At 43.7% G+C, this 60,948-nt stretch overlaps 1 protein-coding gene across 1 annotated transcript; it reads right to left on the bottom strand.

The window, feature by feature from the left end:
* Positions 1-15,670: 15,670 nt before the first annotated feature.
* IRAK1BP1 (interleukin 1 receptor associated kinase 1 binding protein 1) lies at positions 15,671-38,893 on the bottom strand. The gene is made up of 4 exons (XM_088470534.1): positions 38,513-38,893; positions 31,073-31,138; positions 17,729-17,859; positions 15,671-17,540 (listed from the first exon to the last, which is right to left on the bottom strand). The coding sequence occupies exons 1-4, from the start codon at positions 38,795-38,797 to the stop codon at positions 17,279-17,281; spliced, it is 744 nt and encodes a 247-aa protein (XP_088326660.1). The 5' UTR covers positions 38,798-38,893; the 3' UTR covers positions 15,671-17,278.
* Positions 38,894-60,948: the final 22,055 nt, after the last annotated feature.

Genomic DNA, 60,948 nt, shown 5'->3' with positions numbered 1-60,948 from the left:
GTGGCTCGGGGAACAAAACATTGAAATTTTGGGTCCATGGCCAGGAAACTCCCCAGACCTTAATCCCATTGAGAACTTGTGGTTAATCCTCAAGAGGCGGTTGGACAAACAAAAACCCACAAATTCTGACAAATTCCAAGCATTGATTAGGCAAGAATGGGTGGCCATCAGTCAGTATGTGGCCCAGAAGTTGATTCACAGCATGCCAGGGCGAATTGCAGAGGTCTTGAAAAAGAAGGGTCAACACTGCAAATATTGACTCTCTGCATAACTTAATGTAATTGTCAATAAAAGCCTTTGACACTTATGAAATGCTTGGAATTTTACTTCAGTATACCATAGTAGCATCTGACAAAAAGTTCTAAAACACTGAAGCAGCAAACTTTGTGAAATCCAATACTTGTGTCATTCTCAAAACTTTTGGCCATGGCTGTAGGTATAAGTATTCCAGAAATAGAGCAGGATTTGTAGGCATAGTAATGTTTATAGCTGATCAACATCTCTTAAATGATCTGTTATATTACCAGTAAGTGGCTGTTATATTTGTTAAACAGCATGGGCATAACTACCGTAGGTGCAAGTGGTGCAGCTACTATAGTTCCATTTTCATTCTCAAAGTTACATGTGTCATAGACTTTTTCACCATTGGGTGGTGCATAGGGGTCTTTACAAACTTTTGCTATGGGGGTCTTCAAATACCTAGTTAACGTCCCTTTTAAACACATTACATGAAGTTCAATATACACAGGTATGGCAAGTTGAAATATTACTTCGGAGTCCATAGGGTCCACACAAGTTACCTTGGGGTATGTGGTTGGAGCGATCCAGGCACCAAACAGTTAAAAGCTTCAGCTCCCAGGCTGCACACTGGGTCCTCCATATATACCCCACCCCTGGCTGCAGGCATTTCATTTTTTGCTTGGGGCGCAGGAGTGCACCGTACTGAACAGGGGACTGCTTCGGCAGTCCCAAGCAAGTGGTTTTTGTTTTTATTTTATTATTATGAGTAAGCAGCACTAGGCGTCCGGATGGGCGCCCGTGCTGCTGCTCAGTCTACCCTCGCCGGTGCCGCAACACCAGTGCAGGAACTGGTGATTTTGAATGGGGTCAGCGGGGTGACGCTGATCCCGGGACTGCAACCAGAAACATTGGGGATGCAGGTAAGGTGGTTCCCCGCAGCCGCTGATGATGGGGAACCACGTGGCAGTCCGTGCCTCCGGTGGGGGAGACCTGCCGTGGACGCTGTAGTAAAGAACCAGAACTGCCTCCCCCACTAGACCACCGGGACATGAGGGATCCTGACAGCTGGGGGTGGTAATGGTGGCTGCCAGGATAGGTCAGTGTGCCCGGTGGATCCATACAGCAGAGGGAAGGTACCCTCCCCTGACCCATATACGAGGTTTCCAGCGTCTGGGTTGCCCCACCCAGCCTCCCTGTATATGAGACGGCCAGAGACCACTCTCTGGTGCTCTCAGTGGATGCAATCTCAGTAGGTTTGGTCAGTCTCCCTATATACCTCTCCTTAGGTGGCCTGGTTATACAGAGCTCCATATCCTACTTAGCCTTGTGTGCTGTTTGTAGTTGACTAATAGCTTATTGTGTGTGTGTATATATATTATATATATATATACATGCAGTGACAGCTTGGCACTCCTCTCATCTGTTAGTGGGTGCCCTCCGCAAAAAAATAACGAAATAGGCAGCAGTGGCAGCGGCACTCCCCAGTAGAAAATATTAGACTGGTTGAAAAGAACCTAGTTTACTTCTTCAACGTTTCAATCAATACAATGATTTTCATCAGGAAGACAATACAAAACACTTACCTAAATAACATGTAGGGAAACACCACGAGTGCGGCTGGCTCCATCCGTCTGGAGGAGGCGTCTGACGTCATCGAGTAGCACTATGCAGCTGGTGCGACGTCGAGAGTCCCAGTTACTATGGAAAGTAGAAGATGCAAATGACGTGATTGCACCAGCACTAATACTAGACAATAGCAAAGTAGATCTAAACGGCGATATACAAAATAGAGATAGGGAAGATAACATGACTGATTTAAGCTGAATACAAGTCCATGTTGAAATCAAGGGCTATGAAAAATGACTACCTATAAGGCGCTCAAATGTATAAGAACAGATATGTATATGTGTCTATATGAGTGTCCAGGACAGAAGTTAATTAAAGCAAGATAAGGATAAGCTCTCAGACCATACGGCTGTATGGTATTGAGACAATGAATCCAAAATGCTTCCCTCTGCAATAGCTTGCAGGCCATGTCACTTCCTCTATGATTGTCAGGAACCTGATCAATCATTTTGTATCTTAGGGTAGACAGGTTGTGTCTATGTGAACGGAAATGTCGGGCCACCGGCTGATCGTTGTCCTTACCACAGAGGGCTAATCAAATGGCAGACCTATGCAGGGACATTCTTTCACGAAACTGTCGAGTGGTTTTGCCAATATACAGTAAGCCGCAGGGACAGCGAATAAAATAAACTACAAACTGACTGGTGCAGGTCAATACACTATTGATTTTATATCTATATCCTGTGTGCGGGTGGACAAAACTGTCTCCCGTTTCTAAATATCCACAAGTAGTGCAGCCCAAACATTTATAAACCGGTGATATCATTATGTACTAACCAGTCACGAATGTTCTTACCCCTTTTACAACAGGGCAACAATGATGTATTTTTCAGACTTTTAAGACTCTGATCTTTGTTGATCATAGGCCAGAAACGTTTAGCTGTACTAATTATGTGGTCACTCACTGTATTAAAGCTATTGCCCCACACCAATTTGTTATCTCTGCGTTTCATTTGGGTATTAGGCAAGGTGTCTTTTGGAGTGGCTAAAGCTCTTGTTCTAGCTTTGAGTAACAGTTCTCTAGAATAGCCCGTCCTCAAATTTCTGTGTCATGATGTCAAGTTCTCTTGACTCATCATCGGGGTCGCTACATATCCTGTGTATCCTCAGGAACTGAGAATATGGCAATCCCTTTTTAAGATTACCTGGTTGAAAGCTCGTAGCCAATAACAGGGTATTCCTGTCAGTCGGCTTTCTATATACAGATGTCTGTATCATCCCTTCTCTGAGTCTAACCAAGACATCTAGAAAGTGGACCTCATTAGCATGTATTTCATATGTGAGCTTGATGTCACTGTCCAACATATTAATACTTATCATCATTTGTGTGAACTCCTCCCTGCTACCAAGCCAAATTATGAATACATCATCTATGTACCGTGTGAAGAACCTAATCTTATCAGCATAGATGGTATTGCTGAAAAATAGATCTTGCTCCACACAGTACATAAAGCCATTGGCATACGCCGGAGCTGCGCATGAACCCATGGCGCATCCATGGGTCTGCAGGTAGAAACTACCATCAAAAATAAAATAATTTCTGGTTAAGGTGAGGTGTAGTAATTCAATGAAAAAAGATAAAGCTGGACCATCATAATTGATATTATTGGTGAGTAACTGTTCCATAGCAGTCAGACCTCTTGAATTTGGTATGCTAGTATAAAGGCTTATTACGTCTACAGTACATAGCCAGCAATCTTTCGGCAAGCTTCTCAGCGTGGTAAGTTTATGTAAGAAAGCAGTCGTATCTTTTAGGTAGGATTTTTCAGCTTGTATCACTGGCTGTAGATGGTAATCAATGTATCTCGATGTTTCATAATATAGTGAATCCCTGGCCGATATAATCGGCCTCCCCTGTGGATGAAGAGGGTCCTTATGGAGCTTGGGCAATGTATAAAAAACTGGTATCCTAGGTGTCATAGGTAAGAGCATATCCATGGTGGTTTTATCTATATATTGTTCCTCAACAGTCGATTGTAGTATACCATGGAGTTCTTGACGATAGTTGGCAGTTGGGTCTCCTGCCAGTCTACTATAAACTTTAGTGTCCATCAGTTGTTTAAGAGCCTCATTACGGTAACAGGAGATGTCTTGTATTACAATCCCGCCCCCTTTGTCTGCGGGGCGGATAGTAATACTTTTATCACTGCCAAGTTGTTTAAGGGCTGTCAATTCTCTTTTGGATAAATTATGCTGTATCCTTTTATCACTTTTACTGCATTCCATAATGTGGGATTCCATCAAATTCGTAAATCCTCTAATTGCTACTTTCGTGGACACTGGTTCAAATGTTGAAATAGATTTACTTGGCTGGAACCTAGAGGGATTCGTTGTCACATCAATTTTATCATCATAAAACTCTTTCAGGCGAAGTTGTCTATTAAGCCTATGAAGGTCAATTTTGCTCGTCAACTCATCATGTAGTACTGTGGGAACAAAGCTTAGTCCTTTTTGTAATACACTTATTTCATCTGTGGTTAAGGTCCTACTGGACAAGTTGTAAATTATTTCTTTTTCTTTAGTGCCTGTTTTTTGCCTCTGCCACTGGCCTCGTCTAGTGAAGAGTCTGGGGGGGGATCTTTTTTGGCTCTCGTGGTCATGCCTAAAGGGGGCCTGCGTGTAGACGATACTCCACTTGTACCAGCACATTCTTGATCTGACGACTGTCCTCCACTGGAGGTATCTGTTTCAAGGGTGAATTTTTTGTATCTTCTATTATGACCTTTATATTGTGTTCTTCTTGCCCCCACTGGGTTATTTGCCCAGGAGTAAACTCTTTTTTTCTTCGTAGTCCTTATTTACTATGTTGAGTTTGTTCTGTTTAAATTTTATGAGATCGTTTCTATACTTTTCTATCTGCCCCTGTAATAAGATCAGAGTCTTAAAAATACATCGTTGTTGCCCTGTTATAAAAGGGGTAAGAACATTCGTGACTGGTTAGTACATAATATGACCGGTTTTGATTGTACCCCCATCACTCACTTTTTGACTAAAAAGCCAGGTAATTATAAATGTTTGGGCTGCATTACTTGTGGATACCTAGAAACGGGAGACAGTTTTGTCCACCCGCACACAGGATATAGATATAAAATCAATAGTGTATTGACCTGCACCAGTCAGTTTGTAGTTTAGTTTATTCGCTGTCCCTGCGGCTTATTGTATATTGGCAAAACCACTCGACCATTTCGTGAAAGAATGGCCCTGCATAGGTCTGCCATTCAATTAGCCCTCTGTGGTAAGGACAACGATCAGCCGGTGGCCCGACATTTCCGTTCACATAGACACAACCTGTCTACCCTAAGATACAAAATGATTGATCAAGTTCCTCACAATCATAGAGGAGGTGACATGGCCCGCAAGCTATTGCAGAGAGAAGCATTTTGGATTCATCGTCTCAATACCATACAGCCGCATGGTTTGAATGAGAGCTTATCCTTATCTTGCTTTAATTAACTTCTGTCCTGGACATTCATATAGACACATAGATAGATATATATAAATATATATATATATATCTATCTATCTGTTCTTATACATTTGAGTACCTTGTAGGTAGTCATTTTTCATAGCCCTTGATTTCAACATGGACTTGTATTCAGCTTAAATCAGTCATGTTATCTTCCCTATCTCTATTTTGTATATCGCCGTTTAGATCTACTTTGTTATTGTCTAGTATTGGTGTTGGTGCAATCACGTCATTTGCATCTTCTGGTTTCCATAGTAACTGGGACTCTCGACGTCGCGCCAGCTGCATAGTGCTACGCGATGACGTCAGACGCCTCCTCCAGACAGATGGAGCCAGCCGCATTCGTGGTGTTTCCTTGCATGTTATTTAGGTAAGTGTTTTAGTGTTTTGTATTGTCTTCCTGATGAAAATCATTGTATTGATTGAAACGAAGTAAACTAGGTTCTTTGCAACCAGTCTAATATTTTCTACTGGGGAGAACTGCTGCCTATATATATATATATATATATATATATATATATATATATATATATATATATATATGCATTGTATGTGACTGGTGAAATCTGTTATACTGCCTTTTTTATTCTCAAAAATGACTGTCAGTTATGGCTATCACTGCTGTTTCTCCTCATAAGCCCTCTGCTACAGGTGTGTGGGTTGTTGTGGGTGTAAAATATGGTCACATTGTGTATTACTTTGCATAACATTAAATATATTATGTCTAAAACTGAAAAGCAGGTGGCTGAAGCCCCTGCGCTGGTGTCATGCATGGCCTGTAAAGCAGGGTTATCCCCTCAGGATTTCATCCAGAATGGATTATGTGGTCACTGTTATAAGGAGACACCACATCAGTCAAATATACCAGCTCCTGGGCAGGAACCCCCTTTAGCTTCCTTTTCCCAGATCATGGCACAGATTGTAGAACGGTTATCTGCTCCTGGACCGGCCCCTATTATGGGGTACCCTAAGCAGCTACAACCTACTATGTTTATGCATCCATCTTGAATAGATGTTTATGCCCACTCAGGTCAGAGTATGACTTCATCCCCTGCTGCATTTCAGCAAGCGCTGCAAGCAGCTAGGCCTAAAACCCAGAAGGCGGTCGGCTTCTTCCTATCACTCCATCCAGCCTGTAAACGCTACATCTTCTGATGAGTGTGAGGAACAGGACTCCTCTCAAGAGTCTCTTTCAGGAGAGGAAGACCATTTTCCAACAGCAGATGTCCCCCTCCTTGATTAGGGTGGTCAAAACTGCTAAACCTAGATAATGAGCCTGAACTAAGAGGCTCCAGTGTTTAAATGCCAGAAAGTGGTAAAAGCTGAATTTCCTAAATCTGAGCACCTCTTATGGGAGAAGCATGGAGGTCTCCAGATAGACTACTTCATGTTACAAAGAAGGTTACAGCCTTATACTCCCTCTCACCAGACGAGTGCGCGAAGTGGAAAGTTCCACCAATAGTAGACATGCATGTGGCACATCTGGTCAGGAGCGCCACATTGCCCATATTATCTGCATCCTCCTTTAAGGATTCCACAGATAGGAGACTTGAGGCCTGTCTCAAGGCGGTCTTTTCTCTGTCAGGAGCTTTTACCCGCCCAGCCATGGCTACGGCCTGGGTTTCTAAAGCCATGGAGGAATGGACAAAGGCACTGGAAAATACACTTTCAGAGGCCAGCTGAACATTATCTCCTATATTAAGGAGGCTGCCTCCTATCTAGGAGAGGCGGCACTGGATGCCAGTATTCTGTCCTCTAGGGCTTCAGCTGCCTCAGTTGTGGCTGGCAGAGCCCTATGGTTAAGGGACTGGAAAGCATATGCAGGGTCCAAGGCGGCCCTGGAATACTTTCCGTTTGCGGGAGGCATTCTGTTTGGCACAGAATTGGAGAAGATTGTAGCTACGGTAGCAGCCTCAAAGGCGGCTGGTCTGCCTCCAACAGCTACTCCTAGACCTAGGCAGTTGTTCTTTCGGCCACAAGCCACAAGGAAAAGCAAGGGGTCAGTCTTCCTCTAGAACCAGTTCTCTTAAGAGACCGCAATCCCTGACCAAACAGACGTCTGGCTTCCAGGTCAGATGATAAACCCGCAGCCTGATGGGACGGGCATCCCAGGGTAGGAGGCTGACTTCTTCAGTTTTCAGACATCTAGCATCTTACAGTAACAGATGCCTGGGTTCGGGAGGGGGTCTCTCAGGGGTACGCCCTTACCTTGTGGAGAAGTTCCCCGCAGAGATTCTTCTGCACAACTCCTTCAGAGGAGTCTGCAAAGGCCTTGGCCTTCCAGCAGGCCATTCATTCCCTGCTGTAGTCGGGGGGTAATAATCTGGGTTCCAGTGAATCAACTAGGAATGGGTTATTCCAACCTATTTTTTTTTATCCAATAACCCAATGGATCTCATCGGCCTATTCTGAATTTAAAAAGTCTCAACACATTTATCTGGTTACCTAGATTCCGTATGGAAATCCTTTGTTCAATTGTATTGACAATGGAACCAGGGGATTTAATGGTGCCCTTGGACATTCAAGATGCATGTCTGCATGTACCAATTACACTGTCCCACCAACTGTTTGTACAGTTTGCGGTTTTCCAGGAATTTCCAAATTCAGGCACTGCCTTTTGGTTTAGCAACAGCCCCTCGGGTGTTTACCAAGATAATAGCAGTAACAATGGCCTGCCTCAGGCACCAGGGAGTCAGAATACTGCCATACCTGGACGATCTCCTAATATTGGCACAATCTCCACCGGTGTTGCAGCATCATCTCAGACTGACAATTCCCTGTCTACACAGACACTGCTGGATCATATATTGGAAGAAGTCATTGCTTCTTCCAGTACAATTGATGGTGCATTTAGGTGCACGCTTGGATTGTCTGGCGCAGAGGATATCTCTGCCAGAAGACAAGATTGTGGCACTTCAGTTGTGGATTCGCAGGTTTCTCCACAACCAGTCCGTGCCTGTTCACTCAGCGATGCAGGTTCTGGGATCCATGGTGTCCACCTTCGATATGGTGGAATATGCTCAATTCCACTCCAGACCACTGCAATGACTAAGCCTCTCCCGCTGGAACGGGGAGTACCACTAAATTAAAGTCAGACGATCTGTCTTTCTCCAGAGCTGCGGCTGTCCCTCTCATGGTGGTTGCAGACGTTTCGTCTGAACAGGGGTTGCCCATTCTAGATTCCAGATTGGGTGCTCCTCACTACCGATGCCAGCCTCCGCGGATGGGGAGCAGTGACAGGTCGGCATACATTTGAGGGAAGATGGACGACCAGGGAAAGTCTCCTGTCAATAAATGTCCTGGAAATACTAGCAGTATTCAGAACACTCATTCAGGCACAAGATGTACTGAAGGGCAGGCCTGTTCAGGTACAGTCCAACAATGCCACTGCAGTAGCCTACCTCAACCATCAGGGAGGCACGCAAAGTCAAGCTGCCATGGCGGAAGTATCAAACATTCTGGTCTGGGCAGAATGTCTTCCAGCAGTTTCGGCAGTGTTCATACCAGGAGTCCTCAACTGGGAAGCGGAATTCCTAAGTCGACAGGCTATACACGTCAGAGAGTGGGCTCTTCATCCACAAGTATTCAGGAGCCTTGTAGACAGTTGGGGACTACCAGCGGTAGACCTAATGGCCTCAGGCCACAACCACAGGGTCCCCAGGTATGGATCCAGAACCAGGGATCCCGCAGCCGATTTTGTGGACACTCTAGCAGTGAATTGGAACTTCAAGCTAGCATACCTGTTTCCTCAGTTTTCCCTTCTCCCAAGTTTCATCAGGAAATTCAAGCAGGAGGGCGGGACAGTAATACTGATAGCCCCTGCTTGGCCCAGATGTCAATGGTTCACCGACCTTCAGAGTCTCTCCATAGACACTCCGTGGCCTCTTCCTCTAAGGCCGGACCTATTAACACAGGGTTCCTGCCTGTATCCGGACCTTCCCCGTCTGTCTTTTGACGGCTTGACTCTTGAAACTTCCATCTTAAGAACCAAGGGTTTTTCCAGTTCTGTAATTCAGACTATGCTTAGGGCATGGAAACCTTCCTCGGCCCGCATTTATTAGTTTGGCACTCATATATTCAGTGGTGTAAACATAGAAAATATGATCCTGGAGTATGTAGGATCTCGTGAGTACTTTCTTTCCTTCAGGCTGGATTAGACTGGGGTCTCCGCCTGGCCACCTTGAGGGTTCAGGCATCTGAACTGTTTGGTTTCAGCGAAAGATCGCCCTGCTGCCTGATGTTAGGACATTTTTTCAGGGTTCAGCCTCCCTTTGTCCTTCCGTTAGCTCTGTGGGATTTGTCTCTGGTTCTCAGAGCTCTACAGGCTCCCCCATTCGAACCCCCTGAAATCAGTAGACCTTAGGTGATTGACAGGGAAGACGTTTTTCTTCTGGCCATCTTCTCTGCCCGTAGGGTCTCTGATTTGGCAGCTCTTTCTTATCGCTCTCCCTTTTTGGTTTTTCATCAGGATAAAGCTGTTCTTCTTACAAGGGTGGGTTACCTTCCTAAGGTTGTATCCCGCTTTCATGTAAATGAAGAAACTGGTTCCGGTCTTCAGGCCTTTCTAGGGGTGAAGCCTCTCTGGATGTGGATCGCACCAACTCCATTAGGAAATCTGACTCTCTTTTTATGTTGTATGGCTGTCATAAACGAGGCTGGCCATCTAATAAACAAACTCTGGCTAGGTGGCTTCGTATGACAATTTCTCAAGCGTACACACAAGCTGATCTCTCTGTTCCAAACACATTGACCGCACATACTACTCGATCCATGGGACCATCGTGGGTGTTTCGTCGTGGTGCCTCTGCTGAACAATTATACAAGGCAGTCACGTGGTCTTCCATCCACACTTGTCAAATTTTACGCATTTGATACATTTGCCTCTCAGGATGCTTCCTTTGAGTGTCAGATTCTCCTTTCTACTAAACAGGAGCGTCCCCACCCTTAAGAGAACTGCTTTGGGACATCCCCAAGGTAACTTCTGTGGTCCCTATGGACCCCGAAGAAGCAATTAAGAGTTATGGTATAACATATCTAACTTTTTCTTTGAGGTCCACAGGACACCCACCCTAACACACCTGGTGTTATTTGGTAATCTTTTCTTTTGTATTTCTATGATTCCCTCTTCCTAGAGAGAATGTTTGAGGTACAATTGTTGTTCCTTCTCATCTTTTCCTTCTCCTGCTTTGGGCTTGGTAACAAACTAAATGCATGGAGCCAGAGCTGGAGTATATATGGAGGAGGACCCAGTGCATCTTTTAACTGTTTGGTGCCTAGATCACTCCAACCACATACCCAAAGGTAACTTCTGTGGACTCTATGGACCTCAAGAAAGAGTTAACAAAGGTATATTATACCGCAAAGTGCCTACAATATTTTTGTGTGAAATGATCAAGGACATAACATGCGCCTTGGGCCAGTCTGATATCTACCACAGAAAGGATGTAAATCTTATTATGTACACAGCAACTCTCTGAAAACTTCTCCAACTATTGTCAAAGACATGAGGACAGTGGGGAACATAGGCGGCGGCAAAGTGTAACAAATTAAAAGTAGGTTTGATGTCGCTTTAACTTCCTAGTTGGGTTTCAGCTTGTTCTATAGCCAAAGGGATTTTGTTCAGTCAACAAGTGAACTGCTGCCCCACTGGCAGTTTCACACAACTAGTTCCCTGAAAGGCCTGTCCCCTTCTGATGCAATCTAGCTCTTGAGTTCCGTTGTTGCTCTTGCTCTGTGGGAACCCCTAGGGAGGGTAGAAACAGCCTTTTTGTTCTACCAGGAGGCGACTCCCACATAATAATTTTTGTATCTCAGTTCTGCTATCTCACCTATTCACTGCAGTGGGGTACAGGGAATGCACACAAATTAGGTTAATAGGCAGATTTAGCCAAATATTTCTGGCAGCTTGTGCAGGAAAAGGAATGAAAGACTAGCAATAATTGCTGCATAGCGTTTGTAGCACACCAGAACCTTTAAAAGCAATGTTTTCTCCGAGAGACTGCTATAAGACTTCAGGGTCATTTCCTAAAATATTGCATGGCTTTCATTAAATAAGTCTTTTTGCCCCTTGTCAGAAATGTGATTTTATCACTTCTATTTTGCTTGTCCTAAAATAGAGAATCTGAAAAGAATAAACAAGTAGAATAAACTTCTTGGCACTCAAAATGGTATAACCAAAGAGATCTTGTGTTACTTTATCCTTATACTGAAAGTTATTTATTCTTGTGTTTTGATCCTAAATGTCAGATTCAGTTACAATCTAAATGTATACCCCCCATCAGCCATACATTTAAAATCACAGACAGGTGAAGTGAATAACATGAATTATCTACACTGCATAAGGGCCACTATTTAAGCCTGGGGGCACTGCATAAGGGGCCAGTCTGGGGGCACTACTTAAGCCTGGGGGCACTGCATAAGGGCAAAACAAAACTACAGGGGGCAATGCATAAAGGGGAAAACTACAGGGGCCACTGCATAATGGGCACTTTTGACTGAGAGCCAGTGGGGGAGCAGCCTGAGACCTGTCAGGCTGTAATGGTAAGGGAGATACCCCTTTTCCCGGCGTGCATATTTGTGAAGGTCCCCAACCGGCTGGAAAAAATTTCTAGGGAGAACACTGAGTCAATTGTATAGTGTACTAACCACACTGTCAGATTTTGTAGTGGTCCAAGCTAGCAAAACAAAGGTGAGCACTGTAATATCAATTACATTATTACCGTATATACTCGAGTATAAGCCGAGTTTCTCAGCACATTTTTTGTGCTGAAAAAGCACCCCCTCGGCTTATACTCGAGTCATGCCCGCATGGTACGCTGCTGAGTAGCGTACCATGCGGGCCGCGGTGCAGACTGTCACTGTGACACAGCCTGCACCGCGTGTGTAGCGTTGACCGGACGGAGTTCGGTCAGCACTACACACTGCTAAACACACAGCCGCCGGAGCCGGCAGCTATGTGTTTGGTGTAATCAGCAGCCGCTGAGAGTCTGTCAGACTCTCAGCGGCTACTGCTGCTCCCACTGCGGGAGCCATCTTCCGGCTCCCGCAGTGGGTAATGGGAGAGACGTCGTCATGACGTCGTCTCTCCCATTATGCAAAGCGGCGGAGGAGCCTGTAGCAGCGTCGGGACCATGAGCGGGGTTACAGGTAAGTGTTTTTTTTTACATTTCTTTCTACTGGGGGGGCTGCTACCGGGGGGTACATCGTTACTGGGCACACTACCAGAGGGGGGGGATTAATAATGGGGGAACTACCAGGGGGGATGTTGCTACTGGGGGCACTACCAGGGAGGGGGGGAATACTGGGGGCACTACCAGGGGGGATGTTGCTTCTGGGGGCACTACCAGGGGGGGTTAATACTGGGGGCACTACCAGAGGGGGGGGATTAATAATGGGGGCACTACCAGGGGGCATGTTGCTACTGGGGGCACTACCAGGGGGGGATATTGCTACTGGGGGCACTACCAGGGGGGGGGATTAATACTGGGGGCACTACCAGGGGGGTTAATACTGGGGGCACTACCAGGGGGGATATTGCTACTGGGGGCACTACCAGGGGGGTATTACTACTGAATGCACTACCAGAGGGGGAATTTTACTACTGGGGGCAGTACCAGGGGGGGGGATTACTACTGGGGTAGTACCAGGGGGGGATTACTTCTGGGGGCACTACCAGGGGGTATTACTACTGGGGACACTACCAGGGGGGAATATTACTACTGGGGGCAGTACCAGGGGGGGATATTACTACTGGGGGCAGTACCAGGGGGATTACTACTGGGGGCACTACCAGGGGGATTACTACTGGGAGCACTACAAGGGTGGCTACTACTGGGGGCACTATATAAGGGGCTTACTACTGGGGGCACAAGGGGCACTGCATAGGGGGGACCACTACCGGGGACACTGCATAGGGGGTGCCAAAAAATACGGTATAGCCGCTTACCAAAAAAATTTGGGCTAGGGCCGGCCCTGTCCAGGACCATACACACTGAGCGGCTTTCCCCCGTCCGGCGCTGTCAGTGAGAGGCGGACGGCTTTCCATAGCACAGTTCTTTGCAAAGCCATCCGCAAAGCAGCTCATCTGCTGGTAATACCTCTGACATCACGTCACACTGCGCAGAGCCACGTCGGGAACAGCTGGGCAACGTCAGCTGGAGTGAAATCTTGCCTTGCGCATCAACATGCTCGCTGTGCGAATGGATGTGTACGGCTAGAGCTTGCGAACAGAGAGCAAATAGAAGAAGTACTGTAGCTGGCTTTCAATGCAGCACGGCCTAGTGCATGCGTACTGTTCAAAAGTTTTCAAAGTCTTTTTTTTTTTTTTTTTTTTTATCCTGTTAGAAATGGATCCCAATACTTCTAATTCTGGACCAAAACAAAAACGCAGGTCATACGAAGCTGGTTTCAAACTAAAGGTTGTGTCAAGAGCAGAAGAGAGCAATAACAGTATTGCAAGTAGGGAATTTTGTGTTGACGAAAAACAAGTGAGAGAGTGGCGGAAAATGAAAGCTGACTTGGAAAAGATTCCAAAGGTAAAAAAAGCTCGACGTGGTTTAACGACTTCATATGAAGCTCTGGAGACTGAATTGCATAAATGGGTTATGGAGTGTCGCCAAAATGGTTACTGCGTGACACGTATGGGAATTCGCTTACGTGCCCTTCAAATGGCTAAAGATGACAAATTAAAAGCACCAGGCATTGAAAATTTAGTTGCGTCAGCAGGATGGTGTACCCGCTTTATGAATAGGTTTGCCTTGTGTTTGCGGCAAAGAACAAAGATTTCACAGAAGTTGCCAAAAGACCTTGATGAGAAAGTGATGTCATTCCATTCATTCATCATAAAACAAAGAAGGATCCATAACTTTGACCTGGGAGATATTGGGAATATGGATGAAACACCTATGACCTTTGATCTTCCTAGCAGCAGAACTGTGTCAAGTTTGGGAGAAAAAACTATTTTACTCAGAACCACAGGAAATGAAAAAAACCATTTCACAGTCGTTCTGTCATGTTTGGCTAATGGAACTAAGCTGCGGCCTGTCATTATTTTTAAAAGAAAGACCTTGCCTAAAAAGGTCAAATTCCCACCACGAATTACAGTGCGTGCACATATTAAAGGCTGGATGGATGAAGACGGAACAAAAAAATGGCTGGAAGAAATTTGGAACGGACGTCCAGGAACAGCCTTAAAGAAAAAACCATCATTGCTAGTTTGGGATATGTTCAGAGCCCACACATCTGATGACATAAAAAAATTGGCAAAGTCTTCTCAAGTTTCTTTGGTCCTTATTCCAGGTGGGCTTACATCTGTATTGCAGCCCCTAGATGTGTGTTTAAACAAACCTTTCAAAGACCGTGTGCGAAAAAAGTGGCATGAATGGATGTCAACTGGTCAAGCCCGATTGACAAAAGTTGGAAATCTGATGAAGCCCGACATAGAATTGGTATCAAAGTGGGTTCGTGATGCATGGGAAGAGATTCCAGAGAACATGGTGCAACGTGCCTTCAAGAAATGTGGCATTAGTAATGCTATGGATGGCAGTGAAGACAGCGCTTTGTATGAGAACGACAGCAGTGATGGTGATGACTGCGAACTCAGTGATGACGACAATGTCTATGCTGATAGCCTCACACCAGATAAAGTTGAAGCTCTGTTTGGACATACAGATGATGAGGAGGAATCCAGTTTTGAAGGATTTTAACTCTTGTGTTTTAGCTTGGCTGCTGATTGAGCTAAGGTTTTTGTACTTTTAAAATTATTGTTGATACCATATTGGTTTTGTTGACTCTCTTTTCCACTTACAGAGCTAATTTACTGTTTTTCTTTGAAATAAATATTCAAAAACATTTTACCTACTGATGCCTCAATTAATGTAATTTTATTGGCATCTATTTTTATTTTTAAAATTTACCGGTAGCTGCTGCATTTCCAACCCTAGGCTTCTACTCGAGTCAATAAGTTTTCCCAGTTTTTTGTGGTAAAATTAGTTACCTCGGCTTATATTCGGGTCGACTTATACTCGAGTATATACGGTAATTCAAAGTGTCAGGATAATTTTATCACATCAAGAAAACATCAATTGGGTCCTTGTAATGACAACTAAAATGCAAATGTATAATATAAAATCCTTTTGCTTACTCAGACTAATTGTATATGGTATCTAAAGTTTCTCCCACTCCTTCCCAAAATCAAATGTCTAACAAATAAGTCCAGTAGGCAAAGAACAAAAAAGTTATGCTAAACAGGCTAGCAAAGTTAAAGGAAGGCACTTGTTATTGTTATACACAAGACATACAGCGCAAAAATCTTAATATTGGGGGAATTTTAATCTCCACAAAGTCCTTATAAAAGAGTGAGTAACATCAGGGTGTTCAGAATTTTAATTGAATCGAGTAACTAAATTGGGTGTATCCACATCATAAACACAGCAGACAAAATAATATGGAATGTGGAAAGACAAGGTGGTATAAGTTCATCAAAGCGGAACGTAAACATTTGTGTAGATGGTGACACAAACTATTGGATGATCACTGTGAATGTCTGAGGTATTGATACAATGCAAATTTATTTAGATATTGTTGCTTTTTTTTAGGTGGAACAAGGGGTCGTACACGTGACTGAGTGTCAAAAGAGAGCCAATGTATTTTCCTGAGAGCATGGCAATAACCTGGAGTAGGTGGGTGGCGTTTGTTGATGTGCCCTCGAAGACAGTGAGCAGTATCCATCTACAGTGGAAGAAGCATGGACACCAAGAATCTCAGCAGCGGAACAGTGGCCGAAAGTCAATAATGACAAATCGGGACCGCAGGCATTTAGGGTGCCTAGCAATCACTAATAGGTTTCAAACGCATCATGAACTGCTCCAACAGTACAATGCCAGACCCAGCCACAATGTATCAGAACACTTCAGTGTGAACTGCATGGGTTACGAATTTTCAGTCGTATAGCCCATGTGCGTCCCAGGTTAACAACCATCCAAAAGAAACAGCGTCTGATATGGGCCAAACAGCATAGTCATTGAACAGTGGAGACTCACCATATTGTCTGATGAATCCAGATTGTTTATATTCCAATGATGGCCACACCAGGGTCATGAGGATGGCTGGGGAAGCATTCCAACCAGACTGTCCAATGAGCTGTGCAGAAAGGAGTTGGAAGTGTCATGTTTTGGTGGTTTGTTTCAAGTGCTGGAGCTGGACCCTTGGTCGAGGTGTCCAATCGCATGAAAGCGGTGGACTATGCGACATTGTTAAATCATGCGGTTTTGCCATTTGTCCAGTTTCTTAAAGACTAAGACCATCTCGTGGATCCACTGTTTCAGGCTGATAACTGTACTGTCCATCGCGCTAGGATTATGCAGGATTGGTTTGCAGAGCACCATACTGACGTGCCAAATGTCAATGGTCATGGAAGGGTGCAGTGCAATATGAATGTGATCCAGAGTCATATTTATAGCATAGCTCAGAAAATCCGAGCTGTCATTAAAGCAGGTGGTTATGGTAACGCCATATTAACGTCTAATGTGAGCATTCCATATTATTTTGTCTAGTGTGTTTATATCCCAGAGGAAAAATAACAATCGTCAAACTGCTACTACTGTAATTACTAGAAAATAAGTTACACTTACGATATTGTAAAATATAATCCAAAATTTATATAATGTGCTACCAAAATAAGTATTTTGTAATGTTAATAGATGTTTGCACAATTAACAAATGGAAACTTCAAGGATCAAAAGTACTTTTATAAAAATAAATGCAACTTTACAACTAAGAAGGTACATCTGGAATTTGTTTTTGAAACCTAATAGAGTAAAATATGTGATACAGGAATGGTTACATAAAAGATCTTCTAACAAGACTATGATATACAAATTCATAAAAGTAACAAACTTAAATATACAAAACATCTCTGAACTCTAAACTGTATTACTTTGGCAAATCTCAGCAAATTTTTTTACTGCGCTCTTTTCCTTTTATTTCAAAAGTTGCAGATACTTTTGATGCTGCATGAATTGTACCACTGTTAATTTTATGTTGAATGGAGGAAGGTGCACAATTGCTCTCAGTCTCAGTTTGATCCTCCAGTTCCTTCATGTCCTCTTCTCTAATAACTAGCGCCCTTCCAAGTGATTGCCCAACGATGCGACAGACTTCTTGGGCTTTGCGACGTGCGTTACTTACTGCATTAAGACATACTTCACGTCTGAAACAAGAGTACAGATCTAGTTTAAGAAACTGCAGGGAATATCCAATTCTACTTGTATAATAAAAATGTATTTAAACAATTTTGGTTTCAATAAAAAATATAATTTATTTATAGTGCACCCGCATATTCTACAACATTTTACAATTGAACAGACAAATCCTGGATGTGAACATTGATATAAATACCTTAATTTTTCAATGCTCTCTGGAGAATGATAGAACTGGGGTGAAGAGATACATACAGAATGGTCCAATTTTTCAACAAGCATGTTGCAAATGTCCTGCAGTTTTTCAAAATCCTTGAAAATAACATTAACCTGAAAATGAGGGAGGGAGGGGAAAAAAAAAAAACTTACTAAAATACACCCACAACCATATAATGAACAATGAAGAAAGCTATCAGTTTTAGCAGTGGTACTCAATCAACCAATAAGAAGCATTTAGGTAGTGCCAGTGAACGTCCTGATCATCAGCATACACCCCCCAGGCACTTCAATTGACACTGCTTTGGCAGGCTGCATCCATGTGGGTCTGCAGCTTTTTGTGCATGTGCGTTTACTGTACTCTGCATGTCACACACCTAGCAAATGAGTGCTACTGTCTGATTTCAACAAATCTGCATATGCGAACACAGTGCCAGTTTTCATATTTTAGGCTATGCACACTGATGTAACTTCAACTCCACATTGTCCCAATATGTAACAGAATACAGAAAATAATAAATAAACCACACATATTTGAAGTCCAGAAAAATATGCAAAATAAGTATAGTTAAGGTTTGTTTTTTTGTTTGTGTAAGTATGTTTGTTCATTGTATCTACAGATGTGCCCAGTTAGTTTGTCGCTCCATACAGCCATGTAGCATGCCATGCATCTTGCGCCACACAGTAGCCTTGAGTCGCGCCACACAATGTTTCTTAACGGAACGTAGCGTAGCGCTGGAAAAAAGTCATATCGTGTAATATAAATTTTTGGCCACCAGGCGGCACCTTTCCTAAACTACACAGCACATGCGTCAGGTTTCCAATGCATTTTCTGTATCACCGCCCGATGATTGACTGACAGAAGCTGTGATTCGGTACACTATAGTATAGCATTTTGGAATCAGGGCTGTAGAAGAATGTGTAATAAAGTATTAAATAATAACAGTACAGTATATGTGAGTCCTGTACGGTAAAAAAAAAAATATATATATATATATATATTATTTCATGGGCTCAGAGAGGGGTCACAGCCATGCACAGCTTTCACTGAGACATGATGAATGAGTTTACATGTACTGTACTAAAGGCATGACTCAGCAGCGCGAGCATCTTTTATGCAACTTTTTACCTTCAAATGAGTCTGAATCACACAGCGATGTGAATTGATAGCAGAAACAACTACTGCTGACTAAAATGATATGCAGCATGCCTATATTCTGTGTATCTGCTATATCTTCTATATTCGGGTGTATCTGCACGCGAAACGCTATGTTACACTAACAGCGACTGTAACACTTTAACGTAGTGATTTGCTTGCAGATACACCCATACTGGCTCACAGAGCATAGGCATGCTCCATATCATTTTAATCAGCAGAAGCTGTTTGTGCTAAAAAAAAAAAAAAAAAAAAAAAGAAGCATTTTAGGGTAAAAAGCCGCATAAAAGACGCTCGGTGCTACAGAGTCACACAGCATTCCTGTGACCTTAGACTGAAAACATTTCTGTCGACATCACACCACTTGACATTTCTGCTACAGAGTAGACATTATATTGTACACATAATGGGGCAAGTTTTTCATAAAGAGAGATCATTTCAGGTTCCATACTTTTAAAATACACTACTTTGCACTTCCATCCTCATTTCCTCCCTGTGTATGGCCACCCAGGTTCCTTCACCACCTCCCCCCACCATCACACATTACTATTCAACTTCACTGAGCTCATTGTATGGCTCCCCACCATCTATTCAATGCCGCCGCAAGCTGAGCCTGCTATTGACATTGTACACATTACCTGTTTTCATTTGCACACTTCACATCACATACACAACAGGTGCAGCTCTCCACATGGCTAGAGTGTGTGGGCTAGTGGTTAAGGTCTGCATCTTGGGGATTCGAATGCCATTCCATGGCTTATCTTTTGTTGTAGAAAACCACGGTATGCCACAATACAGCCATCACGTAACATTCCATGGCGCGACACAGGGGGACTGAATGGCGCGCTATGAGCAACAAACTAGCTGGACACATCAGTACATTATTTTTCATATTCACTGTGTTTATGTAGGCCACGTATGTGTTGTGCTGATTTTGCCTAAATAAAAATAGATTATACAATAAAAGTACGTATAGAAATAAAATGTGTATGGATACAGCGCTCTCCGTGAAATATGTATTATGAAATTGGAGAATGGGTAAACTTTGATTTATTTTGAGGCCCTGTTGATGAGTAAGGAAAAGAATAAAAAAATAAAAAGCAGACTTAAAAGAAAGCATATCACAACATTAAGGCTGTCTTCCAAAATTTGTCCTTGTAGCATACCAGCTAGAGTCACCAAATTTATTTATTTGTAAACAATGAAGATGGACACCCAAGCACAAAATTAATAAGCCAGAGATTACAAACTGAATATTCGTATAGAAGTTAACAATAAAATGTCCTAGGATTGATTAAGTCTCAACACAGCAAACATCCAAGAAGGAAAGTACTCATCCAATTCCTTGGGAAAAAAATCCTCTGTCAATTCCACTACAGGGAGGGTTTTGTGTGATTCCAGACACTAGTTATGGGTTGATCTTCAAACTCCCATCCACCATATATGTTTATGTAAAAATGGAGAAAGAAGGGCTACCATAGTGTATTACCATTTTTAATAGGAATCAAAAACATAAATTACATGGATAATATGATCCACCATACATAAGTACAAATTAAAGGCATACCAGATGGTGTGGATGTAGAGAATACACCTAAAATCGCTTGTATGGAAATCCACACTTCCTAGGAGCAGGAATCTGTAGTCATTCAACGGCATAGGGTAACCCTTAGGCAATCCCCACCTCCTGGATTCCAGCCTTATATCCAACAACACCAACGCATTTCAACTACGGACTGAGTCTTTTTTTTTTAAATACCCTCCCTCGGTTCCTCGGTGGTTGATACCACAAACACTCCTTAATTGATATATTTAAAAAAAATAGATAAATTCTGCGCTCTCAAAAATTATGGAGAATGCTGCTCAGTAAAACTGCAGTCCCCACCACATGTATAGTAGAAATAAAAAACAAATAAATACCAAGCGCAATTTCCTTTAGGGTACCAATAATTACATGAATGTCCACACACTGAAAGCAGCAGTGAGATAGTCCATACACCTTGCCAAGTCCTCTTTCTGGTGGTGGTTTTCTTTGTTAATTTCTCCAAAAAAAAGGGGAAGGAGAATAAACCATTCAGTGGATGCAAATCACTTGAGTGAAGTTATATTCCTTCCAACTCCTAAGATTAAGATGGTAGTCTCCCCTTAAATTCTTTTTCCAGTCTGATAACTTTCCTGGATGGAAGTTCTATGTTGTTCACTTGTACCTCAAAAATATTCATAAGAAGGGATATCCCATAGTGTAATTCTAAAGCAATTTATTACACATATAACATGAATACAAAATGCCCGCGTACCAGAATGGGCCTTCAGACCAAGGCAGGATGTAAAAGCATACATCAGTGGTCCTATGATCCGAATAAGGAGCACTTCAATGTAATACCTCTCAGTCCCTGTCCGAGTTCCCCAATGGCCACATTCTTTTCCAGTAACATTAACGCGTTTCAGCTGTCCGCCTTTGTCAAAGTGTAACTGCAGAGAGATCCTTCTGTCTTTAAATAGCCATAATAGCCACACCCTCTCCACTGTTAAGGAAGGTGTTTCCCATAAGATCCTATTAGCGGCGGGCACGTGGTCATGCGCCGGAGATGACATCACTAGTTCTTTGTGTGTCTATTCCCGGCGCAGCATGTCCAGTCCTAGAATGTTCCCTGCCTGAAGGTAACAGCTGGAAGTGACGTCCTATTGTCCGCGCGTCACTTCTGGCGCAGCCGGTCACCTCCACCACAAAAAGTCCCCTCTGATAGATGTTCCCCAATCGGAAGTGATGTCCATTCCGCACTGGGTCTACTTCCGGCTCCGTATGCCCCCTCACGAATTCCGGCATGGAGAGTTACTTCCGGCGCAGCCAGTCCTCCCAGAAATATGTCCCCCACCCGGACGTGAAACCCAATTCTTGGTGTGCCTACTTCCAGTTCTATATACCATACCTAAATGTGTTCCCCACTTTAGATCAAGGCAGCGGGGGTGAGTAATATAGGTTCCCACACCCGGAACATATTTTAATGTTCCCACTATGGAATGTAACCTTTTATCGAACAAAGGTGCTCTCTGTGCAAATCAATAGCATATAAATAACACAGCATAGCATATTAACATATAAAATATCTTCATAAAAGTATACAGAGAAAAGAATCCACCCCTTATTAAAAACCCAGATAGAAGGCATAAAAAAGGATAAATATCCTGTGACAAACCAAATAAATACATACTATTTCATAACATTCAATAGAATCAATAAAAGAATACATTAAAAAAAGAACCACTTCATTTCAAAATCACTATTCAAACCTTTAGGTTCAATGGTTTTAAAATCATAAATAAATACATCTCGGCTTGGGCTAGTGCTTTCTCACTCCCTTTAGTTCTCCAATTGCCTGATTATGTTTTTTATTCCAATCATAGATTTAATATTCGACACAGGTCATTTATGTATTTCTTTAAAATGCTGTGATACAGAATGTTTCTCAAAGCCCTTTTTGATATTGCGTAAATGTTTTGACCACCTATCTCTCAACCTTCTTTTAGTTTTGCCCACATATTGAAGGCCGCAACTGCATTCTATCAAATAGATGCAGTTGGTGCTATTACGTGTCATAAAATCTTTTATCTTATATTCTTGTTTTGTAATATTAGACCCCACCAATTCAACCTTCGTGGGTTGTTGTCTATGCGAGATGCAAACATAGCAGGATCCACATCTGTGGAACCCTATGTTCTTAATTTGTCCCACTTTCTACTCCTCTATTACACTCTTCACCAGATGGTTTTTAAGATTCAGTGCTTTCTTGTATATAAAACAGGGAATTGAAGGGATAATATCTTTAAGAACTGGATCTTGACTTAAAATGTACCAGTGTTTCTTAAAAACATGTTCAATACTGCAGTATTGGGAATTAAAAGTAGTGATAAAAAGGTAGGAAGGTTTGATCTCTGGTTTCTGTGTTTTTTTTGTCTTTATACTCTAAAGTTTTCTTGTGGTATTTCTTGCATACCATTTATTATTACATTAACATTATCTTCATCATATCCTTTAGTAGTGAATTTACATTTTAGTTCCTCAGCTTGTTCCTTAAAGACCTGATTATTGGTACAGTTACGACGTACCCTTTGTACTTGGCTTTTAGGGATGTTTTTCAACCATCTTGGATGATGGTGACTATTAACATTAATATAGTAATTACTATCCGTGGGTTTTGAAAAATTCCTTGTACATAGACCATTCCCTTCCTTATAAATAACTAGGTCTAAAAAGTTTACTTATTTTGCATTGATATCGTATGTTAAAACAATATTAAAATCATTCTTATTGAGTGTTCCACAGAAATTTTCCAAATCTTTTTAATTCCCAGTCCATATAAAAAAATGTCGTCTATATAACGAATCCATAGGGCAACCTGTTTTAAAAATGGGTTGTTATTCCAAATTACCTGATCCTCCCACCAGCCCATGAAAAGGTTACCATAGGCTGGTGCAAAGCGGGTGCCCATAGCAGTGCCTCCTTTTTGCATGTAATACATCCCTTTAAACCAGAAGAAATTATTCGTTAAAATAAATAAAATTCCTTCCTTAATAAAATTCAACAAATTTTAGTTAAAATTACTCTCTCTTTCCAATGTGCAACTGCCTCTATTCCAAGATTATGTTCAATGATTGTATATAGTGAACATACATTAGCTGTGACTAAAAAACAATCCGTAAGGCCTTCAATTCTTTTTACTTTTTTTATGACATCTATGGTGTCTTTAACTTATGATTTTAGTCCACCTACTTTAGGCTGGAGAAAAAAATTCACATAATGAGACAAATTGGAGGTGATCGAGTCCGTCACCAGCAATAGTGGGACGTCCTGGGGGGTTGTTTAAGTCCTTGTGGATTTTTGGGAGGACTTACATCACAGGGAGCACCGGTTCTTTTTTAATTAGGTACTCCCTTACTGTCTGAGAGATGGTGCCCTCTTTTTCATATTTTTCTAACATATTGAAGTATTTTTTCTCAATTTTGTTGCTAGGGTTACCTCTTAGAAGGGTGTAAGTATCTTTATCATTCAGTTGTTGAATTTCCTTTTCATATTTTTCCACGTCCATTACAACAACCCCTCCGCCTTTGTCGGCTGGTTTTATTATAATGTCCCGATTTTTTTCCAATTTAGTCATGGCCTCGAATTCCTCTTTACTTAAATTATGTTTAGTAGTTCTCTGTGGTGGAATTTTCTCAATCTCAGAGCAAACAATATAGTTAAAACTATTCACAAAGCAACCTCTATTAAAAACAGGGTTGAAAGTGGAAACACCTTTATCCTCCTCATACACACCTGATACATAGTGGGAACATTAAAATATGTTCCGGGTGTTGGAACCTATATTACCGACTCCCGCTGCCTTTATCTAAAGTGGGGAACACATTTAGGTATGGCATATAGAACCAGAAGTAGGCACACCAAGAATTGGGTGTCACTTCTGGGTGGGGGACATCTTTCAGGGAGGACTGGCTGCCGGAAGTCGTGTGGGGGCATACGGAGCAGGAAGTAGATCCAGTGCGGAATGGACATCACTTCTGAGTGGGGAACATCTATCAGAGGGGACTCGCTGTAGTGGAGGTGACCGGCTGCGCCAGAAGTGACGCGCGTACAATAGGACGTCACTTCCAGCTGTTACCTTCAGGCGGGGATCATTCTAGGGCTGGACACGCTGCGCCGGAAATAGACACACAAAGAACTAGTGATGTCATCTCCGGCACATGACCACGTACCCACCACTAATAGGATCTTATGGGAAACACCCTCCTTAACAGTGGAGAGGGTGTGGCTATTTAAAGACAGAAGGATCTCTTTGCAGTTACACTTTGACAAAGGCGGACAGCCAAAACGCCTTCGTGTTACTGGAAAAGAACGTGGCCGTTGGGGAACTCGGACAGGGATTGAGAGGTATTACATTGAAATGCTCCTTATCCAGATCATAGGACCACTGATATATGCTTTTACATCCTGCCTTGGTCTGAAGGCCCATTCTGGTACGCGGGCATTTGTATTCATGTTATATGTGTAATAAATTGTTTTAGAATTACACTATGGGATATCCCTTCTTCTAAATATCTTTGAGGTGCAAGTGAACAACATAGAACTTCCATCCAGGAAAGTTATCAGACTGGAAAAAGAATTTAAGAGGAGACGACCATCTTAATCTTAGATGTAAGTAACAATATTATAACTTCACTCAAGTGATTTGCATCCATTGAATGGTTTATTCTCTTTCCCCTTTTTTTGGAGGAATAAATTAACAAAGAAAACCACCACCAGAAAGAGGACTTGGCAAGGTGTATGGACTATGTCACTGCTGCTTTCAGTGTGTGGACATTCATGTAATTATTGGTACCCTAAAGGAAATTGCGCTTGGTATTATTTGTTTTTTATTCCTTAATTGATCTTTAACAGCACATTATTCAATAAGAAGACCTTTCTATTATGTACAGGATCTTAGTATACCAGTTCCATTGTTAAAAACCAGACCAATATGTTTAAAAGAGCAAAGAATGACACTTTAAAAGCGCCCATGCTGCGGTGGAACGCAAAACAGCATAACTTCCGGTCCGGCGGTGACACACGTGTCACTTCCGGTACCGGACGGAGATTTAATGAATAGTCAACATATCCTCGGCCGTGCTCCCTAGTGTTCACTGGTACTGCCGAACTCGTTCTAGATCTGCAAGGAGGTTTTACTTTCCCTTGTTGGCTTAATAGTAGTACTTCCGGAGATCGTGAACTGTTTTCTCATCACTTCCGGTCTATACATATAGCGCTAATCACCATATTTAAAATGGGATCTGCAGTCTACAATCAAAAGGTGTGCCCATAAAGGGGAGGTACAAGAAAATAGAAGATGAAGATAATGGGGACCCACACAATGCATTAAGATTGATCTTAAAAACACTAAAATAGGGACTAGCTCCATCGGTAATAACTTAAAAAATGAAAAAGGGATATGGAAAATGATTCCATCTGACACAACAGGGAACTAAGATGGATAATGAGAAATAGTGAGAGCAGAGATCACATAAAAATACATAAAAACCATAAGAATATATCAAAAATTTGTTTGGTATGTAAAAGTCCTACATACCAAATAGACTCCACACCGGTGGAAGACCTTGGTCTTAATTCTACCAGTTCTCTTAGGTGGGATAGCACTTTTAACCATTTTATTCCTAATATTGGGTGCCTTCCTGTAGATGAACTTAGGTCTAGAAGAAATTACTGGCTAAAGAACAGGATCTCTAGTTAATAGATTCCAGTGTTTCCTGACTATCCTCTCCACTTCTTTGTGATGTACATTAAAAGAAGTGATAAACGGTAATGAAAAATCTTTAGAAATATCTTCTTGGCGAGAAGTTGATTTCAAAAAGTCTTCTCTAGTTTGAGTGACCATTTCTTGTATTCGTCATCTATATCCTTATCTGTATAACCTTTCAAAATGAATCTATTTTTATAGGTTTTCACTTGCTCTTCAAACACTAACTTCAGAGCAGTTTCTTCGGATTCGTCTAACTTGGCCCTTTGGGATATTTTTCGGCCAAGTGGGATGATGATTACTATTGATGTCTATATATGCATTGCAGTCAGTCGGTTTGCAATAATTACGTGTTTTTAACAAGTTGTTATCTACATAAAATGGCAAGATCTAGGAAATTGACCTCAGTTTTACTGGAATTATATGTTAAATCTATATTAAAAACATTGTTTTCTAAAACTTTTTCAAAATCTTCTAATAAAGCCTCTTCACCCTTCCATATAAACCAGATATCGTCTATAAATCTGTACCAGTGGATTATGTTCTTCCAAAAAGGGTAGTTATTCCAAATCGATGTCATCTCCCAAAGACCCATGAAGAGGTTGGCATACGAGGGCGCAAATTGAGTGCCCATTGCAGTCCCTCTTATTTGCATGTAGTACTTCTCTGAATACCAGAAAAAGTTATTCTTTAGGATAAATTCTATACCCTCCACAAGAAATAGAATTTTATCTTCCTATATCTCTCCTTCACTCAGGAAGTGATTGAATGCCTCTATACCTTTGGTGTGTTCGATCATGGTGTATAAGCTCTTAACGTCGGCAGTAACTAAAATTAAATCATCTTCCCATTTCAACCTATTAGTTTGGTACGAGTCTGTTTGGTATGTATATAAACGTATATGGTGGACAGGAGTTTGAAGATCAACCCATAACCAGTGTCTGGAATCACACGAAACCCTCCCTTTAGTGGAATTAACATAGGAAATTTTTCCAAGGAATTGGATGAGAACTTTCCTTCTTGGATGTTTGCTGTGTTGGGACTAACCAATCCTAGGACATTTTATTCATAACTTCTATACGAACATTTAGTTTGTAATCTCTGGCTTATTAATTTTGCACTTGGGTGTCCATCTTCATTGTTTGCATTTCTTCTTTGGGTATTTATAGGGATTACCTTGTGACACCTGGTAGCTGCATTTGGTGAAGCACAGATTCCTATACCTTTTCTTTATAAAACTATTAGACTAAACTGAAATTATCACATGCATTCTGCCGAGCAACCACTCTGATTTCAAATATATGGAATTTTGATTGGGTTGGGTGAAATATTTTGACTGGATGAGCTCTGCCTGGAAGTACAGATATTGGTCAGAATAAAAACCCTAGATATACTAATAAAATCTGCATTTCAATGGTGGTATGCTATGAGTAAAATAGGTCATACATATGGTCTTGAATTTGCAGTGTATATACAGAGCATTTAAAAGAAAATCTCTTAATTCTAAATGTAGGGGCATAGTCAATTAGCCGTGGGGTTTCCCCCGTGACTAAGTGACTAATTCCAGGCCAAAATCCCTGTGGCGCGGGGAAAAGCTATTCCAATAAATAGCCTTTTTCCTGTGCGGAAAAATCAGGATTCACGCGTAGAAACACACTGATTCCGCGTAAACTGCGGAATCAATTGGTGGGTGGTTTTTTTTGCCCCCCCCCGCCCTTCTCCCCCACACGAGAGAGCCTGGTTTGGTGTTTTGGGATTTTTTTTCTTACCTCGCACCTCCATGAGCTGCGAGGTGAAGTCCGACTGTAGGGACTCAAACGCGAGGAATCCCCACTAATTGAATAGGTCCAGTGCGGCAATTAGCCACGGGGTTTGCCCAATAACTGGGTGAATTTGGAGTGAGTACTACAATAGTTTTTTTCGTAGTGTATGTGTGTGAATTTGTACTGCACAGAATGTGACCACATGCATATTCAGATCCATTAGCATTTTGCATGCATTAAAGCTTACGACAGGAGCAGCTTCAAGGGGGGGGGGGGGGGGGGGAAGTTTTCTGATATAGGCAAACTTCAGTAAGGGCATGTCCACCCAAAAGCAGACCAGCAAGTAAGCGCATATATGCCTGTGCGGAGGTGTACTTTTGCACCAACTATAGAGCAGGTACAAGCAGACACTGATGATTGTGACATATAGTAAACTAGGTCCATACAGTATATGGTCAATACAAAGCCATATGCTTTTTGAGAGACTATTTTTCTGTGCACTTTGCTTTTGAGTAATTTACACACATATTACTACTAACTATACATCATCCCCAATGACTGTCAGGAAACTAAGGAGTTACCCTGTATGGTGGAGTTTGTCAAACTAATGGAGCATACACACGGTCAGATTTGTCAGATGAACGATTTTACCAAAGATCTGAGCGATTTTTGACTGCATTAAAATGAATGGAATCGTTCAAGTCTGACTGCAAACATATCAGATGTCAGATATTTTCCTTCGGATATGAACGATTTTTAAAATAGTTATCATTCAGATCTGAAGAATAATCTGACAGTGTGTATGCACCATAAGGCTCTCCAGCTGTTTTAAAGCTACAAGTTCCAGAATAGTGCGTTTAACTCCTGTAAAAGCACCTATGATGCCTGTACATGTCCTGGCACTCCTAAGTCTCGAGACTTATGGCAAAAGGATAAAACAAAGAAGTGGTTGTCTCTGCTTGAAGTTTAATAATGTTCTGTGATAAGATAAATTAGAGTACCTGGTTAATATGGTGACAGTTGAAAAACAGCTCACATGAATCCTATGCGTACAACAGGAAGTTATAAAGCAAACCTGCTAGAGGGAAGCAGGAAACGTCCAGGAACTGATATGCATGTATAATACTTGGACTGTAATAGTCACGCACACTAATAATGTATATTTGTGAGGTCTTATTAGTTACTGGGAAATCTGCAATACATGAGGTTCTAACTGTAGGGTTAATCATGAGATAGGATAGTGTTAAAAGGCTGACTCAGAAATTCAGACCCGGACGCAAGCCACGATCGCATGCTATGGCCGATAGTCACCTGTATGCGTCGCAGTGCGCGATCCAGTCACTGCGATTGGGAATCATTGCGCTTGTAGTACACAGACTGAGCGCTAATTTTAGTGACAGTGCCGTTTGTGGGTAGTGTCACAGGATGGTCTATGACACTACCCACTTGTCTAAAGTTTCAGCTCCGATTGCAGCCCACTTGTCTTGTAGCAACTTCTCTTGTAGGTATCTTGCATCTGTCCAGATAATGCCAAAGGAGTTCAACTGGATTGCAATTAGGGCTCTGTGATGGCTAAACCACGTTCTTCAGCACCTGTTGTCGAGGTTTTTACTAGAGGTATGATTTGGGACGTTATCTTGCTGTAGTGTGAAACCACGACCAATAAGGCGGGTTTCAGGAGGGACGGTATGGCGCACCAGGATGTTGTGGTAGCGTTTGGAGTCCAAGATCACCAACCGCACCACCTCCGAAACATTCCCAAACATAATGGAACCTCCTCCATGCTTGACTCTGATAAATGCAAGCAGGAAGCATGTGCTCGCCTGTTGCACGACAAACGAACTTGAGCCTCTTGGTCCCAAACACCTCAAACTTTGATTTGTCTGTGGAAAAAACCTTCTTCCCCTGACTAGTGGTCCAGCTCATTTGCTATTTTGCCCACAATAGCCTCTTCCTGTTATTTATGGGCCTAAGCAATGGTTTTTGGACTGCAACACATGATGTCAAGCCACCAACTACAAGGCAGCGTTTGATGGTCGCGATTGACTCGCTTTTTGTCTTAGTTTCCATCAGAGCAGTACAGATCTGAATAGCTGTTTGGAATCTGTCCTGTTTGGAACACACACTGATAAATGTATCCTATTTTGTGGTCATGAGAGGTTGTCCAGGTCATGGGCGATTGTTTACAGTGTATCTATTGATGGTACACTGCACGCCACCAAGACGAGTAATTTCACCCAACCTATGCCCTTCATTTCTCAAAGCAACTATGGTAGATCGCTTTTTGATTGATAACTCCTTCCTGGGAGCCATTTACACGTTTTCACAAGTGTTCACAGTATCACAATACAAGGTGAACACCGGAATTCTTCTACTATGTATGTGTTGACGAATCGGTTTCAAAACAGCATTGGGCATATATCCGATGTCACTTCGAGCACCACGTAACCTTGCAGGCCTAATTTGTTTATTTTTAGGGATCTGACATTATCCGGCTGTTAGCATACCTCCCAACTTCTTTACCTCAGGAAGAAGGACCTTTCCGCACTGTGCAGCTACGTGCTCGAAGTTCCCGTCTGAAGTGTCCCAAGGACACTCCAGGCAGCACTGCTGCATAGATTGTGGCTACAGGGTGCCATTCTAGGCACCCTGCTAACCAGATGAGGCTAGCAGAAAAAAAGCTCCGAGGGCAAGACCAAATGATTCCGCGGGCCTTATACGGCCCCCGGGCCTGTGGTTCCCCATCCCTGTACTAATGGATCAGGAAGGAAATCATGGGTAGCATAATCTGTTCATTGCTGAAACAGTCCTTGAGATTGTCTGGTATATGCTTGATTTTATGCAGCTATTAGCAATCGGTGTGGCTAAAATGGACGAACACATTAGAAAGGGATGTCCACAAAATATTGCCATATAGCCTAGTTAGAGAGAGTATGGCAGTATGTATCTGCCAGCCTGAGGGCAGACAGTGACACAATGCCTACATCACATCTGTTCTAGGGAAGCCAGTAGTAATTATAATCCACTCAGAGGAGCAGAAACAAAAGCCAGCACATAGATGTTTGCAGCTGTAGGCTTGCATGTGAATGTGAAGCTTCCTTAGTTTGACACACTATTCTTACCTCAGCTTCCATTTGATAGGTGTTAGCTGCTCTTTGCATTTCTTTGGAAATGGTCATGTTTTCATCCTAGGAAGAAGAAAAGGAATGCTTAGCCAAAGCTAAGTTTATACAAAGGCTGGATATTTTTAAAGAGCTAAACTTGGACTTGAGGTGCGTACACAGGACATTGTAATCGTACAGTAGTTCCTGATCCCTTGTAGTGCCTACACTGAACGGTATGTCGCTCAGTGTAGGCACCCTCCATTATCCTTGAACATGGTCAATCTGTCGTTATCGGCAGATTAGCCTACATGTTCAGGCGATGGACAATGTCGGGAATGACCAGCGGGAGCACGCATCACTGGTCGTTTCCGACATTGTAGTGCACGATTTGTGCATGATTATGATGTCATAATCGTGCAATCGCTCAGTAAAATTGCCAAGTGTACGTACCTTTAGATTGCTCAGCAATGGAAGAAATTTACCATACTTTTATACAGTATGTCCACAATTTCAGGATCATATATTTATGGAGTGTCAAATGTACTATTTGCAACTCGTTTTGAAAGACCCTCTACTCAACACAATACTTACAACAATCATAAAATGTTCAGTGTGAACCAACTTAGTGAGGGCAGGAAGCCATCTAAAAGGGTACACTCTACTACAGGGGTTCCCAACCACGGTCCTCAAGGCACACTAACAGTCCAGATTTTAAAGATAGCCAAACTTGAGCACAGGTGACTTAATTAGTATTTCAGTTACTGTGATTTAACATCTGTGCTCAACCATGGATATCACTAAAACCAGTGTACCTTGAGGACCGAGGTTGGGAAACACTGCGCGAAACACTGCTCTTCTGTGTGCCACTGCTAAAAAGGGGTTGAAGTTGTTGGGTTAAAATAAAAAGAGGCGATACCGTGTAAAAAGTTTCCATGAAAACTGAAGGCCTCGAGAATATGGCGCATGAAAGACCAGTCCGCTCTATCTAAGGCCTTTTGTGCATCTACTGCCAGCAATGGAGCGGGATAAAGAGATCTTGTTTGTCAAGAGAATAAGGTATTTGTAAGTATTACCTGCTGCTTGGTGACCAGAGGTAAAGCCCACTTTGTCCAGGTGGACAAAGGAGGGAATAACTGATGCCTGACAGGAGATCAAGATTTTTGCAGAGATTTTAAGCTCCAGATTGAATAATGAAATCAGCCTATAGCAGAGGTTCCCAAGTGTGGTCCTCGAAGGCTCCCCAACATTTCAGGTTTTAGAGATATCCATTGTTGAGCACAGGTGGTTAAATCAAATTGCTGAGGTACTAATTAAGTCAACTGTGCTCAACCATGGATATATCTAATACCTGAACTGTTGGGGAGCCTTGAGGACTGCCTTTGGGTATCTCTGGCTTATAGCAGGACAGGTAGGGGTTGACTCTGTAGAATACTGTTGGTGTTTGTTTGGTCATCTTGTGGTTGTGTAGATATCATGGGGAGTATGTTTGAGGATACTCTTGTGATCGGTGTAGATTAAGGGGTGTGTTTTGGAGTCTTTTTGTGGAGTGCATAATGAACTGGTACCTACTTGGCATCCGATGAAGAGAGAGGAAGCAGACGGTATCAATTGCCGTCGGGTATATGGAGGGCCTGATGGGAATATACAGTATATGGGGAGGGCTGAGGGGCATTTAAGCAGCATGTAGAAAGTTACATTATGATGGTACCCGGAAAATGTGAGGTAATACCCCTAATTTCTTTCATTGCTAATTGTGGATTGGTATTCTCCAATATGCTTGATTAGTTTTAGTTTGTTCTCTACTGTGGTTAACAAAAAGTCAAGTAGAGGCAGTAAGGTAGAGTACAGAAATTAGGTCATCCCTCCACCCAATTTTCAGATAAGCACCTAGCTATTCATACCTGTCTTAGAGTGCATCTTAGTAGATAAATGTGTATATAAGTAGGCTTGCCATATTATTTTCTTTCATTTGGGACACGTGAATTACACAGGCTCTGTGGCTGATTAAACCAGGTGAAATGGAGACTTCAAGTCAGCCAGCCACAGAACCTGAGTAAAGCTGGGCATACACTATACAATTTTCTGTCAGATATCTGTCCAATCTGGTTGGTTGGAATGAAAACCTGGTAATGTATGGGAGCAAATGACAGTCGTTCATATGGTTTTAAACATTGAAAAAAGGACAAAAAAAAATTCTAATTGGTTACATTTGTGTGTTTTAACCAATTTGTCTGAACAGCAATTTTTGGCTATTTTCCAGTGTTTGTGAGCATATGGACGATTGTCATTTGCTCCCATACATTACCAGGTTTTCATTCCAACCAGCCAGATTGGACAGATATCTGACAGAAAATTGTATAGTGGATGCTCAGCTTTAAGCTACCTACACACTATACAATTATTGGGCCGATTTGTGAATAATCGGGTGATCGGCCTCATTTACTGTATCAGCGTCTCACCGATAAAACTGTTAGAAAACATCCACAAACGCATTCCTTCAATCATATGATCTGTCAAGAACGTAAATCTCTGCCTCAATTTCCCGATATCAAGCAATGTTACTGTGTGTATTCTTAATAATCTGACCATATTCCCTGTTCTCCTGCCACTATGTCATCCTCCTTGTGGGCGTACATATGCAAAATCAGTGTGGTGTGGTGAATAATAATCGGTAGCTTCTAATAAAAAATTGCATAATGTGTAGCACATTGGGGTTTTCAATTTTCCTGAAAAATCGGCACGTTCCTCATCCCGATCAAAAAACATCTGACAGTGTGTAGCTAACTTCATTTATATGTGTCCAGAATTAAAGGTCTGATATGGCAAACCTATATGTAAGTGAAGAACAAGAAGTGGACGGGTAAACCTTCTAGCTTTATGTTAAAACAGAGACTGAAATGGAGCAGCCAGCATTTTCATTCTGCATAATGGAATGAGAGAGAGAGAATCACTAGTGTAGACCTAAACTCTTCTTAAATAAAGTGTAACACAATCACAAATGCTGAAGCTAGATATGCTTGACTTAAGAAGCAGATTTAAAACATCCTCTTGGTAAGTAGTCCCATCCACAATAATAGTTATGCAGATACAATGTTAACAAATTTGTCTTGCTCATAGGGCCTTATTCAGCACGGATCGCAAGATTGCACATGCACGAGGCCGCTGCAAATGAATGCGATCGCAGCACTATATCAAGATGCCCACCACTGTATAAAGCTGCCCACTTCCCATTACTTACATCCGCAATACCTTTGCAAGACTGCGAAAACATCAGGTAACATCGGACCCATATGCACACTTGTGGTTGAGCAGACCTCACTCACAAACCGCTAAACTTCCTGTCTGTATCTAGAGCTCAGGCTGTGTATACCGTCGCAGGGGCTTAATTATGCACGCCCCTGTAATAACGTTCAAATGCACTGGCACGCCTACGTTTATCAGACCACCCCCCACCCCTGTCACCACCCACAAATGGTACTGCCTGTCAATCACTCTGCGTAGCCACTGCGATGCGCAGTACATAACCGGCCGATTGCGTGCGTATTCGCAGTTGCGATCCTTGCTGAATCAGGCACATAACTAGTATCTAGTGTTCACTCTAGCACCCTGCACTGGTTAAAACCCGTGCAGTTCCTCTTTCCTGCTTCGGGTGTCACTCGTTGCTCTGGTGCTTCTAACAAACAAACTGCTACATTTCAGCAGTGTTGCATCAGCTGAGTGCTAGAAGCACCAAAATACAGGGCGACACCCCACGCAGGATAGAGAAACTGCATGGGTAGTGACAGGTGCAGGGTGCTAGAATGAAGACTAAGTACCCATGAAGCACAACTGAGCTTGTTCTGATCACTTATTCAAAAGGGGTTGGGTACGAGATGCCGGCGCTGAGAATCCCGCCGCCACCCCGACAGGGTTAGGATACAGACACCTGCCGGTAACTATCCTAACCCTCCCCACCACAGCCTAAACCTAACCATCCACCCTAGTGCCTAACCCTAACCCCACTACTTACCATCGGGATGCTGGCGCCAGGATTCTGAATGGTGTTGGGATTCCGGCGCCAGCATTCTGAGTGCTGCCATCCCGACCGCCAGGATTTAAACTACATCCAATTCAAAAGTTCCCTGCTATAGCACAGCATTGTGTTGGAAGATGCAGGCAGCAATGGGTAGACTCAAGAGGTGGATCTGTCTTTCTCTTGTTAATGCTGCTGGATCTCTTTCTCAAAGAAAGAAGGGGAAAAAGGGAAAGAGACCTTTCAAGAGAATGCTTATATAGAGATAGGAGCTTTCAGTGGATGCCTGTAAGCTGTTCACCTTTGCTCCCTATGTACTAGCTATAATTATAGATTCTGGATAGCAATCACTATGGACCATCTCCATACTTCAAGCAGTAGAAGTGTTACAATTAATTTGAAGACTCAATGATGCTCATCTAGTCCTGTGAGTGAATTATATTTTATATGTTGCTAATGTTTTATTCAAGATAATTTGTGTTAGCATTGCTGGGTTTCTCCTTACTTTTGCATTTACATGAAGCAGTGCTGGAAGTTCACAGTTCAAGTGCTAGATAAGAATGCTCTAAGCTGAAACCACCACACAGCCTATTATCCCAGATGAAAGAAACCTAAGACCAATTTGTATACATAAGAGTTATGCAAAAAGTTTATGACTATTTAGCAGAGGCAACAACTTAAATTATCATTTGTGCTATTTACATTAGTCGACTGTAAATTACAAATGTTATCACCACTATTACCTAATCAGTGAGAAAATATACACTATATAAAGAATTTCCATCTCATGTACTCCGTTGTGCAGGTTTTGTTGGCCCCCTTACCTTAGGGGCCAAGCAAATGGAGGTAGCACTACACGTTGCCACTGCTACAACTACATGGAGGAATTGTACTCACAAAATGGTATAGATCAGGGGTCTTCAACCCGTGGCCCGCCGATGGTTACTGTAGTGCAGACCGCAGTAAGTGCAGTCTGCACTACACACAGAAACAAACACACCGCCGCCAGCAGCAGTGTGTGTTTTGACAGCCAGCCAATGAGAGTCAGACAGACTCTCATTGGATGCTACGCCCACTGCAGGAGCCGGGCTAGAACTCACTCATGAGCTCCATCTTCCGGCTCCCGCAATGGGTGATGGGAGAGACGTCATGATGTCTCTCCCATAATTCAGAGCGGGCCGGCCCGGGAGGACGGAGGAGCGGACGGCGGCGGGAGCAGGGATTCAGGTGTTTTTTTTTTTTTTTCGTATGTGTGTGTCTTTGTCTGCACTGCTGGGAGGGGGGACCACTACTGGGGGCACTGCATCAGTGGGGACTACTGGGGGGTTCCATGGATGGGTGGGGACTACTGTATAGGGAGGAGGTGGGACTACTACTGGGGGCACTACATAGGGGGAACCACTACTGGGGGCACTGTATAAGAAGCACCTCATAGGGGTCTTCACTACTGAGGGCCTATATAAGGGGGACCACTACTGGGGGCAATGCATAGGGGGGACCACTACTGGGGACATTATATAAGGGGCACTGCATAGGGGGAACCACTACTGGGGGCACAGCAGGGGTGACCACTACTGGGGGGACTGTATAAGGGGGACCAGTACTGGGGGCACTGTATAAGGAGCACTACTGGGGGCACTGCATAGGGAGGGGACAACTACTGGGGGCACTGTATAAGGGGGACAACTACTGGAGGCATTGCAGAGAGGGGCAGTTATGGGACATAATTACAATTGTAGGAGAGGGCAGGTCATAATTGTGTGAGGAGGGGGCAGAGTTTAAATACTGCAGTATAGCTTAGTGGCCCTCGGCTTCGTTTAATTTTTTAATGTTACACACACTGCCTTAAAGGTTGAAGACCCCTGGTATAGATCCACCAGCAACACATTATTCTCCACTGCATTTACTGAATGCAAACTTGGCACATGAACTTCTACAGATGACCATGAGAAACGCTTTGTCTGTAGTTGCTGCATGACAGTTTATCCTAATTGTGCTTCCAGTATGCAATGAGTAAAGATTAAGCATTTATTTTATGGTCAATCTTTTCTATGTTGGGTTCTGCTATGACTAAGCTCACCTCTGTGTGAAGACCCCTATGTGCTTGAGGTACGTTGCGGTTCAGGGCAACGTACCTCAAGCACATATAAAACTGGCCAATGCCAGGGCCGCCATCAGGGGGGGACTGCTGGGACTGGAGGCCCGGGCACTTAGCAGAAAGGTAGGGGGTGCGGCTCTTGCAGTGCCCTCCCCGACCCCATTCCCACTTTCCCCCACACAACTACATCGTTTGTTGCATTTTTTATTTTTACGGAGAGCAGCAACAGCACTTCTGCTGTCTCCTTCAGATTAGGTTGAGCCGTCGGCGAGCACAAGGACCCGCCACGGCTCTAACAGCTGTGTTCCATCCTGCACCGATGCCCCGGATAGGAGACGGCACTGCAGTGGCACGCGAAGCAGGTAAGTTCAAATGCACTGCCAGCAGGCAGTGCTGTGCCTTTAAAAGAGGGAGCGGGCTCGATACACAGAAGGGGCCTGGCTGGACACTCATTAAAGGGGGGCCTGGCTGCACACTCATGAAAAAGGGGCATGGCTGGACTCTCATTAAAGGGGGGCCTGGCTGCACACTCATGAAAAAGGGGCATGGCTGGACTCTCGAGAAAGGGGGGCCTGGCTGAACACTCATGAAAAGGGGGCGTGGCTGGACACTCATTAAAGGGGGGCCTGGCTGCACACTCATGAAAAAGGGGGCCTGGCTGGACTCTCATGAAAAGGGGGCCTGGCTGGACACTCATTAAAGGAGGGCCTGGCTGCACACTCATGAAAAAGGGGCATGGCTGGACACTCACCAAAGGGGGGCCTTGCTGGACACTCTCCAAAGGGGGGCCTGGCTGGACACTCACCAAAGGGGGGCCTGGCTGGACACTCACCAAAGGGGGGCCTGGCTGGACACTCACCAAAGGGGGGCCTGGCTGGACACATTAGGGGGGGTTGGTTGTACACACATTAGGGGGCCTGGCTGGATACAGAGAAATGGAGTCTGGCAGGATGCACATACAGCAGGGACTGGCTGAAACCAGAAGACGGCAGACTAGATATTTTTTGGGCAATATTTTTTTTAGTTATAAGGTAGCGGGGTAGGGGGGGGGGGGCTGACAATTTTGTCAGTCCTGGGCCCCACAATTTCTGATGGCAGCCCTGGCCATGACTATGTAACCTTATGTTTTTTAGGGCAATTACTTCGCATTACTTCTTAATTGATGCGTCCTTCGTATTTTAAGGCAAGCTAACATATTTATGTACTGTCTTCCTATATATTTCTGCATCTCTTGCTGTGCATATGGAATATATATACTGTCACTACCACTTTTATAATAACTACAGTTAGCAAGGCTTGTCCCATTTGTTATTCCACCTTGCCCATATGACCAGTGCTGTGTTCTCACCATGACGCCCTTCTGGCGCAGGCACTGCGCAATGTACTCCAATCGCCTTTGGACGCTACTTCTCGCCTCCGTCGCTGCCCCTTTGCTACTTGTGACCCGAAAACACACACGGGCTGTGTCTGGTGCAGCGCTTAGCACTGCTGTCCCGGTAACCTGGACCTCCCGTCTTCCTCTCTGCCCAATCACTAAACCCGGTGTGTTTTCCTCTTCCTCTACAGCCAGGTTCGTAATGTCCGCCGGCTGCACGGAGGCGATGAAACGTGAGACTGGCGGCAGAGTGGCCATTACTGATACTGAGCCGTTGCCACGGTAACAGAAGCTGCGTACCCAGCCACGCGTCTGCTTGGGCTCTGTGCGCAGAACCGGCGTGTGACGCACTCAGGCTTTTACGTAATATACGTAAACTCATCGTAACCGGCCAAGGCTGCAGCTTGGGGGGCTCCACTTCTGCGTACAGTGACACGCAATAAGGAAGCTTGATGTAGTAATATTATCTATACAGTTACGTCACAAGAAGGCAGATATATTGCTGTGTGTCCTGGATTAGTAAAATGCACTTGATAAAGATTAAAACCAGGACCATTGGTAGGTTAATTACTAATCCTAAAATTAGATGCAATTTTACGGTACATCACTGCAACGAATCAAACACTTGATTGTATTATCTAATATGTTCTTGGAGCTTAAGGATTTTTTTGATTGGTTACTATGATATAGTAACCAATCGGAAGCCCGACAGTTCAGGATCCCGACGCAGACAGTAAAGTCCCCTATCCCTCCACCATCCCTAGCCCTCCCTTTGTGGTGCCTAACCTCCCTGGGGGGTGCCTAATCCTAACCTACCCCCGGTGGTGCCTAACCCCCCCCCCTCCCCCGCACCATAAGCCCTAACACTACTGGGGGGTGCCTAACGCTAATTTCCCCCCAGGGGTGCCTAAACCTAACCCCACCTTCCCTAGGAAGCAGCTCATACAAACCCGGCCCTGGACGTTCAGCAGTCTGGCGGTTCAGGATGCCAACGCTGGTATCCTGATCCCCTTCGGGATATCGGCGTCGCCATTTTGCCGGGTGGCAGGATTCCGGCAGCGGTAATTAAACGGTCGGCATCCCGTCCGCCGGCATCTCAACTGCATCCCATAACAATAACTAAAGCACCTTGAGGAGATCCAGGGGCAGAACTCTGGGAGACAATGGAGGCGCCTGCCGCCGGGCTCCAGCTCTGAAGGGGCACCTCCTCCATTGTCCACAACATATTCACCCCACTTAGGGCTGTAACTACGTACCCAGAGTGTACCATCATGGCCGCCCAATACTTAGCACCCCTTCCAGGCACCTGAGAAACCACTATACACTAGCGGAGAGCTCCGTGTCAGACCATCAGCTGCTGCCTTTGGCTTTCTATATCCTGTCTGCATGCGAATTGCTACATTACAATGTCAGCGGCTGTGATGGAGGGGGGGCACCAAATTAGAACTTGCCTTCGGGCGTCTGGGATGAACTTTCGCCACTGAGGAGTTGCAAGTATGATTAAGGGGGGTATTTATCAAAGCTGGGAGAGAGATAAAGTACTAACCAATCAGCTTCCAATTTACATTTTTGCAGGCTGTGTTTAAAAAATGATATTAGGAACTGAATGGTTGGTAATTTCTTTTTTACAATTTTATCTCTCTCCCAGCTTTGATAAATTCATTAGTTCAGTACAGTGAGGTAGCAATGCTAACCACTGTGACGCCTAGCTGTCAAAGATGAAAATCTAACCTAAAGGTGGTCATCCACTTAAAGACATGAAAACGACTGCACGCTTACGACATTGTACTTGTGCAGTCGTTTAACAGTCTGTGATGTGCCTACACTGAACAAGCAGTCGTTCAGTGTAGGAACATCAATTATCTGCAAACATGCTGAACCTGACCATATCGTTATCGTTCAATCACTCAACTTAATCGTCTAGTGGATGGGCACCTTTAGACAATAAAATGTTAATGAGATTGCCAAGGTCTATGATTTTTTTATCTGTAATTTTCATAAGGTTTACCTAGTTTAGATGACCGATTTAATTAAACAACAGCCTGGGTTAGAGGCATGTGGCAGACAGAAAAATAAATGGTTTATCCAAAATAGAAAAAAAAGAGTTATTCCAGTTGGATGCCTCTGACCTTGTAAAATATGAATAAAGCATAACAATTCTTATTAAGTATTCATTAAAAGGAGAGGGGGTAATCAATTTTTATATTATTCCACTGCTTTGCTAAAATCACATGTATTGTTATATACAAGTTCCAAATTCTTGATTCAAATAACCTTTAAGCTGGGGACACACTACACGATCCATTTGCTTTATATACTGTTCCGTTGCAGATCGGAATGATATATCATGTGGATTGCAAAGTGTGCACTCCCGATCACGCATGCCCACGGGTTATTCATCGCATTGTCCCATCTGCTGAGCATAAGGGACGATGTGATGAACGACGCATGCTGCTAAATGCAGCATGGAACTACACATCGCGCCGTCGTCCACTGCATTGTGCAATGTGTAAGGATGATGCGATGTATTGTGCCGCCGCTGGGTCCACACATTACTTAATTACAGGATATTACAGAGCTTTGGTGGTGGTATTTATGTGGAATTTTAAAATTTTTATAAGCAAAATATTTATTAAAACATACAAATAAGAATTGTGAAAGGAAAAGGTAGAATATTTGTAAAATTACCTGTGCACTGTCCTAATGTATTCATAGGGGTCAATCCAATTAGGTGCGAGATGCGAGTTGCTGTTTTCTCTGCAAATTCTCATTGCAAATTCATTTAAACTCGCAAACTTCTGTTTGCACCTCCATGAGGTTGAGAGATGTTAGGGAAAATCTTTATTTTAAGGTTAAAGTTGGGACACCGTGCAGACCAAATTTAATAAGTATTAATTTTTTTGAAAAATAATTGCATTTTATATTTTTTAACATTTTTTAGTCACCTCAGAGTACCCCAAAAGCATATTTTTTCCTACTTTTTTTTGCCATTTTCCATGTTTTCGTATACAGGTAAATTAAAAAAAGTTTTCTTTATATTACTTTTTACTTTGAAAAAAAAAAACTACACAAATCATACATTGAACACAGTTTAACTACTTTCCTTATGCCCACTATCAACCTGTATGATTCTGCAAACAAAATTGTAAGTTTTTTGGGGTCCTGAAAGGTCACCCCATTTTTTCATGCATTTCTCTCACCGCATTTAGCTGACAATTCACAACCCCCACTGCGAGTACCGTGAATGGGCATTTTTTTTGGATTGGAGAATTCTAACTAGTAATTCACACCTAATTGGATTGATCCCATAGTATTTATTAAATGTGTGTGTGTTAACTAATGTTATTTTGTATAGCTTTTACTGTAGCAGTCTGAGATAGTTCTCAGCAGGTAAATGTAACTGTTTTAGCTATACATGGTCAAATGATACATAGGGCCATATTTAATTTGGTGCGAAAAGCCGTTATCGGTGAATATTTTCGCCGCTTTCACTTCTCCCCGTATTCAATTTCAAAGACTTTTCGCAGGTGCGAAAAGTCTTCGCAAAAATCCAGGGAAAGGTTTTCACCATAGAATAGGTGGCGAAAAAAAGTGCAGAATTGGGATTTTGGGGTACAAACTAAAAAAAAGTACCCTGCACCCCTTGGACTGTCCCCCAAAGGTAATCTGTGTCCAAAAAAATTAAAAAAGTTCCACAGGACAAACCAAAAAATGTACTTTCGTTTTGCGGTGAAAAAAAAAAGTTGGGGGACAAACTTTTAAACTAGCAAAATAGACTGTGGTGGGGTCCCCAAGTATGCCCCTTTTTTTTTTTTATTGCAGTTGGTTGCGGCAGGTGGATTTTTAAAAGTTCACTTTAGGGACTTAAAATATGCTTGCACCCATTTTCATGTACCCCAAATTTGATGGGACTACTTATTTTTCCCCAAAAATGTTGCTAAATGCTATTCTTCACCACTTTGTCAAAGACGCGTAAAATCACCTATTGAAACCATTTAAAGACACCAAATACCTTTAGCAGGGCTATTCGGGGGTACCCATAGTGATCCCCCATGTCAGTTCATCTTTTGGGGGTGACAGGCTGATTTCCCCAAAAATGACAGGAATTTTCGCTAATTACCTTTTCGCCGGGTCCCGTTTTCACCTATTTTAAATTGAATACAGGGATACACGGGCACGCGCTCGATACTTATTCGCTCAGAACAGCTCAGATGACGGCGAAAAGTCCGGCAACGGACTTTTCACCTCAAATTGAATATGGCCCGTAAGCTATAACCAGCTAATGAGTAGAAGCAAATAATAGAGGGCTTGTAATGTGTTTAAAGGAGATTGTTTCTCTAGTTTAGACATTTCAGTTAATCACCAGGGAACTTGTGATATAAAGAGATTTACTGTAATGCGTCATACTCTAATACACAGGTTCTCAAACTCAGGGCCTGATTCAGAGCCGGACGCTCTGACAAGAGCGCTCGCTCTGAATCAGGGCCCTCCTACCTAAAATTGGAGCGGCCTCCTGGCCGCTCGCATAGCTGTGGGTGACCACCCACAGCTTATGCGAGCGGCCAAAAAGATGGTCGCGATGGTCAAGACCATCGCGACCATCGGGCTTGCGACGAGACCCTGCGGTAGGGTCTCGCTGCCGCAAGCCCAGGATTGCTTTTGGCTCTATCAGAGCCAAAAGCACTCCCACTGACATCACTAGTGATGTGAGTGGGGCCGGCCCCAGGCGGTAGGCGTTCCCATGGGAACGCCTCCGTCTGGGCAGCAACGCCCCCGGCACACCCACCAAAGGGGGCGTGCTGTCACTCACCATCGACAGCACGCCCCCTTTGGTGCGAGACCCATAGCAACGGCTTGGCCGTCGCTATGCGGGTCTCGCGCATGCGCACGACGGAGCTCCCTCTGTCGTGCGCATGCGCACTAGGGCACCATCGACCCGCTTGCGAGCGCTCATCGCTCGTGAGCGGGTCTGAATCAGGCCCTCAGGCCCTGATTCAGAGCCACATTGCTATTGCGATCACAGCTGCGATTAAGCACGCAGACCCGCTGCAAAAGTATGCTAATGATTTCTATCGCAATGCCGTCGCACAGCCAGCATAGAGACACCCACTACCGCTATCTCACATCCTTAATAGCTTGCAGTCCTGCTTATACATCGGAAACATCGAGTAACATTGGCCCCGCACTTTCCTTTTGTAGTTAGGTGTTTTCTAATGTTTTAACTTCTTATTATGGAATTTTATTTTATTTTATTGTATATACCCAGATATTTTCAGTCCCTCCATAGGTGTATCTTGTCACATGTGCAATCCAAATCAGGAAGCCCTATGATTTACCAGAATCAGTCATATGACCAGAGTTTAGATACTAGGGTATTGGCTGGCAACTGTCTGAAGCACAACCAAAATGTACTGATCCCTACATGGGGAGAGTAAGCATAACATGTAGCGAGGTGCAGTCATGTGTGCCCAGCCGTAGTGTGTGACACGGGTCAGGCAGCAGACAGAAGAATTTCTAGGAAACAAGCTGAGGTCAGGAAGCCAGAAGGTACTAAAGATATAGGAACAGAATGGGTCAGCAATACTAATCAGGAGACAAAATAACAGCAGGTTCAGTGCAATCCAGGGAGATAGGCAATATAACCAGCACTGAGTGTGTTGACTTCTTGCCTTAAGCTGGATACACACTGACAGATATATTGGATGATCAATTTATCGGCCAAAATATCTGCTGCCCATCGGCCAGTGTGTACCCGTGACATGTCTGTGAGCAGTGGCGGGCTGGGCCGGGGGGCAGGGTGCCATATGCCCCCCGGGCCGGTAGACTTTTGCCTCAGTGAGGGCCGGTATCACTAGTGTACATGAATGACTGACGGCCGGGTGACAGGCAGAAAGTGCTCTCAGTCGCTCCGACTATAGCAGCATCAGAGCGGCTGGGCAGCATTCTCTGCCTGTTACCGGGCTGTCTGTCACCCTATGTTGCTTGTGGCTGCACACTGAGCAGCACTCCTTCCGAGGCCGCTCCGCTGCAGGGGCTGTGCACCTACCTCTGTGTCCTCTGTCCCTTCCCCGGGCTCCTTCCTCTCCCTGGCTAAGGCTCCGCCCCCTCTCTGGGAGGCCCCACCCCCTCTCTTTCCCTGTCTGACTATATTAATCTCCTCCTGTCCCTGCTGAAGACCCCGCCCCCTCACCCCGAGTCTCCGCCCTTTCTTTAGTCTTATCCTGTCTGTGTCATCTCTTCCTGTACCCTGGAGCTCCGCAGGGACCAGAAACAGAACAGCCTTCCAGGCAGGTAAGTGCCAGTGGAGGACTACATGTTTACATGACATTTTAGAGGGAAGGGGGGGGGGGGTGTTGGAATACTTATGCAATGGGGGGCTGTAGTTATTTTTATCTTTGGGGGGATGGGGTGTTTTAATACTGTCGGTGCTGGGGGTGATGTAATAATGTGTGTGAATGTGGGGGGGGGTTATTATTATTGTGTGTGAGGGCTACTATATATTCATAATACCTGTGTTATATGTGGGTCACTGATGATTTCTGCATAATCTGGTGATTACTACGTTATCTGGCAGCCATTACAACGCTCCCTGATCAGGTGGTCACTGAGAACGTCCCTGCATTATATGGCAGTCACTGCGACACTCCCTGATCTGATGGTCCTTGCGAACCTCTCTGCATTATATGGCAGTCACTGCGACACTGCCTGATCTGATGGTCCTTGCGAACCTCTCTGCATTATATGGCAGTCACTGCGACACTCCCTGATCTGATGGTCCCTGCGAACCTCTCTGCATTATATGGCAGTCACTGCGACACTCCCTGATCTGTTGGTCCTTGCGAACCTCTCTACATTATATGGCAGTCACTGCGACGCTCCCTGATCTGATGGTCCTTCCGAACCTCTCTGCATTATAGGGCAGTCACTGCGACACTCCCTGATCTGATGGTCCCTGCGAACCTCTCTGCATTTTATGGCAGTCACTGCGATGCTCCTTAATCTGGCTGTCACTGCAAACCTCTCTACATTATTTAAAGCACACCCACATTAGGCACACCTTACTTACAGAGGCTATTATCATCTTTTCTCCATTTCAATGCGCTGATAGAGCCAAAAGCACTCCTGGGCTTGCGGCAGTGAGACCCTACCGCAGGGTCTCGTCGCAAGCCCGATGGTCGCGATGGTCAAGACCATCGCGACCATCTTTTTGGCCGCTCGCATAAGCTGTGGGTGGTCACCCACAGCTATGCGAGCGGCCAGGAGGCCGCTCCATTTTTAGGTAGGAGGGCCCTGATTCAGAGCGAGCGCTCTTGTCAGAGCGTCCGGCTCTGAATCAGGCCCATAGAACATTAACTGAACAAAAGGCAAACTAAACAGGTGCTGCTGTCTCACTGGCAGAAACACCGCAATCAAATCCCATGGAGTACATCAGTGCTTTTTTTGTTGAATCGTGATACTATGCTTCTTAAGCTGGGTACACACTGACAGATATATCGGCCAATGTATCAATGTATCTGCTTCCTGTTGGGCAGTGTGTACCCGCGATATGTTGGTGAACATCGACGTTCACCGACATATCGCATTGGCTGTGCTGCACAGCCGATGGACAGATATGTCTTTAGACATATCTGTCCACCGGCAGTTGTGTTTACACACTGAGCGGCAGCTGCGAGGACGGGGGCGAGACACGCCCCCAGCCCACCAGGACACGCCCCCTGGTCGCCGGGACCTGCGGGCAGGCACAGATGTTTGTTCAGTGTGTACGAACAACAATCACTCGATCTGCAGATATATCTGTATAGTGTGTACCCACCTTAACATAGCTGGGGTGATAATGGCTGCCAGTGGGAAGACCAGAATTTACCATTTTAGTGACCAGTTTAGATGCATATGAACATATGTAGCATAGCTTTGCCAGTTCTCACATGCACAGTTGATTTTAAACCAACCAGAATCTGTCATTGTCATCATCGTTGTGTATTTGCACTAGCCCTCAGGCATCTACAAGTGATATAGCTTGTAATATAGCATGTAATAATAATAATATTTTTTTTATGTAGTGCTCTTTATTCAAATAGGACTCAGGCCCTGATTCAGAGCCGGACGCTCTTTGTGAGCGCTCGCTCTGAATCAGGACGGCCTGTTTTTTTTTTCGGGCCAGTCTCCAGGCCACTCGCTAAGCTGTGGGTGACCACCCACAGCTTTAGCGGGCGGCCAGGTGATGGTTGCGATGGTCGCGACCATCGGGCTTGCGACGAGACCCTTGTTGTAGGGTATCGTCCACCGCAAGCCCCAGTGAACTTCCTGCTCTTATAGAGCAGGAAGTTCACTACTGACATGACTGGTGATATCAGTAGGGCCGCCCACAAACGGCAGGCGTTCCTTCAAGAATGCCTCGATTTGTCCAGTCCCCCCCTCCCCGCACGCCTACAAAACGGGGCGAGCTGTCAGTCACAATCTACAGCCGCCCCGTCTGTTTCCGAGTGATTTTTTGCTGCTCTGCAGCGCTGGTCCGGTGCTACGGTGCAGCACATCTGAATCTACGGAGAGGTAAGTATATTATTAACGATGGGTGCAGGGTGCATGGTGTGGACCCAGGGGCCCATGTCTATGTTAGGCAGCAATTTCAGGTGCTCTGCATAAGAATACACTGGGCAGAATAGGCAATGCCTGGTATCGAGGGCACATAATGGGAGAGAGAAAATTACTATGCGAGATCCTTACACGTTGTCAGACCCATGCACTTTTCATTCCACATAGAGCACCAGATGAGGCAGCCACTTTGGGCGCACTACATTGGTTACAGTGTGCGAATAAGCAATACATGGAGATAAAACTTGCAAGGATAAAATTAATTGTGAGCTAACAGTATATCCCCTGCATCACTACTACAATGGGTTGCTCATCCTGCCCTTGAGAGTACCAGACGAGGCAGCTATATAGGGTGCATTACAAGGAAAAATAACAGATATGCGGCAGTAAGGAGAAACAGAACGATTATAAAAGCACGTGAGCATGTAACAGACATAGAGCCTGATTCAGCAGTGCACACTAGTGGTCTGGAATCTGCGCAGGAGCTAGATCCGTACTGCGGGTCCTGCATGATCGCGTGCAAAGCGGCAACAGATTGTCCGTGATTTTACGATGTCGCCACCGTTGGGGGGAAGGGGCCAGGAGCTCTGTCAGCCGACATAGATTTAATGGCCCCTTATTTGTATCTGCAGCAGCCGGCTTGCATGACCCCATGGATCGCTTAGCTGACTGATGTTTTTGCAGATTATCCAGTGCTGTGTCCTTGGACACAGCTTGGATAAGTAATGCATGCAGGAGGCATGACGCCAGGGCCGTAACTAGGATAGTGTGACCTGTGCCATTCTCACTTGTAGCTTCCTCTCTTATTTTATCCCCAGCAGCTCCTGGCCTCCCCTATCTCTTCCCTGGCCCTTCCCCATGAGGCCATGCCCCTTTTTTGGGTGCATTATGTCCTATTTGAAAAATAGGGGTGGGGGCGCCAATGCTCTTTCTGGCACAGGGCACCAAAAAGTATAGTTATGACTCTGCATGATTCCTGCTGCATTACCATAATTACAAGGATGGAATTGCAAATCTGCTTGTGTGAAGCTTTGCAATTTCGTACTGTGCTGAATTAGGCCTATAATGAATAAAACTGGGATATCATGTATGTTAATGAAATGATGAATTAGTGATGAGAATATATAAATGTTCTGCTCTCGTTGGAGCAGACCTGCTGGTGTGAGAATGTGGGGAGTCCACTAGTATGCGGAAGAAATGTCCCTGCTGAGGCTGGTCCCTGTGTTCACCCCCCTTGTACAGAGGGGAGTCCTGGTGTAGTCACCCATCAGCTCCTCACTCACCTGGAGGTGCACTCCCGGTGTTCTCAGCTGGAGAAAAAGACCCGGGGCTTGGGTAGATCTGGACCTGGTGCTCTCAGCCAGAGGGGTGGGTTTGCAGCTAGTCTAGGCCCCATCCCAGTGCTGAAGTGGTGCCGCGCTAGGGACAAGACTGGCAGATAGAGGCAAAGAAAGGCAGCTGCATCGGTAAGTAGGAAAGAAAGGTGGATGCCGGGAGCTGATGGGAAGCATCTCAGCAAATTGAGGCCACGGCTGCAGCCGGAAGAGCGGGATGCGCTTTCTAGGCCCTGTATCTTTCCCCAGCAGCACCAGCAGACCCTGATTGGCAGCGGACCAGGAGCTATGCCGGACTGGCGAAGCGAGAGCCGCAACTTCCCACTGTGTTATGATGGATCCAGGTGGATGAATGCAGGGTGATTGTGGAGCCGAGGATGGTTATGTGTCTGTGCAGGTCTGCCTCAATCATACAGTTATACAAACATACTATTACTGTATGTTTGTAACTGCCCTTTCTCTTCTTTGTTCTGCCTCCCCAAGTGTAAAGTGACAGTGTCAGAACTGCATGAGGAGGACTTCCGGTGCTTGGAGCATTATGCATGGCCGCTTTTTACTGAGGCTCCCTTATCCATCTTGGAATCCTTTGTAATCTGGACTTAAAACCTGTCCTTACTGGGAATATTTTTTATGTTCTATTGCCTGACAGTCTCGGGTTTCTGGAGGACTCTCTAATTTAGAAGGCGCTACCTTGATTCCCTGGAATTCAACTCCTAAAGAGTGGCACTCATGACCGCCATAGTTTTGGCGCAAATTCCAGGCTCTCTCTCTATACTCTGAAGAGCCTGAGCTGGATACTTCTCTCCTCTCCCTGCCTTGACTCCCCCACCTTTAATATACCTGCTAATTGCTGTGGTCAAGGACTGAGCTTTCCTACTGTCCCTCCCAGCCTACTCTAATTCTGCTGCACGGAGTGCTGTACCTGCGGTGAAGGCTCAGTGGTGTCCCGGCCGGCGTGCCTCATGCCTGAAGGATCCGCTCTCCTGATACCCACTGCGTGTGGAGCCTCTCCGAATGGGACCTGTGCCCAACTGCCCAGCGGTTAGCGGTCGGACGGGGCTGCTAACTTACTACTGCAGATCACACTTCTCAGGCTGTTCTGGCAGTGCTGCACTTTCTTGCTGGCCCTAGACAGCCCTGTGCATTCCCTCTGACCTCTGTTGGACAGTCCTCTCCGGTGCCTGCTGCCTGCCTCTTTGTGGTGAGGTCTGCGATCACCTGTCTCCTGCTGCAGCCCTCGACTTACCTTGTTCAACAGTATCCGGATTAATACTCGCCCTCTGGACCCGGTACTCCGGTTTGGCTTCCTCATTTGTCCCTTCACTGCCTGTACCTGCTCCTCTCCAGTGACTGAGTCTCAACCTATCTACCTGGAACCTGCACCCTGTTCTGTCTCCTTACTGCCAGTTCCCTCCTCCATCTCATCAGTGCCTGTGATCTCCGTGACTGCAATACACCGTCTATTTGCCTATGCTGAAAACTACCTGCTCCGCCTGCAGCGTTTGTGGATCTTTGGCTGTGTATGGTGACAAGTGATACAGCTGGGACTCCACCGGTGCTCTCTGCGATTTGAACACAACCATTGTAGTGGACTGCGTCTCCTTTTCCCTCCTCGCTCTCCCAGTCTGCTCTCACTGCAGTTATTACTGGAGCCCCCACTGTTCAGGTGCTGTGACTGGTGTATGGTGTGTCAGCTACTGTTGCTGGGACTCTTTGGGCATCTGGATCCTTTTATTACTGCTGTGGACGGTGCCTTATTTCTTTTCCCCTCACAGTTGGTATTTGTGTTGCCCCTTTCCTAATACCTTTTCCCACCCCCTCCCTTCCTTTCCCTTTTACCCCTTCCCTCCTCTTCATTCCTTGCATCCTTCCCCTGTCTGATATTCATGCCCTTCCTTTCTCTAAAGATATATTCTGTGTTATGTCACTATACGTTATATTACATTTTATGCTCACAAATGTGATTTCATTCTGATATTATTATCATTATTTTCTCTATCTCATCTATTGCTGTGATTGTAATAGTTATATTGTTTTAGGTGAACTACATTTGTTTTCTATTGAGGTTTACAATTCTGCTTTACCACAATAACTGTTTGTAGTTTGCCATATAGTGTATTTGGATATTTATTACAAGTCATTTTTTTGTTACTTATGTAACTGGTTTACAGTGGAGGGTCTTTTTTTTTTCTTTCCCTTCTCTCGGATTTGCTGATAATTATATGTGACTCCTCTGTTTAATATGTCTTTTTAATGATGTAATTGTTTTCAAACACTATCCATAGGTGTAGCTGAGTTTCTAGCCAAATATTGTGTCTGTATTATGGACAAATACTTAACCAAATCTCTTATTGATTCCATGGGCAAATCAAAAAATCCACAACAAAATACCCCATCTACCCGGGAGGCTAGATTTTCTGAATTTCAAGATTTATCTTGAGATTATCCATTATTACCGTCCCCTGAGGTATCATCGCCTCTGAACCCACACTTAGAAAAAAAATTGGACGCTATTCAATCTACCTTAAATACTGTTCTATCTCATTTAGAATCCCACACAAAACGTCTGTTTGAAGTAGAGCAATGTGTCAGTAGTGCTGAGGATACCATTTTATCCTTACAAAACACGGTTGAATCACAATCTAAACAGATTACATTTTTAACTTCTAAAATTGATGATCTTGAAAACCGTGATAGACGTAATAATGTTAGATTTATTGGTATACTGGAATCTATTAGTCCCGATCTCATTGACCTTTTAAGTGTTGACATAATTCAGGCTCTTAATGTTCCAACTACATCGGGAACAGTGTCTATTGAGAGAGCTCACCGTATAGGACCTGACTGTGGCCCTCCCTCTACCCAATCCCGCCCACGTCCTGTGATTGCCAAATTTCTCAGTTTCCATGATAAGAAAACATACTAATTGCTTACCGGAAGCAACGCACCTTAGAAGTGCGTAATTTAAAAAATGTTATATTCCAAGATTTTTCTGCGTCCGTGGCTCAGACACGGAAAGAATTTTCCCCGATTTGTAATTATCTTTTTGCCCAAAATACTGAATTCGTCCTTCTCTACCCTGCTAAACTGAGAGTGTTCATTGAGGGTAAACCAACTATGTTTGACAGCCCTGACCTGGCAAGAGCTCATTTTAAGATTCCAACTCAAAACTCTTATATAAATCCACCTCCAAATGGATGAGATTATACACTGTTTTCTGAGATTCATTTATTAATTTGTGAATATACTGGTTCTTTATATCCTTCCTTGTTTAGTTTGAATACAGTTGTAGTACTCTAAATTATATATAGATTTTGATGGTTTACTATGTCTGGTACTGTTTCAGGCATTTTTTCTCCAATATGTTCTTTGTATTCTTATTTGTATGTTTCTGTTTTTTTTTCTGTCTTTCTATTTTCCTTTGTACATCTGTGATTTTTGATTCCCTTAGAACTGGAGTTGGATGACAGTCCCTGCTGCTCCACAAATTTAGTCCCCCAAGTAGCCTCTACTTCTCTAAGATTTGACTCATGGAATGCGGCCAGGCTTAATTCTGCTATTACACGGCTTCAGGTTTTGTCACGTCTTAAACTTTTAGCTCCTGATATTGTATTATTGGAAGAAATGCACTGGTTACGAGGCTACCCTTAAGAGCACTTGGATTCAGGAATGTGTTTCAGATTCTTTTGATAAAAAGAAAAGGGGATTGGCTATTTTGTTTCATAAAAATCTTCACTATAGTATTACTGCAGGGGCTCTACACTCACCATAATAACTAATAATAATAATAATAAACATGAATTGATCAATGCATTTAAGCTTGCAGCAAAGTGGGGTCCCGTGACGATGGGCTGCAAGCTTAAATGCATTGATCAATTCATGAACCAAAACCCTACTGTTTATTATGTTTATTATTAGTTATTATGGTGGGTGCAGAGCCCCTGTGATTTCTATTCAAACAATGTTGTCACATACCATGTTGCACCCCAAAACTAGGAATGGTGAGTGCCGTGGATTAGTGCTTTTTGTGTATATATATATATATATATATATGTATATATATATATATATATATATATATATACACAATATGTGTTTGTATGTACAGCCATGGAAAAAGTTTTGAGAATGACACAAGTATTGGTTTTCACAAAGGCTGCTGCTTTAGTTGTTATGATGGCAATTTGCATATACTCCAGAATGTCATGAAAAGTGATCAGATGAAATGCAGTTTCAGCCCTGCCACAAAAGAAACAGCTGACATAATGTCAGTGATTCTCTCGTTAACAGAGGTGAGTGTGTTGTCGAGGACAAGGCTGGAGATCACTCTGTCATGTTGACTGAATTTGAATAACAGACTGGAAGCTTTAAAAGGAGGATGGCGCTTGAAATCATTGTTCTTTCTCTGTTAAGCATGATTACCTGCAAGGAAACACGTGCAGTCATCATTGCTTTGCACAAAAAGGGCACCACACGCAAGAATATTGCTGCTTGTAAGATTGCGCCTAAATCAACCATTTATCGGATCATCAAGAACTTCAAGGAGAGAGGTTCAATAGAAGAAGAAGAAGGCTTCAGGGCACCCAAAAACGTCCAGACCGTCTCCTAAATTTGATTCAGCTACGGGATCAGGGCACCACCAGTGCAGAGCTTGCTCAGGAATGGCAGCAGGCAGGTGTGAGTGCATCTTCACGCACAGTGAGGCGAATACTTTTGGAGGATGGCCTGGTGTCAAGAAGGGCAGCAAAGAAGCCACTTCTCTCCAGGAAAAACATCAGGGACAGACTGATATTCTGCAAAATGTACAGGGATTGGACTGCTGAGGACTGGGGTAAAGTTATTTTCTCTGATGAATCCCCTTTCACATTGTTAGGGGCATCTGTAAAACAACTTGTCCGGAGAAGGAAAGGTGAGCGCTACCATCAGTCCTGTGTAATGCCAACAGTAAAGCATCCTGAGACCATTCATGTGTGGGGTTGCTTCTCAGCCAAGGGAGTGGGCTCACTCACAATTTTGTCTAAGAACACAGCCATGAATAAAGAATGGTACGAAAACATCCTCCAAGAGAAACTTTTCCCAACCATCCAAGATCAGTTTGGTGACGACCATTGCCTTTTCCAGCTTGATGGAGCACCTTGCCATATGGCAAAAGTGATAACTAAGTGGCTCGGGGAACAAAATATCAAAATTTTGGGTCTATAGCCAGGAAACTCCCCATACCTTAATCCCATTGAGAACTTGTGGTCAATCCTCAAGAGGCGGGTGGACAACAAAAACCCACAAATTCTGACAAACTCCAAGCATTGATTAGGCAAGAATGGGCGGCCATCAGTCAGTATGTGACCTAGAAGTAGGGATGTGCAGGCTCTGATTACTTTGAATTTTCCTGCCAAGTTCATTTTTTTTCCAACCAAAATCGGGTCTCAGAAAGAGGCAAAACGTCATCTTTCATGGACAAACATCATCTTTCATGGACTTTCCAGGAATGATGATGTTTGTCCATGAAAGATGACGTTTTGTAGAGGGAAAAATCCGAATTTGGCGGGAAAATCCAAACTAATCCGAGCCTGCACATGCCTACCCAGAAGTTGATTCACAGTATGCCGGGGCGAATTGCAGAGGTCTTGAAACAGAAGGGTCAACACTGCAAATATTGACTCTTTGCATAACTTAATGTAATTGTCAATAAAAGCCTTTGACACTTATGAAATGCTTGTAATTTTACTTCAGTATACCATAGTAACATCTGAGAAAAAGGTCTAAAAACACTGAAGCAGCAAAACCAATAACTTGTGTCATTCCCAAAACTTTTGGCCATGGCTATATATATATATATATATATATATATATATACATACATGTGTGTGCATAATACATAATGTGTACATAATTGTTTGTTAAAGAACAAAATAAAAAAAAATATACTGTGTGTATATATATATATATATATATATATATATATATAACCTCCCAACTGTCCCCATTTCACCGGATAGTCCCACTGTTTGGACATTGTACCGTTGTGACTTATGATGGCCATACACGGTAAGATTTTCTGTCCAACCATCCAACTAGTTGGTTGGTTGGAATGAAAATCTGGTAACGTATGAAAGCAAATGACAATCAGCAATTTGCTCCCAAACGCAGGAAAATGGACAAAAACTGTTGTTTGAACAAATTGTTTAGAGCAAACATTTAACGAACTTGTCTGAACAAACATTTTAATCTATTTTATGGCATTTAGGAGCAAATTGCTGATCATCAGTTACTCCCATACGTTACCAGATTTTCATTCCAACCAACCAACTAGTTGGATGGTTGGACAGAAAATCTTACCATGTATGGCCAGCATTGCAGCCACACCCCCAAAATGTGCCTACCAGGGGGCAGGGCTGCACGTCAGAGACAACCTGAGGGGTCCCAAATTACTGCCTAGCCCCGAGTGAGAAAAATCCTAGTTGTGGCCCCGATTACTGAGGTGGTGTCTGATAAAGAGGGTCATTTCCTGTTGGTGCGTCTACCGATCTATGGTTAAAATTTGAGCGTTGCGCTGCCAGCACCGCACTTTTAGACTCTGGGCACTAGAGTATGCCTGGAGTCTATTGTGCATGCACAGGTCATTTTCCCTGTACTGCGCATGCGCAAACGATGGGAAAATGGCTCCGGCGGCCATTTTCCAGCTGTTCTTTACAGGCGCAGACACCGGAGCCGACGTGGGACTCCGGAGAGGTAAGTTTTATGGGTGCAGGGTGTGCGCACCCCCCCTAGACCCAGGGACCCATGTGCCCCGCACACCCTGCACCCATTATAAATACTCCCCTAGCTCAACCCCTTGTCACCTCGCAAAAACTAACAAATTTTATTGATGTTCCGTGTTCCCATCATGATATAGTTGATCCTTGGAGATTGCATAATCCTTCTTGTAGAGATTATTAATTTCACTCCCGGGTCCATGATGTGTTTACCAGAATTGATTACCAGCTGGTGGCTTACTTTATTTTCTCACGTTTATAATGCGATTATAGACTCTATCATTATCTCGGATCATGCCCCTATATTATTTGACTTATCTAGGACTAATCCTTGGCTCACTTTTGGCGCTACCCCTCCTTTTTGTCTCAGAACAATGACTTTCAGACATATCTGAAGAATAAATGGAGAGAATATATAGACGATGATCTAGTACACTGGAATGACCCGGTTTTATTTTGGGAGGCATCCAAAGCAGTGGTGAGAGGTCATGTGATTTCTTACGCAGCCAAACGCAATTGTACCTATAAGTCCGATTTGCACACTCTTCAAGCTTGCTTAAAAGATGGATGCTTATCGTCATTACCTTAGATTTACAACCGCTGATAATAAGAAACTCTCTTCAGCATAAACAGATTTTGGAAACTTTTCTTTTAAAAGAAGCCAAATTTAGGACAGATTACACCAAGAATACTTCCTTCCGTCAGGGCAGCAAATCTGGTAAGGTTTTGCCTCATATGGTGATAAGTCAGCAGATAAAGCAGTTTATTACGAGATTGTTTGAGCCTAATACCAATACTTCACCTGCTGACTTAAGCCATCTTTTTCATTCCTATTTTGCACATATTTACGCAGACTCACCTATAGACCAGGAATTGTCCTGTTCTTTTTTTCAAGAGGCTCCTTTGCCTGGGTTGTCGACCCAACAGAGGGAGATGCTTAATAATGTCATAACGGAAGATGAGGTTGGTTTTGCCATTGATGGTCTATGACTTAAGTCACCAGGCCCCGATGGATTTAATGGCAACTATTATAAAATCTTAAAAGATGAATTTATTCCTTCTCTTACCAATATTTTTCAGCAAATTCAAGAAGGGAGTCTACAATATTCTACTTATACAATTCTTTTATTGAAGCCTAATACAAATTCTGATTCCCTTAATTAATATACCGTATATACTCGAGTATAAGTCGACCCGAATATAAGCCGAGGTACCTAATTTTACCACAAAAAACTGGGAAAACTTATTGACTCGAGTATAAGCCTAGGGTGGGAAATGCAGCAGCTACTGGTAGTAATCCCCCCTCTGGTACTGTCCCCAGTAGTAATCCCCCCCTGGTAGTGCCCCCAGTAGTAATCCCCCCCTGGTAGTGCCCCCAGTAGTAATCCCCCCCTGGTAGTGCCCCCAGTAGTAATATCCCCCCCTGGTAGTGCCCCCAGTAGTAATATCCCCCCCTGGTAGTGCCCCCAGTAGTAATACCCCCCCTGGTAGTGCCGCCAGTAGCAATATCCCCCCCTGGTAGTGCCCCCAGTATTAATCCCACCCCTGGTAGTGCCCCCAGTAGCAACATCCCCCCTGGTAGTGTCCCCAATATTAATCCCCCCCCTGGTAGTGCCCCCAGTAGCAATATCCCCCCCTGGTAGTGCCCCCAGTATTAACCTCCCCTGGTAGTGCCCCCAGTAGCAACATCCCCCCTGGTAGTGCCCCCAGTATTCCCCCCCTCCCTGGTAGTGCCCCCAGTAGCAACATCCCCCCCGGTAGTTCCCCCATTATTAATCCCCCCCCTCTGGTAGTGCCCCCAGTAACGATATCCCCCCTGGTAGTACCCCCCGGTAGTAGCCCCCTCAGTGGAAAGAAATGTAAAAAAAAAACCACCTGTAACCCCGCTCCTGGTCCCGACGCTGCTACAGGCTCCTCCGCCGCTTTGCATAATGGGAGAGACGGCGTCATGACGACGTCTCTCCCATTACCCACTGCGGGAGCCGGAAGATGGCTCCTGCAGTGGGAGCAGCAGTAGCCGCTGAGAGTCTGACAGACTCTCAGCGGCTGCTGATTACACCAAACACATAGCTGCCGGCTCCGGCGGCTGTGTGTTTAGCAGTGTGTAGTGCTGACCGAACTCCGTCCGGTCAGCGCTACACACGCGGTGCAGGCTGTGTCACAGTGACACAGTCTGCACCGTGGCCCGCATGGTACGCTACTCAGCAGCGTACCATGTGGGCATGACTCGAGTATAAGCCGAGGGGGTGCTTTTTCAGCACAAAAAATGTGCTGAAAAACTCGGCTTATACTCGAGTATATACGGTAAACCCATCACCCTTTTAAATCAGGATTGCAAAATTTTGTCTAAAATATATGCCACTCACTTACAATCTATTATTCCTTCTCTCTCTGCATCAATCTGGGCTCACCCATGGGAGACACATAGTCTGAAATGTATTCTTAACTGTTGCGGCTTTGTACTTATCTTCCACTCCAGGCCATTCCTCCAATATGCTACTGAGCTTAGACGCTGAAAAGGCCTTTGATAAAATTTTGTGTCCCCACCTTTATTCAGTACTACAATTGCGAGACTTCGGCTCTTCCTTTATTACTTTAATTAAATAATTTTACACTTCAGCACTTGTTGATAAATGGTCTTTTGAGTGACCCTATTTCAATGTTTAGAGGTCCTTGGTCCCTTGTTACGCGTTTTACAGTCCTGGTCCTTGTTTCAAGGTATTTCCTTTGGACAAACAGAGGTTAAGGTCTCGGTCTTTGCCGATGACCATCTTCTTTTCATTTTTAACCGACAAATTTGCCAATCTCCCCTTTTTGTCTAAATTAGATGATTTTTGTAGAATCTCAGGTTTTACAATTAATTATACCAAATCACTTGCAATGGTCCTTAGTACCTCACTCCATAGAGAGAGTCTAGATTTGGGTGGTTTACAATGGGCAGAGACTGATATCCCTTATTTAGGTATTCGCCTTTCCAAGAATGTCCATGATTTATTCACAATGAATGTTCAAAATTTATTAGATACAGCCCTTAAGGAATTGGATGAATGGCAACATTTACAGTTGTCGTCTTATTTGGGTAGAGCCAATCTTCTTAAAATAGTCACCTTTCCCAAGATACTGTACCCCTTGCAGGGCTTACCTGTAGTTCTTACATGTTAAGCGAATTGATACAGCCTTTCGGCAATTTATTTTGAAAAAAAAAACCTAGTTTGCAATTGCTACAGCGAAATAGATTGGAGGGGGGAATTCATTTTCCAAATATGGCATTGTATAATTATGCGGCTATTTTCAGACACATTAATGATTGGATTTCACATTCCAATTTATATACTAATTATTTGATTGAGAAATCTTTTCTTCCCGATATAGACTTAGGGAGGTATTCAATTAGTTTCGCACCTGCGGAAAAGTTTTACCTGCCCGACTTTTCGTCGACATCGCATGTTTTGGACGCGGAAACTTATTGTGCACGTCCCCACGTTCCGCCGCATTCAATTCCAAAACAGCCGAAAACGGCAAGCCGCAAATGCAGAACAGGCAGAAAGTACTGTTATACATTGGGAAATCAGCTTTACCCCCCAAAAAAGATGCACTAACATTGGGGATCAATGTAAAAGTGTTCCAATAGCCCTAATAAAACTATTTGGGGTACTGAAGTTGTGTAAAATCCTTGTTATTAGCGTCCTTGCAAAAGTGGTGAAGAATGGCATTAAGCAGTATTTTTTGGTGAAAATAAGTAGTCCCATCAAATTTGGGGTGCTTGAAAATGGGTACTAGTATATTTTAATGTCTCTAAAGTGAAGCTTTTGTAAAGTGAAATCCCTCCGTCATACAAGCACCTGCAATCCCCAAAACACTTGGCCCCTTCTTAGAGCACCCCAGAAGCTTATTTCACAAGATGTTGTCCCCCGACTTTTGTCATTTTCGCCCCCAATTTCAAAGGTGTTTTTTGGGGGGATCCTGGAATTTTGTATTTCTGTTTTTGGGTGAATTCTCCTTTGTGGAGTGTACCAAGAGTTTTGAGTAGTTTCCCAACATCTGCACCCCAAAATATAGATTTTACACCTTTTTCACTTGCTATTCTGTGGAGAAAAAGTATTGCCTATTTCAGTGCCTTGACTTTCCACATAGGTGTAAACGGAATGGAATGGAATACGGAGTAAATAAAACCATATTAAAACGGCTTTTCGCTTCTAACTGAATACGGCCCTTAGTGTGCTTTTTACGTCTTAATAAGTTTGATATGTGTTAGATAACCATCTACTAATTTCTGCATGGTCAGCCTGGCACACTATTTGTGACAAATGGAAGCTTAATGCTTCATATTCATCATTTCTCCCTCTGTTGGGCAATTTCAGCTTTCAGCATGGTTTAAGCCTCTTCCCCTTTTACAGTTTGGGCTTCCAATGGTATTAACACAGTTCACCAGTTTAGTGATGTGTCATCACACCGCCCGTTGTCTTTCTCTCAAGTTCAGACACTTTTTTTCCCTTTTTTACATTTCCATAACTTGACTTTTTTGCAGGCGCAGCTTTATACCTGGGTCATATATTGATCAATCTGTTATTGGACATAGAAAAGTAATTATTTGAAAAGTAAGAGCTATTTCCGTCCTTACTACCAAGTAGCGTGTTTCCGCCCAAACTGGATGAATCCTGTGACGTCATGTCCATTGTGCGCACGTGAGCGCTGGATGCCAATGTGTGCCGTCGCATATGCTAATGGGTTCCGTCCTTTGTTGCACTGCCACACATCCGCATTCCAAGCTCCGGGAAAGGGCGCCTGTCACTGGTCATGTGACGTCTTTCGTTGTTTCCGCCCTTCAGTCACCTAGTTCCGCCCGGACACTGCATGTTCTATAGGCATACGTTACTTCCGTCCTTCCTTGTCAGACGGCATCTTCTCCATTTATGCCCTTTCAGGCCTAAGGAATATGTTCTTTCTACAACTAATGAGAATTAGAAACATAAATCACGTTTATAGTGCTTTATACTATGGGACCCACAGTGTTTATTTGCTTAAATATTGCATACTGGTTAGTGAAAAATACTAGGGGAATAATGTCAGAGGAAGAATGAGCTATTAACTAAATATTAAAGCATTCTTTTATATTCTATTCGAATATTATCCGCTACAACATATCAGGAAATATTTTATTAAATTTTTATATAGGATATTTTTCCCCTTTTCGTAGTCATTTAACTGGGCTTTCCTCTTTGTCCACTTGTCCAAAATGTACAAGACCAGATGCTTCCCTCTACCATTGCTTTTGGGATTGCACCTCTATTAAAGCCAAAGTCAAGCAATTTGCTTTTTCGGAATTGGTGAATTTTTTGCCATTAACACCAGAATGGGCCATTTTTGGCATTCTGACAGCTACCTTTACAATTTCACCAGGTTGTCGCAGACTGCTTCTGATTCTCTCAGCCGTGGCGAGAAAGTGTATACTACAGCAATGGATACATTCTTCTCCTTCCTCTATACTAATTTTTAGGGAAAAGCTTTTTCAGATGTTCATAATGGACTGGGTATAGATGTCCTTACATAAAGAACAATGACTGGAGACATTTTTCTGTATATGGGAATCTTTTATTGATAAACTAAGCATTGCAATCAAGCAACAAATTCATAATTGATTTCGTTCTACGTTATGGTATGAAACTAGAGTGTCTCTAGCTGATCCTCCTATACAGTTTGGTTAAACGAATAACTCATATTGTAGGGGATA

The sequence above is a fragment of the Taudactylus pleione genome, unplaced genomic scaffold (assembly GCF_031769625.1).
Source record: "Taudactylus pleione unplaced genomic scaffold, aTauple2 ptg000015l, whole genome shotgun sequence".
Taxonomy (NCBI): domain Eukaryota; kingdom Metazoa; phylum Chordata; class Amphibia; order Anura; family Myobatrachidae; genus Taudactylus; species Taudactylus pleione.
The sequence above is the reverse complement of the archived record's forward strand: the minus strand, read 5'-3'. Positions and strand labels throughout refer to the sequence as shown.

Coding starts and splice junctions, on each gene's coding strand:
- IRAK1BP1 (XM_088470534.1), bottom strand. CDS start 38,797: ATGGCCACTCTGCCGCCAGTCTCACGTTTCATCGCCTCCGTGCAGCCG. Junction 31,139..38,512: donor TGCGCCAGAAGGGCGTCATG/GTGAGAACACAG, acceptor TCTTCTTCCTAG/GATGAAAACATGACCATTTC. Junction 17,541..17,728: donor GAGAGCATTGAAAAATTAAG/GTATTTATATCA, acceptor CTCTTGTTTCAG/ACGTGAAGTATGTCTTAATG.